The 62,627-nt window shown below is 33.7% G+C and overlaps 1 protein-coding gene and 1 pseudogene across 1 annotated transcript; one reads left to right on the top strand and one right to left on the bottom strand.

Moving 5' to 3' along the window:
• Positions 1 to 34,942: 34,942 nt before the first annotated feature.
• On the bottom strand, positions 34,943 to 58,346 carry LOC149556683 (2-succinylbenzoate--CoA ligase, chloroplastic/peroxisomal-like; annotated as a pseudogene).
• An 84-nt stretch (positions 58,347 to 58,430) lies between these two features.
• On the top strand, positions 58,431 to 59,160 carry LOC149556684 (uncharacterized). Its single transcript, XM_089831121.1, has one exon. The coding sequence runs from the start codon at positions 58,655 to 58,657 to the stop codon at positions 58,973 to 58,975; it is 321 nt and encodes a 106-aa protein (XP_089687247.1). The 5' UTR covers positions 58,431 to 58,654; the 3' UTR covers positions 58,976 to 59,160.
• The last annotated feature ends 3,467 nt before the right edge of the window (positions 59,161 to 62,627 follow it).

Here is a 62,627-nt window from a genome sequence, read left to right on the forward strand (position 1 = left end):
TAGAATTCCAAGTGTATGGTATATAACAGTGTCTGCGTCCTCTTCTTGCATTAGAGATTGAAGTTCTCAACATATCCAACACTGCAACTAGCAGCATATGATCGAGTGCAACAACATTCATTCCCTAGTTCTTTGGATGCCCAACAATCCCAAGCATCCCGCTGTCTTTTGTGGTGTTGGTCCTTTCGTAGATGACTCCTCTTCTTGGAAAATTTTGTGACTTCTATCATCATCATCACTAATATGTAAATTTGTAGCCACAGTTCTTAGCTCATCAATTTTAGTTTTTGTAGCTAGGGATTCATGCAATTTTTTTTCTGACTAAACATTGGAATGAACAAGAGTTGCCCATGCAACAGAGGATGATGCCAAACTTGACATGCTATCAAAAATTTCTCACTACTATCAACGAGAGTCACCAATTTCTTAGCAAACTATCATATCCATTATTGTGTTCGGCAATCCAATCTTTCATTCTCTGCATTTTCCATGACATTAAATGTAATCATGATTGGAAACTTTGTGGCAGACCAATTCAATAATATTGTGTGACAGGGAGATCCTTCGCTATGAGGATAGTTGTTTCATCTTGGCTCTGAAAATAGCAAGTGGCAAAAGTTTGTCACCATCCATGCTCTTATCTGTAATATGAAAAGAAATTGTACTGAAGTGTCTTCCGACTAGAATATCTTGCCTTCCTATGAAACCTCAAGACTTCCTTTTGCAATAAAATGATGTCAAGCCCCTTTTACTTTCCATTATCCATAACTGCTATGGCTTTCAGCAAGATTTCAAATATTAACTTCTCCCCTTCACACTTTCACTTCACAAAGATGAAATCTGATAGTGTCAGGTTTTGGCCCTTTTGGGTTCCTTCTTAATTTTACAAAAATTAGAAACTTAAGTTGAAGTTCCCTACTTGATCAATATTAACTGGTTTTGACTCATCCACCATCATCTCAGCATCATTGGTATTACACACGATATCATATGGCAGGGTTTTAAAGTTTTGCTTCTTTGGCAGAAAACTATATAGCGGCTTCTCTTGTTTTGTGGAAAATTGCACAATGTGTGCAAAATGCATAGCGAAGAATGAGTTTTCCACTATGCTCTATTTTCAACTTTAAAATCGATCTAATGTGAAGCCCCCATATTTCATCAATTAGGCATGGATTCGGTTGAGACCATAGTGCATTGTCATTTTCATCACCAAAGACTCACATCCATAAATTGGGCTTCAACAAATCATATTGCAGAAAATTCAAGACTGACTTCTCCATGGTGGAAAATGGCCATAGTGAGTAAAATTTTGCCATTTCAAAATTAGTCTAATTGGCTTTGAAATCACATCTTCATTAAGTTGGAATTCACCATTTTGTCACTCAAAATCCAATCCATTAATTCTTCAAGCGTAATAGAAAAGGAAAAATCATCTTGGGTTGCAAAAAGTGGAAAATGCCAAATGTAGTGTGAAGGGCGTAGCAGAAAATGAGTTTTCCACTACGCAAGTAATTCCAATCTTAAAACCAAATTCCAATTCCAATTCTAAATTCTAGTTCCAGATCTGCATTCCAATATTGATTCTGCAATTCCATATTTTATTTTTGCATGCTTGAATCTGTAGATATAGATCTGGATCTGAACTCTGACATTTGAACTTCTGAATCTGAGGCATAAAACTTTTTCATCTGCATCTCAAGATTATGATCTTCATCTTTTACAACAACATGTTTAAACAGATTTCAGGCAACTTATGGGAAAATTGACCGGGACAACCAAATATTGAAATTTTGAACTAGGGGTACTAAAAGTGTGCCTACAGCTAGCTCTAATTGAGGAATATGTACTACAAAGTGCATAGAGAATCTAGCATCTCTGGTTAAATAGGCACCTTATCCATTGGGCTACAGAGTCAAAGAAATAAGAATGAGACAATAAAAACAATGACTATCAGGAGGGTGGAGGGGAGCAAGGCAAAAACTAAAACAAAAAGTGGGAAAGCCTAAGCTAAGCACAACAAAACTATGAAAGCGAACTAACTACGAACAAGAAAGCAAAAGAGAACATGGGGGACTCGCATGACCATTAACCAGCAAGGAAAAATATGAGCCTTTTCGGTAAAGTGGAGTGTGCTTCAACAAGATGAACCAAGACAAAAACTCAAAGACGGCCCCTTTATTGCTAGAAGAAGAACTATCATAGCATAAAAGATGAATGAGCCAAAAGTATTTCCCAAATAGCCATACTTCATTATAAACCTCATCATAAATCATTGATTTTTCTATTCCCTCCTGCACATCATTGATCATACATTCTCCCACTCCATGCTAAAGAGAAAAATAATCACAAATTTCTAAAATTGGAATTGCAACATATTCACACTCCGATTCTTCAACTTGATCATTTTTAATAGAAACTTCAGAAGATAAATCAGATTTGACAAAATTAGAATGTTCAAGTAATTCTGGAAAAGTTATTGCATCATGTTGACATTCACCATGCTTACTTTCAGGGGAAAACTCAGAATTCAAACTAAAACTGAAAAAGTATGGATCTTTACCACACATAGGATCATCCCAAACTGAATTAACTTCTTCATTTTTTGTAGCAATCAAATCTTAAAATTCTTTATCCAAATTTAAAACTCCAATACTTGAATCAGCCATAGGTGAAGACTTACATTTAGCCAGCACTAAGACTTGATTGGCTTCCATTTCATGGAAAATAAAAATATAATCTGGTTCTTTGTCCTCTCCATCATGTTGCAAAACTTTATCAATCAAAGGGAATCCCTGCTCAAACTTTGTTCTTGCAACAATTCCTTCAATCATATTTTCAAACTTGGTAAAATGATTATCAACACATGCTTTAGCCCTTCCGTCAACACAAATTTTTTCAAGAAAATGCAGAGTTATATTATCTTTGAAATAAAATGATTCCAACATAGAATCATCATCAACTTGTGTAGGCTTAAAATCGCTTTTACAAATACCTTCTTCAAAATTAAAAGTTTCATACTCCACTTGCTTACAAACCAAAGGATGATTTTCAAAAGAAACTTCATGTAAAAGGTAATCATTATCTTCATCAAATCTGAAATTTGTAACCTCGGGAACAAAAGAAACCATAGAAAAATCCTCATTTTCTATTTCACTTACCATTTCCCTGCCGCTGTCAAAAGTGTCTTTGCCCATTGAAATTTGTGCTCCCGGGGACCAGGGCATCTCTTGCTCTTCAAGAACTGAACAATTAACTAATATTGATTAGTCATTTACTAGCTTTTCTTCAAGCACATTTGCTAAAACATAACTTCCTTTTCTTTAGTCTTGGACATTAAAGTACCACTGGTATACACACCTTAACAATAGAGCAGATTGATGATCTTCAGAGAGACTTAATCTCTTCTTTTCAGCTTCAGCAATACTTTGTTTAATGCAGTCCAAAGAAATTGTAAATTGAAATCACTTTCTGCTTCTATCTCTTTGAATGTGGATTTTCTTCTGGTTTTCTTTCTTGGTTGAACCTCTTGTTCGCTCAAGACTAAAAAATTATAAGAGATGTGATGGTGCAGAACTTCTGAAATCTCATCATTATCTACTTTCATTTCTTTGCTTAGCTGTCACACCCTCTCTCTAGAATGTTGTAATAACTTTGATTTTATTCCAGCTCCTTTAATTTGTGATACTTGGCACAAACACTTCAAACATAGTGAGTAAAATTTAGGACTAACTTCTCCACGGTGGAAAATGGCCATAGTGAGTAAAATTCTACCTTTTCAAAATTACTCTAATTGGCTTTGAAATCACATCTTCATTAAGTTGGAATTCACCATTTTGTCACTCAAAATCCAATCTGTTAATTCTTCAAGTGCAATAGAAAAGGAAAAATCATCTTAGGTTGCAAAAAGTGGAAAATGCCAAATGCAGTGCGAAGGGCATAGCGAAAAATGAGTTTTCTACTACGCAAGTAATTCCAATCCTATAACCAAATTCCAATTCCAATTCTAGTTCTAGATCTGCATTCCAATTCTGATTTTGCAATTCCAGATTTTGTTTTTGCATGCTTGAATCTGTAGATATAGATCTAGATCTGAACTTTGACATTTGAACTTCTGAATCTGAGGCATAAAACATTTTCATCTGCATCGCAAGATCATGATCTTCATCTTTTACATCATGTTTAAAGAGAGTTCAGGAAACTTATCGAAAAATCAACCGGGACAACCAAATATTGAAGTTTTGAACTACGGGTACTAAAAGTGTGCCTACAGTTCTCTACAAGGGGAATTGGTCCCATTACCAATAAATGGCCAGTTTTTGATACATTACTTTGAGGCCTAAAAGAAAAAATCATTTCAAAAAAAATAAAAAGATTTGCAAGTGTGTTTATTTTTTGCAAGTGTGTTTACTTTCGATTGTGTGTTTTCTTTAAAGGATGTATTAGTCACTTCGTGTCAATTCAGGGGCTGGGTACAATAAAGGCTCTTTCTTGATGCATCCCATAGATCATTCCTTTTGGTTTCAACTTTAGAAAAGAGGTATTTATTTGTCAAAGAATTCAAATGATTTTGTTTCTTGTACCAACTGAGAACAAATATGACTTGCATTTCTAAAGGAGTTTCAGTCTCAAAATCAGAGTTGCAAATCGATAGCTCTCAACACTTTACAAACGTTAATGATTTACTATCTTGGTGATTTTTGAATCTAGGTTGATAGTAGCAAGTGATTATCCAAACTTTCCAATTCAAACAAAGGGTCTCTTTAACAAACTACTAAGATTACTGTTTAGACATGAGAGTTTCCAAAAAAGTTCATTAAAGAGGAACAAAAGGGTTATCAAACTAAAGAAAGAAAATGGAAAACAAAACCAATGCCTTAGCCACATAGTCTAAGTGTGGTCAGGGTATAGAAGAAAGAAAAGAATTATAGATAGTGTTAAATTAAAAATTCCACAAGATCCTAAAAATTAATTTGACAAAGGGGATATACATTCCAAAATGGCTATCCACCAAATATGGTAAAATACTTCAAGGAGGAATCAAATGGAAACAGGTGAACTTTGTGAAGCAAATCAAAAGAGATTACCAAGGATCCAAATAAAAGAATTAATAACCCATCAAGAGCCCTCAAAATGGATTCTCTCATCTAGTTAGACAGTGATTCATAAACAAGAAGATGAGGATTCTTGATGAATGGACCGGTGTAGAAAAATATTGTCTCCAAGTTGCTACAAGCTCCCAATAGACTACGCTTCAAAACATCAAAAAGAAATTAATACACTAACACACATTGAGCTTGAAGATTTGAGATTCTAAAGTTTTGACTATCAAGGAACTTGAAAGCTACTTGAAGTTTTCTAAATTTAGTTTTTATTTGATACAAGTTGGAAGAATGTTTGTCGATGAAGAAATGCCTTTGTCATTTCTTTCCTTTTGTTGGGGTTTTTTTTGTGGTTTCACAATGTACACCTCATTTCTCCTAGAAATGGGGATCCCCTAGTAAATTTTTGTCTACCAAAATCCTAGTCCAAAGTCTAGGTTATTTTTGGAGTCCCCCAAGTGTCTAGGTTTTCCCTAATTTTTTATTGGGAAGTCAAGAGGATTAGAGTATAGAGAAAAGATGAGGTTTTTTAACTTTCATGTGCTTAAGTATGCAGTAGCGTACTAGTGCACATGTGCATGTGTTCATAGTGCACACTTCATCTCCTTTTAGAGATGCGCACATGCACATGTGTGTACCTCCAAAGGGTATGCACCTATGAAGGTGTGCACCCGCAGAGATGCACACTTGGGCCCAAGGTCTATATAAGACCCTGAACCCCCTTCTCCCTCTTTATTTGCTTTTTCTCCCTCTATTGTCTACACCTTTCAGCATGCACAACTCTTCTTGATCTCCCCCTACACACAACAAAGGTTAGCACCTACATGAAGGTGCGCACATGTACACCTCCACAAGGAGCACATGCCTGTACCTTTCCAAAATATTTGCAAACCCAAAGCCTAAACTAAAACATAAAAACAAAACCTAAGACACTAAGACAATAGGAAGGTGTGCAAATGCACACCTCTTCAAGGTGCACAGGTGTGTACCTTCCCTCACACTTAAAACACTTAAAATAAACAAGATGCAAGATTCTAAAAGCACTAAGGAAGTGCACAAATGCACACCTCCTCAAGGTGCACATGTGTACACTTTTTTGTGCTCACTAAAACCAAAAACCTAAGTCTCCCCCTCACTTTGCATATGTATTGTGCATGTGCCAACCTTACCTAGATGGCACAGGTGCACAACTATGCACCAAAAGCTAAATAAGGGCTAAACAAGTGCACCTGTGCACCTATAAGGGTGCACTAGGTGTTCTGAAGTGTACAATAGGGAATTTTGGGGGGATTTGACTATTTTGGTTGCATTTTGACTTATTTTTACTAGTTTTGGAGTTAATTAGGGTTTTTTTTAGGTCAAGATTTTAGCTTTTCAACTAAATTTTCCTTTTCTTGTGTAGGTAAGATGGCATCATCATCCTCTTCAATGGCAAAAAAGATAGCCCCAAAACTTGTTTAGACTGGAACACATTCCTTATGATCTGTAACAAACCTAAAGAAAATTCTAAAATGGTGTCAGCACTTATCCAGCCAGGCCTTGTTAACACGACATCACATCCAACATTTGTCCAGTTCTCAAAACTCATCATGTCTCTTGTAGAAAACTATATGATCGAAGAGAAGGTTGTTAAGTGTGTTACAAGAGAGATAGTCATGGACCTCCAACCAAGAAATATTGAGAATGTATTCCATCTTCCTAGGGCAGACCAATATTTGAAGATAACCTATGACATAATAGAGAGATGGTATTGGGAGAATGAAAAAGAGGCCAAAGAAATAATTCAATCCTCTTTCTTGATTGACCAAATACTAGTGGGCCGCAGAGTTAGAAAAGTGCAAATGAAAAGGGGGTATGTAAAGGATAACATTAGATATGAAATTATACTTTCGAGCAGAGTCATGGGACTTCTTGAGGACACCTTCAAATTTGGATGGTCCACTTTATAGAAACCATTAGGACAAAAAAGATGTTGATTGATTGGACAACTATCCGTAGTGATAATTTGCATGAGAAACTTGTAGTCATCAAGTTCAATCCATGATTCTATATGATAGCATATATGGTGTATTTACTAGTAGCAAGAACCACATACTACCCAAGCCTCTATAGGAAAGGGAGAATACAGGATGCTAATGCCTAGCCCTATGTGGTATATCCACAATTAGTGAAGAAGAAACTCTTAAAGCAGAGTGTAGAATGTAGGGTGGTGAATTATGGCTTCATCTTTTCAATCATTAGATTCATAGAGGGTGATTACACCAAAATAATGTCAGTACAAGTAGTGGCCAGGATCATAGAGTTTGGCACTTACTACATTTAGTTTAAAATATTCACCTATCTTAGGGTAATTGGTACTCTAGAAAACCCAAAGAAGCTCCCAAGATATCCATTTGATAGGGTAATCTTGCTAGAGATGTATGCCAACTCAAATTTGGAAATGATGAAGTGAGAAAAAAACATAAGAAGATAAGGGTCTGACCCATCACAATTGGTGCTTTTGAGGTGAAACAAAAGTAGAATATTATGACTTTTGATTTTGAGTGGGATCCATATCCCTTGGAAGAGTACAACTCCCCTTTCCCCTACTTTGATAGCATTAGGATGATACAACACCTAGTAGAGAAGCAGTTCATACATGAGGATGCATAAGAAGATTGTTGGATGAATGTAATAGATGAGTATGATATTTGGATAAGGGATTATTGTAGGATGACTCTATATCTAGCAGAAAAAGTGATGAAGATAAAGATCCCTATAAAGGCTATGGAAAAGGATGTTAAAGATATCTTGAATCCTTTATACAATAGGGACAAGATCTATGACCAACTGATAATGAATGTAGAAATTGGAAGGGATGAAAATGCAAATATAAATCACTAGGATAGGCATATAGTCCAATTGACAAAGGAATGGATCAAGAAATCTTTCAGAATGGATCCAATTCCTTCAGCTATTCCCCTATAAGCCACTGCATGGCCAATCAAAGGAAAATGTGTGTTAATCACATTGCCAACCTTCCCTACTAAATCCCCAGTAAGGTCTAAATTGGCGCATCAGCATGAGAGAGAGGTTGAGAACTTTGGAACTGATAAGGGCATGAAAAGGAAGAATACCTCCTAAGGCTAACAAAATAGCTCAAGCCTAAGTGCCTCAATAAGAAAAGGTATAGCATGAACACGCAAAGCCTTATGCTGAGCCTAAAGCTCAAAAGCCCACACAAGAGCCACAAACATCCCCATAGCTAGAACAGGTAGAGGAAGAGTAGGTAGAGGAGAAGAGGGGACCACTAGTGGCAACACAAGAGGAAGAAGCCTCCCCCCTTGGCTCCCAAAAAGGCAAAGGTTGAATCAACTATGGTAGGAACATAGAGGAGTAGATTAAAGAAGAAAAACACTTTGTCCCCACAAGTGCCTGAGACAATCCTAGAAGCGAAGGTAGAAAAAGAAGAAAGGGAGAGAATTGAATTTGTCTCCTTAAGCCAAAGAACTCACTTGGCTAGGGCTATAGAGGAAGAGAGGAGAAGAAGATCCAAAGTGACACCTTCATCTACTCTAAGGGAGCCTATCCAGATATTGACATTAGAAGATGAGAAACAACAATGGATAGATGATATTGAAGGGCAAGAAAATGATGACTTCGACCTCTTTGACTTTGACTTCATGCCAATGGGCACTGAGATGGTGGGAGAGAAAATAAGAGATACTCCCATAAGCCAACCCTTAGGAGAGAATTGGAATCAAATTTTTCCTCAGCCTCGAGGACCTCTAGACATTCCACCTCCACCATCTCAAGATTTAACATTTCTAGATAAGGGATCAATGACTCCATTTCCTCAGGCTACATAACAAAAAGAACAAGTGACAGAAGAAGGGGTGCCCCAGCAGTTGCCTGTCAATCAAGTATCTAAGGAAGGGAAAATACTTGAAGAGCTTTAGCACACTCCTCAAAATATAGAGGTTAGGACCTTAGCCCAAATAGATACAAAGACTCAAACTGTAGATCTTTCTCAATGGGAAAAGACTCCAGAGAGGACTTATAAAGGGAAGGAGCCTACAATAGAAACAATGTCTTCAGTGAAATACATGTCTCCCAAGGACACCACACTGACACGGCTAAAGAGGGAGGTCACATTTCTCTAGAAAAGGAAATGTGACCTAATAGCTAATGAGGGAATGAAGGAATTAGTGAAAGCAGTCAAGAATCCTGAGCTACCTATAGGTGATGTGTGAACACTAGCCTTCATAATGAAGAACCAAGATTAGGACTTGCTTGCAGATATATTCATTCCTCATCTACATGCTGACACCGAAAAACTAACTCCTAAAGACTACCAAATCAAATAGGTCATGTTGGGAAGACCCATGGTAGACATAAAAAAAATTGAAGAAAGAGGTGTGTAGTTCATATAGGGAAATTTAGATCTATTACACCACATCCAGTTGAGTGCCAACAAGTTGGTTTCCATAGTGGACCAAAATTTTGGGTTAATGGATGAAGTTCATACCTGGTAAAATGACCTACATGATTTGAAATCAATCAAAGGTTAAAGGTATCAAATGTTAATGGAGGTATATGTGGCTTAGGAGCTTAATAAGTTAGATGATTGGATAGAGAAAATATCAGTAGGAAATAAGGTTATGGAGGGATTGCATGTAGAAATCCAACGGATTAAAGATAAGACTCAAGAGCAATTTTTGGGAGTAGAGAGATATTAAAATGCCACTATCCTTGAGATTTTTGAGGATGATTCAAAGACCAAGATTTTTGTGGTGCAACCAATTGTTCAATATTTCAAAGGTACATTTGAAGTAGCTTCATCAAAAGATGATATTAGACAAGCCTTTAAGACTAAAGAAGCATTGTTGGAACTAGACACCAAGATTGAGGATTTTGCAAAAACAAGGATTGAAGTGAGTAATTATCAACAAGTAGTGAAGAATAAGTATGAGGGTCTTGATTTTATAAAGGCTACCCAAGTGGCAAAAATAATAAAGAAGTTTAAGAACAAGAACCCAAACATCATTTTTGTCTAAAGTGGAAGAAAACCCAGATGGTGGAAATTTGGTTTTGACACTTAGAAGAATTTTGGATTTTTTGGAACCTATCATCAAGGTGCATAGGTGCACTTTTCATAGATGTGCACTGACAGTTTTGAGTAAGAAGTAGTGTGTTGACAATTATCTTCCAATTCCTAATTTAGAGCATTCCATGCGTCAAAAATGCATTTTGACAGCAGTTCAACTCTCAGAAATACCTAGAGAAGGTCTAGCTTCCATTTTTAGAACTTTTAGAGACTCCTAGATCATCTTGCAACTGCATTCTTCTTATCTTCTCATTCTTTTATTCTTTTGTGTCATGTAAAGGCTCATGCACCCATTAATGAATATAAACAGGGGTGGAGACCTACTTAGCACCATTTAGAGAGTCAGTTTATATATAATTAGATTTGTTTTATTAGTTTTTAGCATGTGTTTGTATTTTAAAAAGTCTCACTCCTAACACAAAGGGAGGAGATGATTTCTTATAAATGCATGGATGTAATATGTACTCTAGACCATTATTTTGATGTAAAATTATATGATATTGGTGCTCTCATTCTGAGTATACTTATTCTTGATGAAGTTTGTTATTTTTGTGAATGCATATTAATGAATAATAATGGAGCCAATGGTTTTATTATGTTGTTATAATTGTGTGACCTTTTAGGTATGGTGTTTCCTCATTGTAATGAATTCCACTGATGTACAAATTGGAGAAAAGATCACCTATTATTTGTGTATAGTGTCTTGTCTCGCATGAGCACACTTTTTGTGGCCTTGTGATTTGATGAAATGTGAAACATATTTTGGTTATTATTAAGTCCCCATCGATGATTGCATCAATGGAGTTGAGGAAGCACTGCTTGTAATTTCTTAGGTTTCCTACCCAATCTCTTTTATGATTTAATTTGCAGACACGTTGTTACTGTGGTTTATGTCCATTAGAAATTTTTGTTTCATGTTTTTTTTCAATTTCTCATTACCTTATCTTTTTTATTTTCTTTGCTAACACATGGCTAAAATAGGAATTCATATAGTTGCATCAATAAATTGCATTCATCATAAAATGGAAAATACCAAAATTATATCTCTTTTGTGGTTACTTTTTCAAACAATAATAGATCAAACAAATTATCTAAAATTGTTTAGATCCAGGAAAGGCCTCCTCATGAACATACAAATTTATCTTCAATTGAGTAGATTTTAGTAGGTTACAAGATCTCCCAAAACTTTGGAGTTAATCCTCGATTAGCTTTTCAAGAAAGGATTTTGAAAGGATTTTTGTCATTCAACATCATGCAAAATGATAGCTCAACAGAGACTTTGTCCTTTCTCTTGATCCCTCTCAAGATTACCAAATAGTCTAAGAGGCATGATCATTGCTTTTTATCCGTCTTTGGACTATTAATAGTCTAAGAAGCCTAATCCTATTTTTGGTCCCTTAAGGACAAACATTCTTATGTTTGGTTTTCTTTATTTCTCTTTTTTGGACATGGAGTTCCCTTAATGATGTACAATTTTTTTGGATTGACTAGTATGCCACAAACACTTGTTACACCATTTAATTAATATTTGATGTATGAACTAACATGTCACTCATACTTGGTAGACCATTTGATGTCATCATTTGCAGAAATGTACCTCTTATGGTGTAGTTCACAATAAGGAAAAATAACCTTATTAGGTAAGTTTACTACACTCTTTCTATTTTTCTCTTGTCAAAGACATCTCTCTTGTTGAAATTTTGGATATAATATGACTCAAGTATGTTGGGGGGCTCATAGTCACTTCTTCTCCTTATTCATGATGAGACCAACTCTTTCTTTTCATCTACTTTACAACGAGTATGATGTAGCTCATACTTCTAGTAAAGTGGGGGCTAAATGTACTATCTTAAAAAGAAAGCACCCATAATTTAATACTTTTTAGCTTCCAATATTTGTGACCTTATGGACCATGGATGTATTTATTCTCAATCAACTCTTTCTCATGTTTAGTCTCGCTTCTTTCATTTTTATTTGTGCAATTTTTGAGACCTTGGGATTATTGCTTTTCAAGATAACCCTAGAATATCTTGAGCTAAGTCAACATATTTTGGAATAGGATGAACTAGTTTGACCTATTCTAAAATAGGATGACTTAGGTCAAGCTCTTCAAGAATAGGATGACCTAGGCCAACCTATTCAGGAATAAGATGACCTGGGCCAACCTATTCAGGAATAAGATGACCTGGGTCAACCTATTCCTCAAGGACTATAAGTCATGGGGCCCTTTTATCTCAGAGATCCACATTTGAACATTGAATGACCATAATGTCTTTCTAAAAATAGTATAAACCCAAAGACTAGGTGATGCAGGAGCATCCTAGGGAAGTCAATAATTATGTATGCAAGGGCTTTGACCTCAAATGTGTGGAGTTAAGGTTCATGCAGTTGGGGTATCTTCAAGATATATTGGGCTACCTTGTTCTAAGTGCACATGAAGTTTGGAGTGTTCATCTGAGCAATTTTGGGGACTGTTGGTAACATGTTCCTAGTTTACTAGAAGGATTTGGAGATTATTTTTGTGAGATTTGGTCCGAGGGGGTTGGCATGTGCACTCTTGGACTTGGATCATTGTATGGCACATGGACCTATGCATAAGGGTGTATCTTTCTATGTTGTCATATGAGTTAGTTATGCTTTGTAAACATGGGGCATGTCCTAATTATTTATTTATTTCCTATATTTAATGTGTGTTATAAGATTACTTGTGGCTTGAGGTTTTATTTAATGTGAGTATTCATTTAATATAATTTTAATAGGAGACTTATGGCTTAGATTAGTATAAGTAGAGGGTCTTATGGAATTTAGAGTCGTGATTCATTTTAGCATGGAAAAGAGGGAGTAGTTGAGAGGAGAAAAGTAGCAAAGCTAGTAGATAAGTGTCGGCTTGGGAAACAAGAAGGTTTCTTGGTGGCTTGCAAGGACAAGTTTAGATTCTTCTTGGAGTTCTCTACCAAATTTTAAGTCCAAGCTAGTTACAGGTTTGGATCTTGTGAGGTCTTGCATAATTGTTATCGTAGTTTCTTAGTATTTAGTCATAACCTACAAGGCCTTATAGTTGGTCATGTTGGATGAAAATCTTATGATTCTATTATGAGAATTGGAATTATTTTGGATCTAAATCTCCACATTATTTTTTATATCTCATTTTGTGGTCATTTGTTGGGAGATACCACATCTCCTTTGGAGATTCTCCTACCTTGTATTGCATCAATAGGAACCTCATTTTTAGATCATTATGGAAATTCACATGCACAAAATTTCAATCAAATTCAAGCAATCTCAAGCTAGCATATTTTCTAAGGCATTTCAAGAATTCAAAATTCAAGGATCCTTTGTGAACATTTCCTCTTCAATATCTAGTTTTTTATTGGGCATTAACGGAGGAGATCTATATTGTGGTTTTCATATTTTTCTTCTTTGGTAGTTACTTATATCCATGACTCTCTAATGTGGTTTTGGTAGATCCATTACATTTGTGGATATTTCCTACATCCTTCATGGAAAATTCAATGTCTAAAATATACAAGCATAATAAGATCCTCATTGATAAGGGTTTTATCAAGCAAGGTGAATATTTACATTTTCCTTTCTTCCTTTCATGCTTTATATTTCATTTAATTCAAGGTTTATTCCTCAACCTAGGGCTTGGCCAAGGAAATCCTTTCCCTAGCAAACAAAACCATTTTTTTGTGTATAGGAGTAGGATATTGAAATTATGATTATAGATCCGAAAACTAATTGCTAAGAGCTTTCTAGAGAACTTGGGTTAGTTTTTGTAAAATGCCCTAAGAACATGTCCATCATCCCATAAAGTGTCTAGAAACTTCTCTTTAGATCTACCTATTCCTACATATCTGAAAAAACTAGGTTTTCTATATTTATTTTTTCTTGGTCACAAATCACAATTAGAAACATAGTCACATTTTTAGATCCACAATTTTTGAAGAAATAATAAGTCTTCACTTCAATATTCCAAGGTAAGTTCTTCATCCTTTATTTTTTCACTTAGCTTAGACCTCTTTTATATATTTTAATTGGTTTGGTATCATAGCTTTAGTGTCTAGATCTATTCCACTCTTGTCATTAAATCAATTGATTCAATATATATTCACATCGCACGTATTAAAGCTAATTAACATTGAATGAAAGAGGGCTTGCTTGCATACTTCCCCAATATAATTTGAGTTTAGTATTGGTGTCCTTCATCCTACCTTGTATTTCTTAATCTATCTTGGGTTATATCAAGAGTTATGTTTGGAAACCCCTCTTTCTCTTATATTGAGTGATCTGGTGTATAATTGGTTGCTTAATGAATTTATCTCAAATTTTTCAAATCATTAAATTTATTTCCTCCATATATTTACTTTCACCACTAAACAACATTTTTTTCCAATGGCCTTATATTATAACTCAAAATATTAGAAGTACATGCCTCCCACGACCATGAAATATTTGTTACCAATTGTGATCAAATAGCACACCACAACCTAGTTTATTCAATCCACTTTGTATATAAGTTGTGATACAAAATATGCATGCAAGTATATAAAATAACAATTACTTGTAAAGATCAAACAGACAAACCATAGCATAACGCATGACATACCTTGGAAAAATTGACAAGAGGAATAAATATATCCTCCAAAAGCATTCATACCTAATGCATGAGCATCCTAGGTGTAAGAGAAATCTTGCATCATCCAAAAATATTTCTTTTTTGTTTCTTGAATAAGTGTTGTCTCAATATAGAGTTATTGTTTTTGGAGGCTTTCTACTTAGTAAGTCAGTCATACAAGCTTAGAATGTCCTAATTTTAGAGGTGGATATTCATCTTGGATATACCAGCCTACCAATTAAGGCTTAGTGTCATATCATGAGTATTCATGGATTTATTATGGTTTGTGGTGTGCAATTTTGGTATAAAAATTTAGGCACACCATTGAAGGCCTAAATGTTTCATGATGAGGTCCAAGAACTTGACAGATGAACACTTGTAGAATTTGAAAAGTGGTTGTAACAGCCAATCAAAGAAACGGTTCAAGAGTTATGGCCTTTAGAATTTGGGCTGACCAAAACTTTCAACATAAATGTCAAAAATATACTTGTTGACTCTATATGTATTTTTAGGGCCTGGCGGCCCTAGGTATTAAGTTTGAGTGTCTAGAACCTTCCCAGGTGGCATAAATTTCCTATTTAAGAAATGCACATACATTGTCTAAGACAGGTTTGGGTTATAGTTCACAACTTTTTCTTGCATATTATTGTATTGAAGGTTCCCATGTGGGTTATCATATTGTAATTTTGAATTCTGTAATTTCGCATTTGTGATGATAATAAGAAGCCCAAATTTTGTTCTTGAAAATAGTTGTTGATTCTTTGTTTTTTGTTATGTGTTTATGGTAATAAGGGAGCACCCTTCATCAAGTGGTATTAGTGATGGAGTTCCTAAGTGTGTGGATATATTGCCTACAATGAGGTAGCTCATACCAGGACCATATTTTTGGTTGAGCGTGTAGAAAGATCACCAATTGTGAGGCAGTTTGTAGTAGGGTTTCAACAAAATCAAGAGAATGCCTCCATGAAGAGAGCATGGTGGAAGAGTCATAGGTGTTATAGCTTAGGGTTTTAGAGCCCTCAAGAGATAGATGCAAGCATTGGAAGAACAAATGCATAGAGGAATAAATCTTGTCATAAGAGATGAAAGTGAGGATGAGGATGACAAAGAATAAAATGTTGAAGTAGAAGTAATTCTAAACATAGAGGAAGAGAGGCTTTTTAGTGCCATCTCCAAGATTGGAAAAAGACCTAAGTTTGAGGTTCCCACATTTTTGGGAAATCTTAACCTAGAGGAGTTGATCGACTGGATCAATGAATTGGAGGAATACTTTAAGTATGAAGATATTGAGGATCCTGATAAGGTAAAGTTTGCAAAGGAGAAATTGAAGGGACATGCAAAGATCTGGTGGCAAGAAATTTAGTGGAGAGAAATTGAAGATGAAAGGACAAAATTGCCATATGGGATTGGATGATAGCTAAATTAAAGAGACAGTTCATTCCCATGGATTATAAGCTTGATCTACTAAAGAAAATGCAAGGGTTGAAGTAGGTGGGAAGATATTTTCAAGAGTATATAGAGGAGTTCTATTGAGTTCTCATAAGAACCGGGCATGAAGAAGCTGATAAGGAGAAAGTAACATGTTATCTTAATGGGTTAAGGTCAATCATTCAAGAGGATCTGAGCCTAGTTTGAATGAATCGCCAGTATTGATGAGGTGTACCAATTTTCCCTAAGAGTTGAGGAGAAGTTGACAAAGAAATATGGCAACAAGAAGAGTAGAAGAGGTCATGGTGGAAAATTTGGTGGATGGTCTTATGGAGGCCAAAATGATGATCAAAAGAACAAGTATGAGGCAAGAAGTATCAATTAAAACCAAAGGGGAAATGATTCCAGTCATTTCCATGATCAAAATAATAGAGAGTAGAGAGGAAGAGGTTGAGGGAAAGGATCTAGAAAAGGATGTTTTTGTGGAAAATGCTTTCACTATAGAGAAGAAGGGCATACAGCATTTGAATGTTTTAATGCCAAGGAAGGGTAGATTAGAGAATGAAAGGCTAGGCTAGAATTGTGCATGTTGATGAAGATGCCAGATCATCACATTCTAAAGATGTTGAAAGAGGAGAACTCCTAGTTAACAGAAGAGTCTTTTTGAGTGGTGAGAATGAACCTAATCAAAGAAGGAGCTTGTTTTGAACAAGGTGCAAATGTGAAGATAAGTATTGTGATGTGATCATTGATGGTGGAAGTACTGACAATCTAGTGTTAGAAAAGATGGTCACAAAGTTGAAGCTAAAGAAGAAGAAACACCTGCATTCATGTTGTATTGCATAGTTGCAAGATGACCACAAAGTCATGGTCAATGAGAAATTCTAAATGAAGTTCAAGATTGGAAGATACCAGGATGAGGTGTTGTGTGATATCGTACCTATGGACATATGTCATATGTTCCTAGGTAAGTCATGGTAGTTTGATAGACATGTTGTACATGATGGGCATGTAGATACCTACATTCTCCATAGAGCCCCTTAAAATAGTAGGGTCAAAACTTGGAGTGCCTCCATTGGTTGACAAAGGATGGAATCAAACTTAAGCGAGAGCCAATGAATTATGTTGATGAATGTTGGATACAATTGATTGATTGTGTATTTTCTTTGATGTTACACAAATTTCATATCATTATCATTTAGTATGTTCCAATCTCACTCAAACAATAAAGAAATTTTTATATGTCTACTGGGCATTCCTGTGTTTGCCTAGTTCAAAAGGTAGTGTCTACCGAGTTCACTTGGGTGTCAAAGGAAAGTCTGTAGAAGATGAGTGTTAACTGAGCTCACTCTGTTAATGAAGAAAATTTGGATGAAACCAATGTTAATCGAGCTCATTCAATTTCCAAAGGATCTTTGCAAGTATGCAGTGTTAACCGAGCTTCTATTGGTTAACATAGGAAATCGTTTCTGAGTTAGTGTCTACTGAAATGGGTTAGCTAATGAAGGATTCTCTTATTTTGGCATATTAAGCTTAATTGATTTATCTATTGGTTCTAGTTGACTAAGGTGATGAATATTAGTTATTCTAAGTTGCATATGAGCTAACTTGACAATATGAAAGATATAAGTATAAGGTCAAGTTTTGGATTCAAAAAGTGTGAGTGTGAAGATGTGATGAATGTATTGAAGATTTAATGATGAAGAGAGGATGCAAATTTTAAGGATAAGAAAAATATCCTTGTGGAGCAAAAAAGCTACATTTGATTAGGAAGGATCAAGAACAAGCTAGAACAGAGATCTATAATCAGCAAATTAGTTGCATTCAAATCAGGTTATCTCATTCTTACTCTCTAACCATTGTAGCAGTGATCTAAATCTCTTAACATAGTTGGCTTAACAACTATTTGTAAATCCTCTAACAAGGTGGCAGATCTATTGAATTTTCTTAAGACCTCTAATAAGACCACTCCTAATAAGATGATTAAATCCTTTAATAAGGCCACACCTAATAATGTGTTTTGTAACCTTTAACAGGGTTGGCTCCTAACAGGTCTCACTTCATAAGAGTGAAAATAGTAACTAGTTGCAATTGGTAGTTTTTTCCCAAATTGGGTTTCCACGTTAAATCTTGGTGTCAAATGTGTTTGTGCTATTCTATTTTATATGTTTGCAACTAAATTAAGTAAGGATTAAGGATAATTATAGATAAACATTTAAAGATTTACTTAATTGGTACTTACCAAGCTATAGCATTCTATGTGTGTTTATTGAGCATCAGTAGTATTTAGTTTTCAGACTTTATTTTGTACTAACATCTAAGGGATCTGGGATTTATTTCAGTAGTAGTAGATTCACCCCTCCCCTATCAGTTACTCTTATATTTCCAATAGACAAAAAGGTGTGTGGTGTTGTTAGAGTCTATTTAGTTGATGGAAAGAATTTCCTAGAGGGTATGAGGTATGAGCATATGTGTTTTATGGCAATCCCAAAAGATGGAAAAGAAGAAGTAGAAGAGGTACAGGTATAGAAGTCATAGATTTTTTGGAAGAGATTTTAGATATTGTATCTAATAATGTGCCTGATGGGTTACCACCAGTAAGGAAAATTAGTCACCAAATAGATTTGATTCCAAGAGCCTATTTGCCAAATAAGGCAACACACAAAATGACACCAGCTAAAAGTGAGGAGTTGAATAGACAAGTGCATGAGTTGTTGTAGAAGGAATTGATTCAAGAGAGTTTGAGTCTGTGTTGTACCAATAGTATTAGCACATAAGAAGAATAGAGAATGGAGGATGTGCATAGATTCTCGTGTTATCAACAAGATCACAATCAAGTATAGATTTGCATTGCCAAGGATGGATGATATAATGGATTGTTTGAGTGGAGTTGTGTATTTCACAAAGATAGATTTGAAGAGTGGATACCATCAAATTCATAACAGAGAAGGAGGTGAGTGAAAGACTTCTTTTGATATAGGGGAAGGATTGTATGAGTGATTAGTCATGCATTTTGGGCTAACCAATGCACCAAGCACTTTCATGCATCTCATGAATGAGGTACTGAAGGAGTTTATGGTTAAGTTTGTAATTTTTTTACCTAGATGAAATTTTGATCTTTAGTAAGATGTTGGAGGAGAATTTGATGTATATTTGAAAGGTGTTTGATAAGTTGAGGGAAGAAAAGTTGTTGATAAACCTAAAGAAATGTTGTTTTGTGAAGGAATTGGTGTACCTGGGATTTTTAGTTTTAGCATAAGGTTTGAAAATGGACCCAGAGAAAGTGAAGGCTATCCTTGAATGGCCTAATCCAAAGAGTGCTACAAAGGTAAGATATTTTCATGGATTGGTTAGTTTTTATAGAAATTCATAAGAGGTTTAAGCAGTATTTGTGGACCCGTGACTGAAACAATGAGAGGGGATAGGAAATAATTTAAGTGGACTATAGGAGCATATAAGAGTTTTAATCTGTTAAAACAAAAAGTTATAGAGCAGCATGTTTTAGAACTTCCATATTTTAACAAGGCATTCCAAGTACACTCTAATGCTAGTGGTATTGTAATAGGAGCTATTTTGAGCCAAGAAGGTAGACTTGTTTCTTATTTCAATGAGAAGTTGAATGATGGCAAAAGAAAATATATATTTTATGATCAGGAATTTTATGTTGTAGTTTAGGTATTGAAGAAGTAGAAACAATATCTTCTTCCTAAGGAGTTCATTTTGTATACTAATCATCAAGATTTGCAATATTTGAATAGTCAAAAAACCAAAGGCATTTGAAGTGGGTTGAGTTTTTTGCAAAGTTATACATTTTTTTGAAGCACAAGAGTGAGAAGTCTAACAGAGTTGCAGATGCCCTTAGTAGAAGATATCTTTTGCTGAGAGAGATGTAAATTGAGGTGGTTGGCTTCAAGGAACTTAGTAATTTATATCCAGAGGATCCTAATTTTGGTGAAGTGTGAAAGGTTGGTACATAACCTATTACACTTGACAAGACAAAGTGGTTGGATTTCATAATCCAAGATGGTATGGTGTTCAAATGAAGTTAATTGTGCATTCCTAAAAGTTCTATAAGAGATATTCTCATCAAGGAGAAGCATAGTGGAGGATTAGCTGGATATTTTGGGAGAGATAAGGCTATTTCTTTGGTTACTGAGAATTATTACTGGCCACAACTATAGTAAGATGTGAAGAAGTTTGTGTAAAGTTGAAGAGTGTGTCAAATGGCACGAGTGAAGTAGAATAAGAGGTTGTATCACCCATTACTTGTACCAAAGAATCTATGGGAGGATGTCAGCATGGATTTCATTCTTGGATTACCAAGGACTCAACAAGCGCATGATTCTATTTTTGTGGTGGTTGACAGGTTTTCAAAGATGGCATGTTTCATTCCCTACAAGAAGACTAGTGATGTTGTTCATGTGGAAAAGTTGTTTTTCAAAGAAGTGGTGAGACTACATGGTCTGCCAAAGAGTATAGTTTCAGATCAAGATACTAAATTAGTTGGGTATTTCTAGCATGCATCGTGGAAGAAATTAAAGACAAATTTGAAGTTCAATCCATAACATCATCCATAGACTGATGGACAAATAGAGGTGGTGAATATGAGTTTGGGAAATTTGTTGAGATGTTTAGTTAGAAACAAGCCAAAGGATTGGGATCTGATTTTACCATAGATAGAATTTTCACATAATAATTATGTCAACAAGACTATTGTTGAATCACCATTCCAGATTGTATATGGGAGTAGTCCCAGAAATGCTTCTGAATTGAGGCAATTGGATAAAGGAAAAATAAGTAGTGTTGATGTAGTGTAACGCCCCACCAAGGAATCCAAAAGAACTAACCTAAAGTTTTACTAAGTTTTCCAAACTTTTTTGTTAAAGAGTAACATGTACAACAATCATAAAGTAGTGGAAGCAATAACATACAATCATACATAAGCAAACATATGGGTCACATTTAATTTTAATTAATACTTAGTCTAATAAATATCACATTCACATGAAAGAATAAGTCCAAGTCCATTTAGATAATTTACATTTGTTCTAAATGCCACTTGGCAATAAAATTTGGAATGCACAATCATCCATTGTACATGTCACAGGGTATGAAAGGCTGAAAGATTATACATTTATAAATAGAGTACATCATCCCTTTCAGATCTATGAAACAAAGTACAATACAATAGGTGAAATCATTAATCATAAATATATAACCATCCATCATAATACACAAAGATAGAACAAAAGGAAATGTAGACAAGGAACTCCAACCATAGCATCAACAGACGGATCTCAATGGTAAGAGTAAAAAGCACTACCACCCGACCACATGGTAACCCAAAAAGGCCCACTCCCACCATGTTAAGGAGATAGTATCAAGTCTCAAAAAGAATATCAATCCAAAAATAAAAAGTAATATCTAAGTCAAGGAAACCCTAAAAGTAATCTAACTCAAAGGTTCCAAGATAAAATGACATCTAGACCCAAAGGCAAATACACACATGTAGGAAACCTACTATGTAAGCGAAAAAGTGTCATCGCACGAATCAACGCTAGAGTTACCCTGGATATCTAACTTGACCCCGGCCCCCTAGTGACTCTATCTAGCACTAGTATCATCTCATACTGACAAGGCATACTAACGATGCATGGTCACATCCAAGCATTCTCTCTACTCCCACTAGTACATTTGACCCCATTTTTAGACAAAAATTTTTGACCATCTATTAAAATGTTTTAGATTGGTCAAAATATGCAAGGAAGATTATCTTTTTTTTTAAAATCCATGCTTGTGTTGGTTGAAATTTCAACCAACATGGGCTTCATCATGTCAAAATGAAAAAGGTTGATTTCTATTTCATTGTTATGCTACAATTTGACCATGTGCAAGAGTTGTATGTTGGTTGAATATGCCAACTCACATGGCTTCAGAGCTTAAACTAGTCTGCAATGAAGTTCTTGGCTATGTTCTTGAGCACATGCCTTACATGGTTCAGATCAAGGTTTGTCCCATTCTATTTGTTTCTATTTTTGTTTTAGAATTTGTTAATATTTGTAGATCCATATTTCAATATTCGATGAAATATAACCTAGCTAGCCTAGATTCAATCATTCTGACTATTCCCAATGCCCTTACAAAATATCATCGACTCCTAATGCACATATCACAGAAAAGTAATCCATAAGTTGTTTAAATGCCCTTGCATTTGGCTTTGTTGTCTTGTGGAGATTTTAGCTCATCGATGCCAGTCTTACTATAGTGTAGGGATTTGAATCAATTCTCTTTATCAACTACTTTGTTATTTTCTAGGGTTTCAATGGATTCTTTTTGTATCTATTTCTTTTTGTTGTTTTCTAGGGTTTTAATGGATTCTTTTTGTAGTCTATTTCCTCAGCTTAAACATGGTAGCAAGGCTTTAAAATAGTTGTAGTTATCCTCCTACACAAGAAAAAATGTAAAAGAACTTGTAAAGTGGAATGAAAATATTAGTGGGAAATATAATATTTTCAATTAAGTGATTCGTGGTTGAATAAGGTCTGTGGGAGGGCTTGTGAGATCCCCATGCTCATTTTGAAACCATTATTTTAATTGTGAGTTGATCATTTTTTTTAAAGATATGAAAGTTAACTTTGATGTTGGGATGCTAGTTTGCCAAAATGGTGGAAGGATGCCTCCAAGTGCCTTGGGGATGACCAAATGTTTCCTAGGTGTTTCCTTGTATTCCTTATACTACACTGTGTTTCAAAATGTTTAGGTAGTTACAACATTTATTGCAAATGGCCAAGGGATGTCACCTACTAGTTGCACCCAAACTGCCACTGTGGATGAGGATGGGGGCTTGAGGGCCTAGTGCATGTTCCTGTAGAATATGGGCGCTATCTTATTAGTGTTGCAACCCTTATTAATGTTGTTTTGCACATAACATTTTCATTTTGAGAACTCTTTAAAGATCATTTTTAATGCAAATTCCTTTAATTTGTTTCAAGGACTCTTAGGAATTCTCTTTATACAATATTTTTTCAAGAACGAATAGATCAGTTAAGCATTGATTGAGATGCTAGAGATTTATTTTGACAAGATAGTGGAATAGTCACCTTGTTTATGGATCACTATTAGTTATCCACTACAATTGATCAATAGAAATTTCTATTACATGCTAGTATGCCTAATGAAATAAAATGATTGTATCCATCTACTTCTCTTGAATTTAATCTCCCATCCTATCTTGTATATTATTTAATTACTTTATTTTGGAAGATTAGTTTTTGTTTATCCTGCAAAACAAGTGGTGGTAAGGATATGCCATGTATTAAAAGTAATATTGTCTCACATGTGAATATCTTCTATCAGTCTTGAGTCTTGACAAATAGAAAGATATCTGCCTCCTCACTGAAGTATCCAATTCTGGTCCTCCTAGTGTTCCAATGCCTATATACACTAGTACTGACTTGCAATGTTGTAATGAGATAAATATATGTGTTAGTAAATGTGTTTGAGATATATATTGTTTGTGCATCTACAATTAGATTTTAGATTATCAATGAACTACTTTACTATTTATTTTTCATATACAACGTAATATCTAGATTCAAGATTATTTAGATGATGTTTCTCCTCTGACATTTTACATTGGAACTATGTTTAGATCACCAATCTAGCCCTTCTTAATTTATTTCTATTGCCAACTTGTTGTTCTTCAAAAAGAGCATAATTGTATACCTAATGAGCATTATGTACAAACATTGCTAGCTATGAGTATTAATCCTCTTTTATGATCATTTTCCTATGCACTTGATTATCTTTCTTATCTTGGATTAAAAATGTGTTTTATTGCCACTAAAAGCAGTGTTGTCACTCTATTTTTATTGAAAGTAAATTCTACAATTGTAACCTGGAATGCTTGTATTTTTTTGGTTAAATTTGTGATATAAGGGGATTAAAAGATATTCAAAAGTTTATTTTCAAAAACTTCCAACTGTTGTTGATTACTTACTTCCAACACCACTTTAACTCATTTGCTCCATTTATCATATCTAGATGAAAGGTCTTGAAGATGAACTCGAGCATCAAACCCTAACTTAAACTTTTTTGATTTAGTCTAAAAGAAAACTTGACATACAAGGATGGCACCCTATCACATTTAAACATTCAGATGTTGAAGGAAAATTTATGGAGAAGATCAGGTATAATAGAAGTTTTAATTCATTTTTTGTATTATTAATTTGCCCATTTGAAATATCCCTTTGGTTTTTTTTTTTTTTTATTGTTGTTGAAGAATGATAGCTACAAGATTCATATCTTATTATCAGTTAAATTTATTTCTAACTGTGAATTTGTAGTAAAATAAGCAATGCTTTAGAAAACATTACGTGATATGGAACATTATGGAATGCCAAATTTATTTATTTTTGTTTATCCCATACCTTTGAGAGAGAGACAAAGTTAACAGAGGATATATGAAGGTTAATCAAACTCAATGCAATATATAGCATACAAATTTTAGTAGAGACTTAGATAAATATGTTTTTAGTCTTCTGTTGAATGGCTTATCCAGCTGACAGCCTAGAAGTGTGGAGAAATGTGATCAAACTTTCTAATGGAGTTGTCTAGGAAGATAGTAGCAATATGTCCTTTAGGGTGTTGCAGTATTCAATGATCATCTATAGTCCAAATGGAGTAGCTCATTTTATACTTTCACAGCCCATTCATTCCTTATGGGGTGTATGAGTTTATTCAAGGCCTCTTGATCAAGGGTTGAGCTTCTCAGCATTCAGTAGTTTCAGCCTTACCCTTGAAAGTGTAACTGTAGTAACTTATATCACCCAGGCATCATATGATTCCCATGCATATAACATCCTAGATGCAATCAACATGTAATTATTTTGAGACAAACAAATCAAAAACACTATCCACAACCTAAGGATGATTCAAAAACAAACAAGCGATTGATAACGGCTAATAATAGCTTTGGTGAAGACAAGTAGTTAATGCTTATATAACTATAGTGAGAGAGAAAACTAGATAAAAGTGGTATTTTAGAGGCAAAGTAACCACCATGGTATGCTTCCCTAATCCTATATGTAGGGGTGCTTATTTTACTACATCATTTCTTTATAGAACCTTTCTTATGCAGGGTAGTCATCACCATCCCATAATAATCCCATATAGTGTGATACATTGTAGTAATAATTTATTAATAATTGTTGGCATTCTATATTATAATATTTTTATAGATATAGAAATCCACAAGTCTCAAAAAATTGAAAGAAAATAACTCATGCAAGCTAATAGGAAAGGGGATTTTGTCTCGAATTAATCTAGGCAAATAAATCTAGGAGAAATCCAAGTTAACCTTGCAGAAACCATATTAAAAACATCCAGAAAAGAATATTTATGTCTTTGTTAAAATATTTCATGGTACAAAATATCCAGGGAAAAATGTATTTATGGATAACCAAAATACATACATACTCCAGATTTTTCTTAATATTAATATTTAGAAAATAGACACTCAAGTTATCCACCTGTTTTTAAAAAAATCCATTTGTGGATCCAAAATTGAGTCAAGACCAGAACATGATAGACAAGGCTTGTTAAGTAATAAATAACCAAACCATAGCAAAGATCAGTTCTCAATGCACAGAAATTAGATACCCTAATGTAAATTTTTGTTTTGCACTATTTAACATGTAATACTTTTTTCAATGTTTTGAGATTACCATATTAGTATAGAGGATATTGTATATTACATAAATGCAAATAACTTGAAGTTATATATCATTGCCTATTTTGTCATTTTTAGGTGCTTTATTTTTCAAATTAAACTTTGTTACTTTTGCCCCTCAATTTGTGAGCACTTGTCTGCAATCTATCGTTCTTTTCCTTTCATCCTGATGATGCATTGGAGTATTATCTTTAAAATTTGATGTAGAAAACTATGTCAATGTAGAAAAAACTATAGTTGCATTTGTATTTGCTTTTAGAAACAATCTTGATTCCAATAACAGGGACTCAAGATATTATGTCTCTGTCTCTATGTTTTTATTTATATCATTTCTTCAAAGTTACTAAATGAAATATATAAAGATGATAAGTGATAGTTCAATGACCTTTTGCCAAACATTAAATTGTAAGATCTAAAAATTATTGATATATGGGCATCTGCATTTGATTCAATTTTGTTTTGTGCTATTGGGTTGGGTGGCCTAGACCACATCCCTTCCAATTCTAGGTTTTTGGTTCCCTAGAATAAGAGAGGGCATAGGGGTGGGTGGGAGGGATGTAGTTGTTCCACTTGGTGAAAATCTCAACATGAAGGAAGAGACCCATGAATAGCTAGCGGCATATGGAGTATCTCTTTTATCCCTAGATAAAGGATTGGGTAAACTGAACTGAGGAACCTAGTCAAGTATCACCTCCTATTTGTAAGAATGTCTAATGCCTCGAAGTTGTATAAAAATGATACTATCAAGGAAAACCACATGATTTGATGATTGATTGTGAGGTCACTTCTTAAAAGATCGACAATGATCCTGTAAACAAAATTCACCATCGTTGCAAATTAACCATGTTGGCCCTTTTGTACAAGGTTGAGAGTAAATGTATGTTATAAGGAAAATGGCTAAATAAATTTGTAGATAGTCTTATGCTATTGTAGGTAAACATAAACACTACAAGGCTAGAAGACTTGAATGACCTCAAAATTTATTCTTTGATTCCACCTATAGTACATTGATTGAACTGGTCAGGATTCTGTGCAAATATAGGTAGTACCTCTTGTCCCAGTGTCAAGATCTAGTCTGTAATAGTTGAGGCATGGCTAGGGCTTTAGAGAATTATGGGACTTATTCCTATAATAGTTACTGCATACTTATATACATCAGTGATGTTAAATATAGTTTTAATATTTTACCATGTGTTACAGTAATTGGTACTTGAGTGTCAAGAACAATTTCTAACAATCTGATTGTCATATTTAATCCTATTTTATCTCTTCTTGAAATATGTCATAGTTTAGGCATCGGTAGGGCTTCAGAGAATTATGGGACTTATTCTTGTAATAGTTACTACTGTTGAAATATTTAATGCATAGTTGGTTTGTCCCTAGAGCCAAATGCCCACCTACCACCTCTAACGACCTGCACAACATTTAGAAAATTTAATACAAGTAGGTGAGTTTCAAATTTGGAAAAGAGAGGGAAATGTTTTTGGAAAAGAGACAAAAAAGGAATGTATTGATTCATTCATTCAATTTAGCATATCAGAGAGAGAAAAGATCAGAAGTTGCAAAGAAGGAAGAAGAAGAAAGTGAGCGATCAGCAAATCCAGTTCTACAGAAGACAGAAGCAAGTTTGTGTCGTGCTTGCATTTACACTTGTTTTCTTGCTAGTCATTTTGTAAGTTTGTGTTTGTTGGATTTGTCTTGTTGAAGTAGTAATTGCTCTAGGTGTTTTTGTATGCAGTCATTAGAGCTACAAGTTTAAAGTTTAAAGTTTTAGGGTTATTTTAGGGTTTTCTGGTTGTAGCCAAATGCTTCCAAATTTCGTAATACTTTCAATCAAAGTTGAATAGCAAGCAAGCAGGCATACATGAATCCATTTCTCCTTATTCATTGCATTTGAGAAGTTTATTATTGAATATTTTAGGCTTTGACTCTCTAGTTTTAATGGTGCTAACATTCATGTTATAAGTTTTGTCACTCGACATTGTCTTTGGTAGAAGTTCTCTTTGCAATTTAAGTCGAGCTCACTCGGCATCCATTAGTGTCGAGTTGCCCTTTGAGTGCCGAGTTCACTTGGCATCTTCTCATCTATAAGTGCCAAGAAAAATGTGGCACTCAGCAATAGTTAGTGCTGAGCAAAATTATTAAAGTTATGATTTAATATTTCACATGGTATCAAAGCTTTGAGGCCCCACATCCACAAGTGAGTTACAGCAATTTTTCTGAGATATTTAACATGGCAGGAGATGCAGTAAAAATATGGCAACAGCCACCACCCTTCAATGGACAAAATTATGATACATGGGCAAAGAAGATGAAGACCATAATGGTTGCAAATTATTTATGAGAGTTTGTGATTAATGGGTTCAATGATGTGACAGACTCAACTCAATATGTTGCTCTCAAAAATGCACAGAAGACTCAGCCCAAAGAGTCAAGGAGAAAGGATGCTAAGGCATTAAGTTTGATTGAGGCAACAATGACAGAAACTATTTTTCCCAAGATTGTAGCAACAAATTATGCAAAGGAAGCATGGGATATCCTTGAGATGAACTTCACGGGGACTGATAAAGTCTATACAGTAAAGCTACAAAATATAAGAAGGGAGTTGGAGAACCTTCAAATGAAGGAAAATGAATCAATTGCAGATTTCAGTTCAAGGACCTCCAATGTGATTAACCAACTGAAGTCAAATGGAGAAGACTAACAAGAGAAAAGGATAGTGGAAAAAATATTGAGGAGTTTACCTCATAAATATGACAATTTGGTCATGACCATAGAAGAGGCAAAAGACCTCACTATTTTGACAATGGATGAGTTGATGGGTATTCTTCAAACCCATGAGCATAGGATCAATAGATCTACATCTTCTTCTTCCCAAGAGAAAGCATTCAAGGCTTAGTCAAATCCAAAAGGAAGGGGGAGAGGAAGAAATGGCTCAAACAGAAACTCCAGAGCCAGAGGTCGAGGAAATGGAGGACAAAGAAATGTTGCAGCAGAAAGCTCAGGAAGGGTAGATGGAGCAAGTAGCTCACAAAATACTTCAAGAGGAGGTAAGAAAAACTAAAACTCAAATAGGAGTAATGTAGAATGCTACTATTGTTATAAATATGGGCATTATGCAAGTGAATGTTGGAAGAAGCAAAATGATCAGTCAAGACAAGCAAATGTGGTTGATATAAACATGGGAAATGGAAATAATGCCACTGCCTTCATCATGTGTAATGTTGGCAAAGAAGGAAGCCTTGAAGTTTGGTACCTCGATAGTGGATGTAGCAACCACATGAGTGGTAATGAAACCTTTTTTTCATTTATTAACAAGAGTTTCAAATCTAAGATTAAAATGGGTAACAATGGAACCCTACTAGTAGTGGGCAAAGGATCTATTATGGTCTGCACCAAGCAAGGTGAGAAGAGGAAAATACAAAATGTGTATTTTTTCCCTGGTATGAAGCACAATCTGATGAGCATTGATCAACTCATTCAAAATGGATATAAAGTGTTGATGGAGAATTATAGGTGTGTCATTCATGAAAAGGATGGGAGCAAGAACTTACTTGCAGTAGTTCAAATGACAAAGAACACAATGTTTCCCTTGAAGATAGAGACATGTTTCTCATCTCAAGTTGGTGTTGCACCTCCCACACAATTAGCTCTAAAGAGTGTGATTGAAGACACTTCATGGCTATGGAACCTCAAGTATGGTCATCTTGGATATGTTGGTTTAAATTTTTTTTCAAATAAAAGAATGGTAGAAGGTTTTTCACAAATAGGAAATTCATGTGACAAGTGTGAGACTTGTATTTTGGGTAAGCAACATAGGCTTCCCTTTAATTCTGAAAATTCTAGGAGGGCTAGATATCCATTATAGTTAGTGCATACTGACCTAGTTGGTCCTATGCAAGTTACTGCCATTGGGTGGAGTACTTATTTCATGACATTTATTGATTATTTCAGTCATAGGACATGGATTTATTTTTTGAAATCTAAATCTGAAGCATTTGATAAGTTTCTTGAGTTCAAAGCCCAAGCTGAAAGAGAATGTGGACACTATATCAAGGTCCTAAGATTAGATAGAGGAGGGGATTATACCTCCAATTCTTGTGTAAATTTTTGCAGGAAACATGGCATAAAGAAAGAGCTTACAGCCAGCTATACATCACAAAAGAATGGAGTGGCTAAAAGAAAGAACAGGACCATTGTTGAAATGGCAAGGAGCGTGATGAAAGAGAAAGGTCTCCCAACTAAATTTTAGGGAGAGGCTATGGCAATAGTAGTTTAGCTAATTAATAGGTGTCCTACAAAGGTAGTCTGTGATAGAATTCCAATGGAAGCATGGTCATGAGGAAGATGGACAGTTGAACACCTAAGGGTGTTTGGATGTGTTGCATATGCACATGTGCCTAAAGAGAAAAGGCAAAATTTGGATGACAAAGGTGTGAAGTGCATCTTCACAGGGTACAGCTCAGAATCAAAGGCATATGGATTGTATGACCCATTCAAAAAACAAGATGATTCTCTCAAGAGATGTGGAATTTCTTGAAATTCAATTATGGTATGGACTGACTGATGAATCACCAAGCACCTCAAGTAAAGTTTCAATTATGAGTGAAGAGGAAGCTAATGAACAGCAAGAAGAAGGAGCAAATAGAAGAAAAGGAAAGCAACCTCAGTCATTGTCGAGCTCCTCTAAGCATGACCGAGTGTCAGTGCCAAGTAACAATGAAGATCGAGCTGGTCAGCAAAGTAGCAATAGTGAAGATTCTGATCCCACACTCTCCTCCCTATTACCAAGAAAGACGAAGAGTCTTAGGGAGATATACCAAGATGAAAGGTATGAAGATTATGATGAGAGTGTTAATTTTGCATTATTTTCTCAAAGTGATCCAATATATTTTGAATAAGTTGTTAAGGAGAAGAAATGGTGTAAGGTCATGGATGAGGAGATAGATGCTATAGAAAGGAATGAGACATGGGAGCTAACTGAATTGCCTCTGAAAAAATAAGTGATTGGAGTGAAATGGGTCTACAAGACCAAATGCAATGCTGAAGGCAAGATTGATAGGCATAAGGCAAGGTTGGTAGTCAAGGGCTACAAATAGCAGTATGGCAGAGATTATAATGAGACATATGCCTCGGTTGCAAGAATGGAAATCGTGTGTGTTGTCATAGCAATTGCAACTCAGCACAAATGGAAGGTATTTCAAATGGATGTGAAGTCCACTTTCTTGAATGGTGTATTAAAGGAAGAAGTCTATGTGGAGCAGCCACCTGGTTATGAAGTTGTAGGTGAAGAACACAAAAGAATATAGATTGAAGAAAGCTCTTTATGGGCTCAAGCAATCTCTAAGGGCATGGTATAGTAGGATTGACTCATATTTGATGAGAAATGGCTTTAGAAAAAGCAATTGTGAGCCTACTCTCTACATCAAGGCAGAAAATGGAAATGTGCTGATTGTTTTCTTGTATGTAGATGATTTAATTTTTACTGGTAATGACAAGACTCTAATTGGTGAGTTCAAAGAGGCCATGAAAAATGAATTTGAGATGATAGACCTTGGTCTCTTGAAGTACTTTCTAGGCATAGAAGTAAAAAAAATGCATGATGGCATCTTCATCTCTCAAGAAAAATATTCCAAGGTAGATCTTGGAGAGATTCAAAATGTAGAATAGTAAGCTAGCCCCCACACCAACAATAATAGGTCTGAAGTTGAGCAAGGAAGACTCTAGCAAGAGAGTGGATCCAACACTATACAAGAGTATGGTTGGAAGTTTAATGTATCTGACTGCAACTCAGCTAGACTTGATGCATGCAATAAGTTTGATTTCCAAATTTATGAAAACACCAAAGGGTTCCCATTGGCAAGCACGAAACAAGATCCTAAGATATGTGAATGGTACCAAGGGATTTGAAATTTTATATACTACAGCAAATGAATTCAAGTTGGTAGGTTATACAGATAGTGATTGGGCTAGAAGTATAGATGATAGGAAGAGCACTTCCAAATATGTATTTCATATGGGATTGGGTGCAATTTCATGGGCATCCAAGAAGTAACCTATTGTTGCTCAATCTATAGCAGAGGTTGAATACATAGCAGCAAATGTAGTAGCATGTCAAGCTATTTGGTTAAGAAGGATCTTGACAAGTTTGAATGAAAGGCAAGAGGATGGAACCACAATTTATTGTGACAATATTTCCTCAATTGCATTGTCCAAGAATCTAGTCTTCCATGGAAGAAGCAAGCATATAGAGATCAGATATCACTTCATCAGAGAGTTGGTGGAGAATGGGGATATCAAAATGGAATTTTGCAAGTCTAAGCAATAGCTACCAAACATATTTACTAATCCATTAGGCATTGAAAGTTTTGTACACCTAAGAGAGTGTCTTGGAGTAGTTGATTTGGATCAGTAGTGATCCTTGTTTGTTTGGCTCAGGACAAAGGGGGAGTGTTGAAATATTTAATGCATAGCTAGTTTGTCCCTGGAGCCAAATGCCCACCTACCACCTCTGACGACCTACACAATGTTTAGAAAATTTAATATGGGTAGGTGACTTTCAAATTTGGAAAAGAGGGGGAAACATTTTTGGAAAAGAGAGAAAAAAGGAATGTATTGATTCATTCATTCAATTCAGCAAATCAGAGAGAGAAGAGATCAGAAGTTGCAAAGAAGGCAGAAGAAGAAAGTGAGCAATGACCAGATCCAGTTGTGCAGAAGGCAGAAGGAAGTTTGTGTCATGCCTACATTTGCATGTGTTTCCTTGCCGGTTGTTCTGTAAGTTTTTGTTTGTTGGATTTGTCCTGTTGAAGCAGTAATTGCTCTAGGTGTTTTTGTATGTAGCCATTAGAGCTGCAAGTTTAAAGTTTAAAGTTTAAAGTTTTAGGGTTATTTTAGGGTTTTTTGGTTGTAGCTGAATGCTCCCAGATTTTGTAATAGTTTCAATCAAAGTTGAATAGCAAGAAAGCAGGCATACATGAATCCATTGCTCCTTATTAATTGCATTTGAGAAGTTTATTATTGAATATTTTAAGCTTTGAGTCTCTGGTTTTAATGGTGGTAACATTCACATTATAAGTTCTATCACTCAGCATTGTCTTTGGTAGAAGTTATCTTTGTAGTTTAAGCCGAGCTCACTCGGCATCCATTGGTGCCGAGTTGCCCTTTGAGTGCCGAGCTCACTCAGCATCTTCTTGTGTCAAGCTAGCTCGGTACCTTCTCCTGTCACTTGGCATCTATAGGTGCAAAACTGGCACTCGGCAATGGTTAGTGACGAGAAAAATTATTAAAGTTGTGATTTAATATTTCACAACTATATACTTATATATGTCAGTGATGTTAAATACAGTTTTAATATTTTACCATGTGTTACAGTAATTGGTACTTGAGTGTCAAGAACAATTTTTGACAATCTGATTGTCATATTTTTTCCTATTTTCTCTTCTTGAAATATGTCTATATTTATTTGTTTCATATCTTCTAGGTGAAAAAGGACAGGATACTATGCAAATCTAGGCAGAACATGGTCCAAGGGGCTTGGGAGTTGCTTGGCTTTGACTAAGGTTTTTGAATAGTTACATAGGATGTTAGTTAATATAGCATCTATCTTTTAATTATTGATCTTTTAATTTTGAGTAACTAGTATTTAATCTTCTTCTTTTTTCATATTCTAGAAATCTACCCCAAATCCCACTGTTAAGAAAGGAGGCAGTAGTAGTGAAGAAGACTCTTCTGATGAGAGTGATGAAGAACCTACTTCGCAAAAGCTAGTACCCAAAGTATGTCATGTTTATATTCTATTTCTTGTTTCTGGTTACCTGATGGTGATATGTAATCATATTTTCTATTTGGGAATTATATTAACACATAAATGCCTTCTAGAAAACTCCTGCCAAATCAATTGGTAAACAGGGAAGTAGTAGCAATGAGGAGGAGTCTTCTTCTAAGGAGAGTGATGAAGAACTTGCACCTCAAAAATTAGTTTAGAAGGTACCAAACATTTTTTTCCATTTGCCTATATTTTGAGATTACTAGTTCTCCTTTTTTGCATGTCCTCTCTTTTGATTAGTGTGGCTGAGATTTATATATCTTACATTTAATATTCAACTTCTTTACATTTTGAACATGTAGCTTGTCTTATGAGGATATTGAAAAGCTTTTTTACCACTTTTTCTTGTTCCATTTGTGACATTTGCTTTTACATTATTGGTTATAAGCTTTCGTTAGTTATAAACATTAGTTGGTTGATGATTGTGTTTCTCTTGGCAACCGCCAAGTCCTTTAAATATATCATGTATATCAAGTAAGGAGTATGATTTAGTTGGTTCAATTTTGATCTCTAGCTAATCATCCCTAGTCTTCTTCTGTCGTGATTGCATGAGTGTTATTCTTCACTAGAGTTGGGTATGTGGTAGTTACATCTCTTATGTCTTGATCTTGAAGATAGATTTATGTTGTGGCATGGTAGACGGCTTCAATTTGATAGTTGAGTGAAAAAAGAGAATAATGTCTACAATCATTGGATGTTGTGGGCAAGCTTCAGGGAGATGTAACCCATGCCATGATTTTCATGATGAATATATGCTTTATTCCAACGATCCTATGACTGACTTCTACCAAAAATGATATTACTTATTCAGTGTGCTTTTGCAACCTATATCATATTATTCTCTTGCTCAAGCATACTAAGCTTTTAACACAACAAAAAAAAAAATTTGACCTACTAGCCCCTATTCTTGGTATTTAGTCAAATCAACTATATCCAACTTGAAACACTCCAATTACGATGATTTTCTAAAAACATATATCATACAAGCTTCCCTTATTCAAATCCAGGTGGACCCTAAATCATCTCAGATTTAGCTGTTCAATTAGAAAAGTTAATAGTCTAATTTATTTGGGAATTTTGTCTTCTATTTTATTCATAACACACAAAAATGAACAAAAGAGAGTTCATCAAAAATTAAGAGCAATATTGTATTCTACAAGCTACTTCTAGCTACTGTCAATTCTGAACAGGGTTGAAGTCTCAAAATAATTTCTCTCTTCAGTGCATCTCTCTTCACTTTTCTTGTTGTGGTTCTTGGAAATGGCTCTTTCTGTGGGAAGAACATCATTGGCAACTTAAACTTGTTTATACAAAGCACAAACCATTTCTTTCCATTTTTACGGTGTGGGAAGAAAACCCAATAATAAATTCTTGAAAATGATCTAAAATATTAATTACAAAACATACACAATTGATTCTAGATACAATCTTGTTGATTTTGTCTCCATTGAAGATTTTCCAACATATGAGGCTATGTTATAAAGAATATATCCACTTAATCTACAATTTTTAAATAGTTTGATAGGAGAGGCGTACCTAGAAAGTCCTTGCTATTTACAAAACAATCATAGTAGCATTGGGGACAATTTTTTGTGCTCATTCATAGCTACATAGTTCAGCATTGCAAAATTCTAATGTTCCCAGTGCCAATCGTCCCTTAGCTGGATGCATGCATTAACAATTTCAATAAACTTTGGATTTGGGATTTTGATAATGACAGCTACCAAAATCCTTGGATGTTGTAATAAGATCTTCTCCACCTATGATGGTAGAAAACTATTTACTGGCATATATGAAATAGATGAGTATCATCTTGACCATCAATGAAAATTATGCTCAACAACTAAAGTTGAAGTGCCTTCATTTGAAACAACTTAAGTTTTTCTATATGGGAGACTTTAAAAAGTGCCAAAAGTAATTGAGCAGAGGTGAAGATATCCAAACCAATAATAGAATTAACTACCACAATAGAACAAGATGATTTTATGGGTGCAATTTTACAACAAATGATGTTATTATAAGTTGGCATTGAGCTATAAGAGAAACACTCACCTCAGAAGGATAAACATTTTCTCCAAAACTTTTAATCATGTCTTTAGATCGGCCAAGAAGCCATAATCTACCCTCTTCATCAATCCATCCAAGATCCATTGTATTTAGCCATCCATTTTCACTCAATGCTATTGTGGTTGAATCATTTTGGCCCCAATACTTCAGTATCACATGTTGGCCTCTTGTCATTATAGTCCCCACATTGTATAAGTTATTAACTTCAAGAAATTCATCACTATGTTCTATCTATATTTCCACATGAGGAGTAGGCTTTCCCACACAAACTCCTATTCAGCAGTCTTGAAAATTATTCTGATCAGATGGATCCATGGAATAATCCTATATTTTGGTAAAACTGCCTTGTCAAATGATTGGATCATGGGCAAGAGTGAAAGTCATTAAGGAACAGGCCTCTGTCATACCTTTTTTTAAATAATAACAAACAAGAGTTTAGAAAAAGAAGTAGAATTAGGTCTTCTTAGGAAGTAATATGAAATAGGTAAATGAATGCAACTATATGAAAGAAAATAACATGACATAAAGGTTAATAGAAATCATTAAATGGGAGAGTTTTCAATGATTATGGCATCTCCCTTTCCTATTATTAAAGTAGACTGTAAACTAACCATAAGCTGAAAAGATCTGAGCTCTTGGAAAAAATTCAGTGACTTTATTGATAAGTTTTGGTGACAGGCTTCCAGCTCCATTAATTATCTTCTCAAGACTTGAAAAGAATAGCGTTGATTCTCCTTTCTTTCTTCTATTGCAGAAGCATGAGGGATAGACAATTACCAGTGTCCAAATTAGATTTATTCTCACAAGTTCATTTTTAGCCTTTACAAACATTATATTTTTACAAAAGCAACAAACATACAAAGCAATTTTTCAATTACAAAACATTATAGTGATATATGTGGTTAGTATTTGATCTTCCTATTGACAATATAGTTAACATTTCTATTCCATGGAAAATCTTTTCTCGGCAAATGTTCCTTCTGCTCAACACTTGGGTTTTGGTTCTAACTTGTGTGCAGCCACATTTTCCAAAAGATTACCAATGACTACATCTCTTCCTACTACAGCTTTACTACATATTGATAAAACCTCTAATTTCTACTAGGTTTTGACAAACAAAAGAAACCATGTTTTTCCAAGAGAGTTTGAACTTTGGAATTGTCTGAATAAAACATTTTCATTTTTATGTTTTTAGTAAGAGAATTTAGTTACGCAAGTAAAAGGAATTATTAGCATACCTCAAATTGATGCAAAGTGTAACTATATTAGTAAGCATAGTTGGTATAGTGATCATCGATGATATAGAGTATCTTTGTATTGCAAATAGAGCAGAAGCTAAATTCAAACTTGGGTATAAAGATATGGCATCCTCCTGCCAATACAATGGCCAACAACAAAGAGATTCCACCAATGTGGCATAGTGGAGAAGTGTGAAGATAAACCTGTCAAACATGATATGAGGAAGAAAAAATGAGAATTTTCCAGATTCTATAATATGGAGCCATCATGAAAATAATTCTTACATTATTTTATGTAGTTGACAGCTTAAACATCACACATTAAGGCTTGATTCCTAGGCTAGTGTTAAGTAGTCAAAGTTGACTTACTTTTTCCAAGCCTAATGTTTCCTTAGTATGTGAAATTTAAGGGTGGTTGTACTCTTCATACTATTTTTTAAATTGACAAATTTTTTATTTGCTAAACTAGGACATGTGTTGTGAGAAGCAACTACTGAAGCAAATGGAATTACAAAAACAATTTAATTATATGTTTATAATAGTACTTGACAGATACACCATTATTAGTCTTTGTTATTCTTTATTATTAACTAATATGCAATGATTACAATATTCATTTGTTAGTCTACTAGTCGGCCATGAGTCCTCAACTATGAATTAATGATTCAATACATAGTAGGCCAATGGTAGTTAAGATGACCACTTGTTGGTATATACTAGATGGCAACTGATGGGAAATTACCAATTACAATGCATAAGAAATGACTAGCCAAATAATTAGGAAATAAACTCTCGATTGACAATTATACTTGCTTTTATTAGGAAATATTGCAAACTGCATCTTTTGCTATGGTACTCTTGATTGACAATTACTTGCTTTTATTGGTTGAAATGTGCACTAGAGCAATTTTGTAAGCTGTTGCATTATTGTTTTAGTCATTGGTTGTTTTAGGTCTTAATTTTGAAATGCTTTTCATATTGACCATAGTAGCCTTGAGTTTGGATAATTGTGTTGCACGAGTGACTAGGTTCTTTCTACAGGTGGGCAGGATTAAGTTCAGAAGAGATCTACAAGGCTGTTGTTGAGGCACAGAGGCAACCACCATAATATGCCAGTGTAGTTGGTGTGGGCATCCCAAGAGAGTTGTAGAAGATGATTGGTGAATGTCTATAGTTCAAACCTTCAAAAAGGCCTACTTTTAATGCTATGTTATATATTTTTCTATGTCATATGCATGAGATCCCCCTTACTCCTCCTACAAGCCCAAAGAAGTAAGATAAGTTTTCATTTTAACTTTGCAGCAAACTTCTTTGGATTTAATTGTTATATTTTTCCTTTGGTAATGGTTTCATAATGAAATTATTTTGCATGCTTAAGGTGCTTGTTTCTTGAACATGGTACTAAGTTCCACATATTCAAGTTTTGACCAATAAAATGGGTTAGGATTTTTTTACTGTACAATCTTACTAAGCATTGTGCTTATATGATTTGTATATTGGTGTTGCATGTCATCTTCCACTGCTAGCAAGGATTCTCTAGTTCCATTTAAATGTTGATATAGTCTACATTGATCTTTCTAACCAAGATTCTCAGGTATTTCAAACATCTAGTAAACATAGATGTTGCAGTTGGTGTCCCTCGCCATTTGGCTTGCCCTTCTCAATGTGATTGTAGCATCTAATGTAATAGTAATAAGTTGTCCTAGCTAGAGCTTCTTTTTATACTATTTAAATGACTCTTTTGATTAGAATGAATGGAAAGACAAACAAGAATGCCCTAACAGATTTGGAGCCTATATTTTAACAGCCACGATCTCTTGAATGGTTAGAACAAGTCCTAAATTGTAACCCTCCCTTTTTCTCCCATTAAGGGGACTTTAACTACCTTATATCATAAATAATTTTCTTTAATCTTTACAAATTTTATAATGTTGGCTTTTGAGAGCACAATTATATTCTACTCCTCTTATATCAACTTTACAAATAAAGTAATATAAAATATTCAGTACTCGTCATAAAAAGATTCTTAGAATACAAATTTCTTCTCCCAGACTGTGAGCAAGATGTACCTATGGACTGTGAACTACACAAATTTTTAAAAATAGCATTCAAAGGGATGTAGAAAGATCTAAAATACCATGAACCTAAATTTTCATGCTTATGGGCCTCCAGACTGCATAAATGAATAATATAAAGGCTTACTTCTAGGAGAATAGAGATGTGTATACTATGCATTGAAGGATGAGTCAAGACCACTACAGTACAGTAGAATGATAGGAGGTTGAGGGGTGAGTTGCACATGCAAGGTTAGTTGAGATTCCCTTGTAGGAGCTAGGTGGGTCTAGGGGTTTGAGCAGTGGGTATGTCAAGGTATTTTTAGTGGACATTTGTAAGATTATATTTTGTATCTTTTGATGAATAATGTAAATATTATACTACAGATATATATTGTCGATCATTGCATCAATTGATTGTCAATGTAATTTCAGCTTCTTTAAATCATATTGTTTACCAAAAGTTAAATTTTTGCTTTTTTAATTTTTAATTTTTGAAAAATAATTGGTATATATTTTATTAATAATGCTCATGTCTTTCCTTGAGATCTTTTGTTTTGTCCCTATTGTCCCTCAAACTCAGAGAAAAACTGAAGAAAGTATAATAACTTATCATTTTGTTTTGTTATTTTATTTAGGAGAAGCAAGAGAACCATCTTCAAAGAATAAAGGAGAAAGTTAGAACACCAGAAGGTGTGCCACACTTATTTGACTTAGTAACTGTTCAGGATGAGCTCATTAAATTGGCATTTTATGCTGCACTAGGAAACACTATTGTAGCAAAAGATTTGGACTAGGTAGATTGCATTCTTTAATTATTTTTTAATTGTTCTCCTTCTTTGCCCCTTATTCTAGTATAGCATTCATTTTATTTGTTGGATTTGTAAGAAAAGATCAACTAGTTATAAAATTGAGGTTAGTTTTACATTTATTATAGAAAAAAAATTTCAAGGTCCATGCATTTGGATGCCACTACCAAATTATGCATATTGTAATTTCATATATCTCCTGATGACAATAATAAATGTCATTTTCAGCACCTCTTTCTTAAATATTTTGTATATTTCCATAAACTTGTCTGTTTAATCTTTTTAATTTTATTTATTGTGTTCTGTTAGGCCACTCGAATTGCCTATGGTCCAAACAAATAGTTCAGACGTGTGGTCACATTGGATGGTGTAGTTTTTGAGAAGTCTGGTACAATGAATGGTGGCAGCAAAAAACCATAGGGTGGTAAAATGGGAACATCCATAAAAGCTTCTAGTGTTTCTGTGGAAGCTATTGCGAGTATTGAAAAGGAACTTGAAAACTTAGTTGAACGGCTTAGAAACATACAGCAAAGGATAAGTGTTGCTATTAAGCAGTATCAAGGAGCAAAGAAGGCCATATCACATTTGGAACTAGAATTAGCCAAGGCACGCTTGGAGGTCTAGAACCTAAACAACAGTATTTCCAATTTGTTATTTGTAGACATCATTACCACCTTTTTAGCCATGGAAATGATTTACCTTATCTTACAACTAGAAGGATTACAAAGGCAAATGGTGCACTTGAAGTAGCTGTGGTGATACCTAATGCTTTCAATTAAGGAAGCACATATGTATTTTAGCTGCCTATTATAAAACTTATTTGGATAAGCATAAAGAAAAGAGCTTAGTGTAAATTATTACATCAACATATCCTTGTCAATTCTTTGGTTTTTTGATCATGTTCTGTACCTCAAATGCATTTGACATTTTTTAATTGATCTCATGAAATAATGTTTAATGTTTGCAAGAGAAATTGCACTGGAAAATAATTTGAACGGTTTGGTTAGGTGTTTTCTCAAAGATTCTTTCAATTTACTATACAAGTTACTTGTTTCTGAAAAAAAAAATTCCCAAATACTTCAATCTGTACAACTTCATACTCTGGAGCAAGTGTCAGATAGGGATTATCCCACTCTCCCCATATTTTGTATCTCCTAAATGATTTTCTTTTAGCATATAACTTGTTGTGCATAGTTTTCAAGTTCACTTATTGAATCGGGCATATTAATGAAGCATATTAGTTATTATCAGTGTTTAAGACAATTTGATTAGTTACTGTCAGTGTTTTTTAGGCATTCTTTAGAATAGTTCACATACCTTGCATATGATATGACATTTTGCATGCATCCTGCACTCTCTCATCTGGTTGATGATGGATTACAAAGAGTGATCTGAAACGATGATGCTAAAAAATACACACAATCAAATCCAAAATGAACTTGCATTACAAATGGATTGTGGAAATTTGATATTGTTAATTTAGCATGCATGTCTACCAGGACAATCATAACTTAAACATGTTTAAGTTGTGATTGTCCTGGTAGACATGCATGCTAAATTAACAATATCAGATTTCCACAATCCATTTGGCTGATGATGGATTACGAAGAGTGATCTGAAATGATGATGCTAAAAAACACACACAATCAAATCCAAAACAAACTTGCATTACAAATGGATTGTGTAAATCTGATATTGTTAATTTAGCACGCATGTCTACCAGGACAATCACAACTTAAACATGTTTAAGTTGTGATTGTCCTGGTAGACATGCGTGCTAAATTAACAATATCAGATTTACACAATCCATTTGTAATGCAAGTTTGTTTTGGATTTGATTGTGTGTGTTTTTTAGCATCATCATTTCAGAGCACTCTTCGTAATCCATCATCAGTCAGCCAAATGAACGAGTGTAGGATGCATGCAAAATTTCATATCATACACAAGGCATGTGAACTATTTTATAGAATGCCTAATAAAAATTACACCCATGCGTTGGTCAAAATTTCTACCTTCATTGGTTAAAATTTTGACCAACGCCTAGGTATGTGTTTTCTACCTTCATTAGTCAAAATTTCTACCCTCATTAGTCAAACTTTCTACCTTCATTGGTTGAAATTTCTACCTTCATTGGTCGAAATTTAGACCAATGCCTAGGTGTTTTCTACCTTCATTAGTCAAAATTTCTACCTTCATTGGTCAAAATTTTGACCAAAACCTGGGTGTTTTGTACCATCATTGGTCAAAATTTTGACCACTACCTGGTAGAACTTACACCATGGCTTTGGAAGGTTTTCGACCAATAGATTGGTTGAAATTTCAACCAACCAGTGTATTAATGGTCAAAATTTTGGCGCAAAAAAATTTGGCCAATTGGTTGGTCCAAATTTTGACCAACCTGGGTCAAAATTTCCACCAATAATGGTCGAAAAATGAGCTCAAATATACTAGTGTCCCATCCTAACTAGTACTAGCACTCGATGCATGGGCAAGAACATACAAAGACTCTTATTAGGTTCATTTTTCTCTCATTAGTGTAGTTTTTTCACTTATTAAACAACTTACAATGGGTTACCCTGGTAGCCACTTAGGGCCCCAGCCTCCATTGCAAGCCACTTCCTGAGATTACATATAGATAACCTACCATAAACTCATAAAATTACAAATCAAAGAATCATAGTATATCACCTTAGTCCTATACAAGTGATTGGAAAGCATCAAAAGATAATTCACAATAACACATCAATTCTCTACAAGCAACTAGAAATCATCCCAAAAATAACTGATTGAAGACTCCAAAAAGGTCAAGTCGAATATGTCATACCATGACATTACCAAGAGAAAATCATACAAACACCTTAGTCCTATAAAAGCGACTGAAAAGCAATCCATATACAACTTATCAAAGACTCAAAGGTTATATCAAATAGGTCACACCATTCACCTTAGTTTCACAAAAGAACACTGCAAAGCAATAACAAGCAATAGATCAACACACATCATAGAGCATACCAGACACATTACCATGGTTGAGTATAAAAGATCGAGATCAAAACATCATCATGACATCACAAACATAAACTCCCAAGCCTCCGGTAACATCCTAAGATTGGTCAACACTTTAGTCAACCCAAACCCAAAGCATAAACAACATACAAATAACAGAGTAGTTTTATAGTTTGGTTTGATTTTGAAAACACATAGTTGAGTTAACAATAAGGCTTCAGTTTTTGTTTTCAATGTAAATTTTCAAGTATAAAAGATTTGCATTTTAACCCTTAACTATATAACCCAATTCTTATATTTGAATAAGATGCACAATTACCCCTATTCCATTTTAAGTCAATTATTCCAAAATAATTTAAGGGTAATTATTTATTTAAATTATTAAAATAATAATTATTGATCTTCCAATAAAATAATTACAGATTTATTAAAGTCAATATCATTATTAATAATAATAAAATCAATCTAAAACTCTATTAAATAACTTCCATTTATTAATTAAATTAATTAATAATTAGATAAATTAACTATATTAACATTCATTAATCATTTATTAATTTAATAAATATTAATAAAATTAATAATTAATCATTTAAATCAAATTACTAAATATTAATGAAATTAAAAATTAATAATTTAAATTTAATAAAATAATAATAATAAATAATTTTTTTTAAAAAGCAATGGCAAGCAATTAAGGCCCGACGACTGCCCTTTACAGGCAGCTGCCATGCAGCCCTTTTGCAGGCTGCCAGCTATAATGCCTACGGCTACTACCATATTCATGTTATGACCGCAGTAATTATTAATTGTTTTTGTCATAGCACTATTGCGAGCAGTAGCTACGGCATTAAAGCCGCAGGGGTTGGGAGGTGGGGCGTGGAGTCTGCCTCCCCCCCTCCCAAATATAATTTAATTAATTATTTTTTCCTTTAAAATTTTTTTTTTGGATTTTGTTTTAAATAAATTTTGTTTAAAACAATCCATCAACGTCACTATATATATATATATATATATATATATATATATATATATATATATATATATATAGAATAAAAATTTCAACAATACTCTAATAGGAAAATACGACAAACCAGTTGAATTTTAAATCTAGAATTTCCATTTCATTCAAACCCTTCCCTTTCTAATTTTTTATTTTAAATCTAATGAAAGAGGATTCTAATGATATTTTAATCTTTCATGTATATAGAAGAAACCCACATGCATACTAGTAATTCCAAATTACAATATTGAAAGATTTGTCACAATGGAATTTGGAGAAACAATTCACAGTCACGAAGAAGATAGGAATATTTAAATAATATAATTAATTGGGTGAATCAAAACACAATAATCTACTTGGTTCTGATGCTAAAATCACAAACACCCAAAAGATTTGTGAGAGAAATTTCTTCTCTCAAAACCTTCTCTTTGAAAATTCCTTCTCCAAAATTTATGGTCCCTCAAAAATGAACCCTCAATTGTTGATAAGGAGTTCTCTCCTAAATTCGGGGCACTAATTTTGTGATCATCTAAGGGAACTCCTTGATCACCACCCTTTAACTCTTTATTATCTTTTCTTTTATATTTTCATGCATGCTTTTGGCAATATAAAATATTTTTATTAAATTTATTTGCTTTCTCTTTTTAATTAATTTATTATATGTTAATCTCATGCATACTTTATGCAATTTTAAAACTCTTTAATAAATTAATATCTTTTCCATTCTTTAATTTATTTTCGAAGTGTTAATTGATAAAATATCTATTAACTTAAGTAATACTAATATTTAGCATTTATATAAAAATGATCTCCTAAATATATTATTATAAAAATAAATAAATATTGTTATGCTCTAAAATTAAACTTATAATTTTTATCTTTAAATTTAATTATTTTTATTTTATTAACTTCCAATTAATTAAATATTGACATAATCATAATAATTTTCCATTAAATTAAATCATTAATTAATCTTTTAATTTGAATTAATTAATAGAAAAATCACTAAAGACCCATAAAATAAAATACGAAAACCCATCATAAAGTACCACATACAAGGTCAAACTCAAAGGTTATAATCACAAATTTACTTCTTACGACGAGTTTAGAAGGGTAATCATCACATATACTTGTCCTAATTTTCTAGGACAAATGGGCTCAAAGGTTAGTGCATCGTAATCAGAGCTGAACAAGCCATGGCATGAAGTGGTGCATCGTGTAGATCCCGACTAGCAGGTGACTACGACTCCCTTCCTTAACCACATCAGAAACATCATACATAAAGAAAACATACACATGCAGTATGGGGTAAGTATCCATAAGAGAACACGTATAATAATCCATCTAATTAACATCATCAAATAACTAAAATTACTATAATAATCATCATCAAGGTATAATTATGCATACAAGAAGTAAATAGTACCAAGTAGTCACATCATAAAATCAACTGAATATGAAACAATTTATCTGATAATATGAAAGATAATGCTACTAATCATCAAGCATAAACTAGCCTAAAAGAGTTTAGCAATAATAATAAAAATGTAAACTAGGGGCAGGCACTACATACAGAAGAATTTGTTGAACATTTGAAGAATATCCATGAGGAGGTGAGGAAGCGTGTTATGAAGATAAATATGTAGTATAAAGCAAAGGCAGATATGAGAGGAGGTATAAGGAATTTTAGATTGGAGATGAAGTCATGTTTCATTTGAGAAAGGAGAATTTTTCAATGGGTACATATAATAAGTTGAAAATGAAGAAGTTTGGACCATGCAAGCTAGTGAAAAGGCATAATTCTAGAAATGCCTATGAAGTGGGGTTGCCTATTGAATTGAATATTTCACTGGTCAATATTTAACATTTCAAATTTGATAGAGTATTATGAAGGAGGAGATGGAGATGAAGTTGTAGAAATGTAGTGGAGAATTCCAACAGCTAGTTTGGCTACCAAGAAGATTAAGGAGATACTGGATAGTCATGTCAAAAAAAGTAAAAGGAACATAACTTATGAAGAATACCTGGTCAAATAGAAAGGAAGGTCAATGGAAGATTCATCATGGCTAGCAAGGGAGGAGGTTAACCATCTTGGTTTTCCTCTAAACACCTAAGACATGACGGGGTCACTTCTCAAATTACCCTAGGTGTCTGATGCAAGAGCATCCTGGGTGTAAGAGCAATCTTGCATCACCCAAAAATATTTCTTTTTTGTTTCTTGAATAACAGTTGTCTTAGTGCAAATTTTTTTTCTAGAGGCTTGCTACTTAGTAAGCCAGTCATACGAGCTCAGAATGTCCTAATTTTAGAGGTGGATATTCATCTTGGATATAACAGCCTACGAATTGAGGTCTAGTGTCATATCATGAGTATTCATGGATTTATTATGGATTTTTGGTGTACAATTTTGGTATAAAAAATTTAGGCTCATTGTTGAATGCCTAAATGTACCCAGATGAGGTCCAAAAACTCAACAGATGGGGGCTTGCAAATTCTAAAAAGTGGTTATAATAGCCAATCATAGCAACGGTTTGAGAGTTATGGCCTTTTGAAGTTGGGTCGAACAAAACTTCCAAAATAAATATCAAAATTGTATTTGGTTGACTCTATATGTATTTTTAGGGTCTAGCGGCCTTAGGTATTAAGTTTGAGTGTCTAGAAACTTCTCAGGTGGAATAAAATTGCCTACTTAAGAAATGCACATACATCATATAAGACAACTCTAGGTGATAGTTTGCAGCTTTGTCTTGCAGACTATTGTAATGAAGGCGCCCATGTGGGTTAGCATATCATGATTCTGAATTTTATAATTTTACGTTTGCAGCAATAATAAGATGTTCATATTTTATTCTCGCAAATTATTATTAATTCTTTGTTTTTTTTATGTGTTTATGGTATTAAGTGGAGCACCCTTCATCAATACTCCATCTTGCTAATCATCCACAAAGAAAGATATACACTTACAAAATTATAATGCTTACTTATGAAGCATAAAGCCCTTTAATGCATCGTGCTCATATGTTCAAGAATGAATCTACACATCTCATATAATGCTTCACATATACACTCCTTATAAAGCCCCAATAATCTAATATTTCCCTCAATTGACAAACCCTCAACCACTAAGCATATGCTTTCTCTTAGAGGTGTAAAGTGCTCACCCGTAGTTTCATTTTTTGATCTTATTTTGAACTCTTTTAGGACTATTTTCAAGCATGTGTTAGTTTAGGAGATACTTGATTTATAGTTATATGACATTACTTCATGATTTGATTATATTTCCAAATTGATTACTTAGTTGATATATTTCATGTGTTACTTGATGATAATGATTACTTTTGTATTAATGATGTTTTAATTGCTCTTAGTAAATGTAATTTCTTTCATGATGTCGATTTTTTTATATTGGATTCTGATGTTATTTGTACTCGTGATTCATTATTGTACTTATCTCATACTTGTATGTGTATGGTTTGTGTGTCTATTTTGCATTTATGTTTGATGCATCTGATATGGTTGAGGGAGAGTCATAGTCATCTACAAGTTAGGGTCTACACGATGCACTACTCCTCATCATTATTTATTTAACATAGATATATATGCACATGTACATGCTCATCTTTTATGTAGGTTGCATGTACTAGGCATCGACTTCTCTAAATCACTAGAATGAGCATGCCCTATTGTAATGACTCAATGGTAAGAATGGGGAGATAATATTCATGTCCAATTGAAACCAAAGTGTAATTACATATCTTGAGAAAGAGGATATGTATTTGATTTCCTACCCTTTTTAAACCCATGACTTTTTCTTTGTGTTGGTTGTTTGATTTTGACTTTGGTCAGTTTTGCTAATGTTGTTTTTATGTGGAGTTGACTACGTGATTAATTTGGTATTTATGATTTAATCATGATGCTTGGATTAATCTTATGATATTATAATTACTAAATATCATTTGATTTTAAAATAAAATATTAAAATATGATGATATTTAATTAATTAGAAACTAATAAAATATATGATTTAATTAAAAGACTTAATTTAGAAGTCTAAATTGGAAAATTGGATAAAGAGAATTAAAATATTAAAGACTTAATATTGATTTATTGTAATTATTTAATTAATAATGATAAAATTAGAGTTGCATTTAAATAATAGGCTTTAACTATTATTATTAATTAAATAACAAATTCTACTTTAAAAAGTGCTTGCACTAATTAATAAAGTGGAGAAAACATTTTCTTTAAATAATTCAATTAAAAAGGGCTTTAAGGATGCATGAGAAGAGTAAATAGATTAAAGTAATTATGAGTTAATAAATTGGTGGCTTTTTAGAAAGTTAGAGATCAGAAACTCTAGATAAGGCTAGGGCTATTTATTATAGAATGTTTAGTTCATTTTGCACACATAGGTTTTTGGGGAGAAAGTTTAGAATTGAAAGAAAAAGAATTGTTAAAATTTTGGAAGGGTTTAGATTTATATGCATTCATAAATTATCTCAAAGTTTAGCAGTATATTTGAGGTAGGCTTTGAAACTCATAATTCATTTGAAAAGAACTCTTCTCTTCATGTTTGTTTGAATTTCTGTAATTTGATTAATGTACTATTGTATTCATTTTGGATCAAGAAATATGTTTGAGAAATTTGATTAATCTTGTTAGTAGGGAACTTGGTTGGGAAATTGACATGTTTGGAAAAACAATGGAGAAATTTAGAAAACAAAATCAATATTCATCTCAAACCTCTTTGTACTTGAATTTCCATATTAGAAATTGAAAGAAAATAATGGACTAAACAACTATGGTTTGATCAAATTTATGTTGTTAAATTTATTTATTTCTCTTCTTTACCTCTAATTAAAAATATATAGAATTATCCTTATTGATTATCAAATTTAAAGAATAATGATAAGGTCAGTTTCTTGTCATTTAGGTCATTTTCTTTCAATTCTGTTAATTTTTGGTCAGTATAGTCACATTGTTAAGTGTCATTTGAGCATCTTTTTAGTCCTCTACTGATGTTACACTAAAATTTATCTTTTGTGCAAGTTAAAAAGGCATCCTCATCATCTTCCATGGTATCTAAGATCGCTCCTAAGCCAGTGGCTTTCAAGTATTAAGGTGCACTAAAGAAGTCTACCTTCATGGACAAACATTCTGAGATTCATGACACTGGGCTAGGACATATAGATTGGAACACATTTCTAGTGCTATGCAAAAACCCAGAGAGAGGTCAAAAATGGTATCAACTTTGATTAGAAGTGGGTTGGTGAATGCAGCTTCACGTCTAATGTTTGTCCAGTCATCAGAGTTAATAATGACATTGGCCCATCACTACATAACTATAGAGAAGGTAGTTAATAGCATTACTGGAGAAATCATGTTAGACATACATATATGTAACATTGAGAAGGTCATCATGGCATCCTTACCATCCATAGCAGAAAACATTACCATGGTATTGCATGTGCATATTCAACACAGGTGCCTTGTGATTTTAGATAGAAGAAGAAGAAGGAGCTCAAGTCCATGACAATGTTCAACCATAAAGAGGGCATAAATCATCAAAAAGATCACGAATAAGTTCATAAGAGTGGTCTTAGATGTAATTTGAGAAAAAACTAGAAATTATTTTCAAATCTGGGAACTTTAATTTTTTTGTGAATTGAGCACCTTGCACAACTCCCCAACGGTGTGCTAGTGTGAAGGCTTGCTAGTGCGAAGGTGTGCTAACTCTGAAGGTGCGCTAATTATGAAGGTGCACTAACTTTGAAGGTGCATTAACTTTGAAGATGTGCTAGTATGAAGGTGCACTAAATCTAAAGGTATGCTAGCATACATATCCAAAACATATAGAGGTCCCTAAGGTCCTCAAGATTACCATGGATTTCTCATCTTTTGTAGCAGCTAAGATCACACTCAAACCCATGACTTTTAAGTTACAAGGAGTTCCCAAGAAGTCAAACTTCATGGATTTGCACTTGAAAGTAAGAGATACTAACTATTGGTAGATGTTATACAAGAGAAGAACTAGATAAGATCGATGATTGGATAAGAACTAGACAAGAGTTAGATTCTATCACTTTTGGAAAATTGTAGACTTAGAAAAATTCTGTCACTTTTGGAAAATTATGGACTTAAAAAAATCTTTCAATTTTGGTCTTGTCACCCAGAGGTGCACTTATCACAAAGGTGCACTTTTCATAAGTTGCACAAAATATAGAGGTGTGTTTCTCACAAGATGTATGAAACACAAAGGTGCACCGATAGTTTTGATCAACTGCGGCGGCACTGATAGTTAACTAACAATTCCATTTTTTGAGAATTTCATGCCTCAAAAATGTGTTTGGTGGTAGTTTAACTCCTAGAAATGCCAAGAGAAGGTCGAGCTTGCATTTTTCAAAGCTCCAATGACTCCCAAATCATCTCATGGTTTCTCTCTTCTTATCTTCTTCTCCTTTTATTGGTTTAAGTCATGTAAAGGTTCATGTACCCAATAATTGATATAAACAATGATGGAGACCTACTTAGCATCATTTAGAGAGTCAATTTGTATATAATTAGCTTTATTTTATTAGTTTTTAGCATAGTATTTGCATTAGAAGTGTTCTCACTCCTAACACAAAATAAGGAGAGTGTTTCTTATAAATACATGGATGTAATATGTACTCTAGGCTGATATTTTGATGTAATAATAAATGCTATCAGTGCTCTCATTCTGAGTGTAGTAAATTTTGCCAGAGTGTGTTATTTTTTATGACTTCACATTCATGAATAGTAATGGAGCCAATAGTTTGTTTTTTTTTTTTGATAATTTTGTGATCTTTTAGTTATGGTGTTTGTCTTATGTTAACAAATTTTGTTATTGTGACGAATTGGAGAAAGGGTCATCATTGTTCTTACATAGAATTTTGTCTCATGTGTGCACACATTCCATGGCTGCACAATTTGATGTATTGTGAAACATTTTCCAATTTTCAATAAAGTTCTCATCAATTATTGCATGAGTGGAGTTGAGGAAGTATTGCTCCTAATTTCAATGGTTTCCTATTAGGTCCTTTTCATAATTTAATTCATAGAGATGTTGTTGCTTTGGTTTATGTCCATTAGGAATTTATCTTTTCAATAATTTGCTTTAAATCTCTCATTACTGTATCTTCATAATTTTATTTTAAAATGTTTGATTAAAAATAGGAATTCATAGAGTTGCGTTGATTAGAAATTGAATTCATCATAAAACTAAAAATACAAAATTACATTGGTTTTGTGGTTACATTTCATCAAAGTTGTGCAGAATTGGTAGATACAAGAAGAGGTCTCCTTGTGAATATTCACATTTATCTTCGATTGAGCTACCCAGTAGGTTGAAAAATAGTCATCTGGAACCTTGGATTTGTTCACTGATCAGCTTTTCAAGAGAGAGATTCATGAGAATTTTAGGCATCAACAGCGTGCAAAATGATCGCTCAATAGGTAGAAGGATTTTAGGGTAATTAGTTATGGACTCCCTTGGTTAAACTAAAAGGAAGAAGGCTAAGGTAAATTATGGAGAGCTTGTCTCAGAATCTGAGGAAGAAATTGAATATGAAGAAAATAATGAAGTGACTAAGGGGAAGGAGAAAGTGGAAAGATTGTTTGGGGGTGGTAATGTCCCAGTGTCTCCTCCCTCTTTGTGTTCGGTTCACAATGAGATGAGTTATCTTGTAGTATTAAAAGAAAAAGAAACTCAAGCTACTCAAGACGAGATGAGTTATCCAATGGTAATCAAAGAAAAATAAGTTAGACCCCTCAATAGATTGTGGATGATGAGGATCCAAGAGAATCCATTAGGCTTGTTGAATATGATGAGTTGGTAGAGCATGATTTATTCATCTCTGTGAAAGATGCTTAAGGTAAGGAGACTAAAGGCCTATCTCATGGCCTGAAAAAAATGAAACAAGGGACAAGTCTTTCTCAAAGGATAAAGATAAGAGAAAGGAAAGGATTCCTATTCTACAAGTGGTTAATGAGGAGGAGTTCATTGTTAAGGTCATGAAGGAAGATATCAATGATATGGCCATCGACCATCCTCATTGTGTTTTGCAAACTACAAAAGCAGCTTCCCAATACTCACTCAAACTAGATAAGTGGATATCCCATTCCCTCAAAATGTAGATCTCTTGAAGCAAAAATTGAGGAGATACAAAATAAAGAGGAAGAGAAAGTGCAGAAGGAGGACATTGAGCAGAAGGGGAATCTAGAGATGATTGAGGAAATGAAGAGAAAATTTGATAAAATGGAAATTTTGACAAGAGATCTATTAACTAGATGTGCCCAGGGTTTGCTTGAAGCTACCATAGAGTGTATGAACATGGTGTTGGGTAGCTTAGAGCAGGGTAAGGAGGGGAAGCTAGTGCTTAACCTAGAGGAAGATAAGAAGGAAGAGACGGATGTTGGTCCTAGAAAATGTACCCAATCCAACACCAAGATGAAGTAAAAGAAAGAGACCTAGTAAGACAAAAAGACATCAAAGAGGTCACAAAGAAGATCAAAAGCATTTAGTAGTGGATAAGGTAGAAGAATTAATCTATCTTCTTCTATCTTATTGTTGCCTCTTTTCTAGTTTTTTGTCTAGTTAGACTATTAGTTTCCTAAATCATGTTAGTTTAAGTGCAGGCTTTAGCTAGGTTTTGTTAGTTGTGGCTCTAGGTGTGTCTATTGGTTAGAATATTGTTTCATTTTGGGACTTACAACTTTAAATAATTTTGTAAAATTGTTGGGGTTTTGGGTCCCTTGTAAAAAAACATGTTTTATTTGTAATTAAAAATGTCAAATCTTAACAATGTTAGTTTGTGAACCTTATTGAAAAAACTAAATTTAGGTGCTCAATTTATGTATGCAAGACACAAACATCTAGTCAAATATGAGCTCTATATGTTAACTTCAAGTCATTGATATTCTTTGTTAATAGAATTAGAAATGCAAGACTAATAACAATCATTTGGTTAGTTTAAACTTATAAGTGCCTAAATAGTATGTACCTGTAAGTATAAAATTATATTAAATTCTTGCGATGGTAGTAAAATATGCTACGTTATGTAGTGATAAAAGGATTTGTATATGTGTCATTATTTCTATTTTTTATATGAGGTAGAAATAGAAATAATTTTTTAAAGATATCCTAGCTTCTCTTCAAATATTCATGTCAGGGTCCATAGATAAGATTCTTTGGGCTCCAGCTAAGGATGGTAGATACTCAGTTAAAGAGGGATGTAAAATTTTATAGCAAAATGGAACAGATAAAATACCATGCAAAGCATTTTCTTTTTGTTGGAACCATGTTGTACTTCCAAAAGCTGGGTGTTTTGCATGGTTAGCACTAAAGCATAGAATTTTAACTAGTGATAGATTGAGTAGATTGCACATTACCCCATCTTTTAACTGCCTATTTTGTATTGAATGTGAAGGAGTAATGGATCATCTTCTTGTTTCTTGTTCATTTGCTAGCCAATGTTGGAGCTTCATTTTGAATAAATTAAATTATAGCACCCTTTTGCAAAACACTTTATGGGAGATTTTTCAATCTTGACCAGTTCTTTATCCAAAATTGTTGTTTACAAATCTTTGGAAGTGTATTCTGGGATTAGTTGTGTGGGCTATATGGTGGGAGAGAAATAAGTGCATTTTCAAAAAAGAGGTAAATTCCATTGACAAAGTTTTGGAAGGCATGGAGAGAGCAATATTAGAAGTGACTAATATGAGTATGAGAAATTGCAAAGTTAACCCTATTGTTACTTCATGGGACTCAACAGTGATTCAGGAATGGAGATAGCTAATTATTCCTAATGGTTGGAAAATGAGCAAGCCATCTTCTTCTTCAATACCTCGACAAGAGGTGCATTGGTGTTCTCCATCTGAGGGCTTTTGGAAGTTGAACTTTGATGAGGCTTCCAGAGGAAATCTAGAAATGTCAGGTTTGGGGGCATGTATTCGGGACTCTCAAGGATCAATAGTTGCTATTACTACATCCCCTTTACCCAATGGTACATGGCAGAAGCGTAAGCTCTATTGGGGGGACTTATTTTAGCCAAGCAAGGTAATTTTTGTATGCTATACATTGAGGGAGATTTGTTAGTTATTATAAATGCTTGCATTTAGAGGAAGTCATATTATTGGAAATTAAATTATATTCTTAATCAAGTCTGGCGACTTTTAGATGATTGTCAAGACATTTGCATTTCTCATACATTTCGGGAAGGTAATTGAGTTGTTGATTATCTATCAAATTTGGGCTGTGATGGACTAACTTTTTCATCCTTACATCCATTGCCTTTGAATGAAAAATATGATGAGCTTAAAAGAATAATTCATATTGATAAAGCCACTTGTCATCAAGTACATTAAAATTATGACACAATCAGGGTTCCTAGTTGAATGTCGATATCAATTTGTGTGAAATATTCTAGCAATATTATGCGGGTATGTTAGTACAAATTGTTGGCATTTGGATCGACATTTGTTTTGCAGTGATCACATGGCTTATTAGGTGTAATAATAAATTTGTATCGCCAGTTCGCAGTAAGCTCATATGGATAGGGATTTTCCATATTCACTCATGATCATAGTATCCAAAAAGTTTTCTGCAAGGTTACTTATTCATAGTTGAGTTTGCAATTCAGTCATTGTGAACAAAATGTCAAAACAAATTAATGTCGCTGGCCCCTATGATACCTGTCAGAAGAAACATCATGTTATGCTACCAAAAAACTACTGGATTTGGATATCACCAAAGTCTAATAAAATTCCATGACCAGGTGATGTGGATGATGCCGAGCTTGATAAGATGTTCATTATTCATTCTCCTATAATCTACAAGGCTATCAGACATGTAATTGGCGAAGAGCTTTTGAGGATAACAAGTTGAAGATTGCTATGCAAAACTATGACCTTTGGAGTGGGATGGCTTTAGTCGGGAGTCTTTTTTCACATGAACAATTCCTTCACAGACATGATTGTCGAATCATCTTCAAAGCACTTAAAAAGGCTGTGGACAATCGAAACCCTTCCTGTATGAAATCGGCATTACAGGTAACAGCTCGTGCGCTTGATTTTCAATTTGAGGAAAGGATTAAAAAGTTGGGATATGCTCTTATAGATTTGCAAAAAAAATTCAAATGCTCTTTGTAGTCAGGATAATACATTGGCGACTATGATCCCTCAAAACTCTCAGGCTGGTGATTGGAATGTCTGGTCTTCTTTGCCACCATCAGCATTGTAACCTTCTCTTGTTGTAGACCATGTTGGGTCTAGCTAGTCTCCTAAAATGCATGTGGAGGAGGAAAAATGTGCTGGTTGGGATTGTGATAATTCTCAGTGTGCTTGTGGTTAGGGTAGTGACTTTGGTGTATGCAAAGATACAAATTTGCCAAGTGGATCAGAACATGGGTGTTCTAAACTCAGATACATGTTTTTTCTAAGGCATGTAGTGATTCTCATGGGTGTGATGTTATGGAAGAGTGATTTGTGACATCAAGTTTTTGGTTTTTTGTTGTGATAGTTATTTGGAGTCTTGGATGATATGTTTTGTATCTTTTCCATATTGTAACTTGTTGGTGTAATTATGGGAGGTTGATAGTACTCCATATTGTAGTCATATTATGCTTCTTAGGTTGCTCTCTTTTATACCTCTATATATCTTTTTGGTTGTAAATATTTGGGATGACGCTAGGTTTTCTTACTTCTTTCCTAGCTAACTTTTTTGAATCAATTTTTTAATAATAATATAGTGGCTTGCTACTTTTGCCTTTAAAAAAAAATCAGTTAGTTTGCAATAAATTAAAGTTTATGCATAGTTAGCATGTGTTTTTAGGTGTAAATAAGGTTCAAAGGAGTTTTTAAAATTATTATTTTAATGTAATTGGAAACATTGATAAGATTTTATAATGTTTAAATAGGATGTGAAAATGCCAACCTAGTGCTTAGAGCCTTCAAAATGCATTATAATATCAAATTTCTAAATAAATAAATAAATCATATTGACAAAGTATTCTTTTTTTTCTAAGTGGTATTTTTATTCATATTCATGGAATGAAGTTTGCATTGCAAAAAAAGGTTTAAGCGAAATTAATCCATTAGCTCTTCCATTACAGCCATAGAAAAAACCCTTACCCCAAAATAGAATTCAACATGAGGCCACCGACAAAAAATAGCATAAATATTAACATACTAGCCCTACTACAAAAAATAGGCATATCGAGCTACTACCAAACAACCATCAAGAATCAATTACTAAGCCCCTAGTGATACATCATCTCTTCCCTGGTCTCATTTACTATGATTTCTCCCACCGTCTCCACTGTCCCTTTCTTTACCAACGTGTGTTTCCTCTTCCTCTATCATTCTTCTACAAACCTTCGCCTATTCACTTCCTAGTGCTAAACAAATTAGTACCCCAAACACTTCCTATTCATTAGTACCCTAAACACTTCTTGCATATGTTAATTGAAATTTAAATCTAACCTCCTAAAATTCTTTATCATCTCAGCTCCATCATGTAGGCAAGCATCCACATTGGTCGTTCTGTCAGAAATAATATTTCCCTCTCTTAGGAAATGAGTGATTTTAAACTCTTTGAACTCTGCCAATAGCCTTATGATCCTTCTGATATATTTGTCAAAAATTATGACTCCATCTTAGCTTTAGTTATCCCATTGACCACTATCTAGGAGTCGCCCTCTAAGAAATCTTCTTTTCCTCACACTTATTTACCAACCAAAAAGCAAAAAATAATCATCAAACATTTTGTAATGTTATTTGTTCCATCTAAAAGTTGTTTTGCACCTAACATTGGAATATTTTCCTTAGCATCTAAAATTACATAGCCTAGGCCCTACACCACACCTCCCCGACTTTGCTTTGGAAGCCCCATGGAAGTTTACCTTTAGCCATCCCTCTCCTAAACTTTATACTAGTTCAAGTTGCTCATTATTAATGGGGAGAAGATTAACCCTTAAAGGCCCATGAATGGGTCCTTATTTAATAATTATTATTCATATTTAGTAATAAGTTTAATGGAGTTGTTTGTTTTGTAACTTCCATTTTAAATCATTTTTCTTCAAAAAATCGTCACATTTTTTCATTGTCTTGATCTTTGTACTCATTATTATTTAGTGTGGTCAACTTTTTATTATTAATAGATATATTTCATTTATTGAATAAAATAAAATTGTTGAAAACTTAGTTAAAATTAAGAAATAATGATATACATGCATAATGTTGAAATATCTTATAAAATATATAATAAATATATGTTTTTAAATGCAAAAATCAATTAGATAGTTTAATTTAGCATTCTTCTTATTTTTTGTGGCCAAACTTGTCGCTCTCATAAAAATTTCTATTATGTAAACTTTTTTCTTTGAAGACTAACAATCTTTAAACTTATTAACTAATACATCTCTTTTTTAATTGTCATGATTCCTAAAGATATTTGAAATTTTCTTTTTTAAAGACTAACAATCTTTTCAACATTTTTCAATTACTTCTTCACTTTTTTCAACTATCTTAAAGGAGTTCAAGAAGCCAAATGATTCATTTAGAATTAAGAAATAATGATGTACATGTATAATGTTGAAATATCTCATAAAACATTTAAGAAATATATGTTTTCAAATGCACAAAATCAATTAGATAGTTTAATTTAGCTTTCTTCTGACTTTTTTGTGGCCAAACTTGTCACGCTAAAAAAAAAACTATAATGTAAACTTTTTTCTTTTAAGCATAACAATCTTTAAGCTTATTAACTAATACATCTCATCTCTTTTTTAGTTGTCATGATTCATAAAGATATTTGAAATTCTCTTTTTCAAAGACAGACAATCTTTTAAACATTTTTCAATTAATTCTTCACCTTTTTTTAAAGTGAGGAGTTGAAGAAGCCAAATGATTCATTTGTTTGTTTCCCATTTTAATATGAATAGAACAATTTGTTGAAACGAATAATTGATAATTGACAAGACCTATCTATCTAATTTGACCCACCACTAATAAAAACAATAATATTACACACAATCACAACCCAAAATGAATAGAGAAATGACACTTCATACAAGATATTCCTTGTGATCACAAAAGAACCTTGTCAATTGTCAAGATCAATGGCAACCACAAAGCATATCATGCACCTCAAAGTTTCAAACCGACCACGTCCATACAAGTCGAAAGTTGCTTCCCACAAGGCAACCTGCAATCCCTTTTCCCGGGTAGAAACAAAGAGGAAAACAGTTTTTCCCAATCTTTCCACAGAAAAAGCAGAATATAAAGGGACCCTGCCATATATTCCTCGCCCATCATCTCCCACTCTCATTAATGCAAATCCCATATTCTTTGCTTGGAATCCCATACTCCTTTTCCACAAAGCAACTCATTCCAGACTTGTCAGATAAATAAGAGATTCTGCAATAGGCAAGATAACGACGTCACTAGAAGTCCAAAAGACCCATCTTTCTTCTTCATCCATTATACCATAATGTTAAGTCCCATTTTTATACGAATCCCATGACTCTTTCACTCTCATTTATTGCCTATTGTCCTTGTCATCAATCAGCCTTTTCTTTTTTGGCTCAATGCACCAAACTCATTACAAGTTGTTCCTTTTAAGGAGAGATGGGTACGCCTCCAGAACTCATTTTGGAGTAAGAGAAGATCACAATGTATTCAGAGCCCAAATTGAAGAGTGGAAAAGCAGGAGCTTCACAAATGATATCCGGTGGGGATTTGTCAAGTATCAGTTGTCCCTCTAAGGATTTTCACAAGTTTCAGGATACCCAGTTGATTGTTTTGGAGAAGGTGGTGGGTTCGAATCCTGCAAAGGCATGCCTCTGCCTGTGTTCCCCCACTACTCATGCTGGTTCTTTTCGGTGCCGTCTTCATCGTTCTTCTCAGACTCAGTGGGTGTTTATGAGGAGCAAGGGTAGCAATGTCACCATGCAGCCTAAAACATCCAATACCAACACTGTTGAAGCTCAGTGAAGGAGTTAGGGTTCAAGCATATCAGACCTTTAAAGGTTTTATATTTGCTATTGTATTGTATAGGTTTGGATTTTTATATTTGCTGTTGTATTGTATAGTTTTGGGTATATGTATTCCTCATAGAGATACTTCTAAGCAAGTTGTATATTGAAATTAATGGGGACTTGGTATGTTTCTTTTATTAATTGAAAGGGAATATCTTGGTCTTTTGCTTGGTCTATGCTATGGCCGATCTTGGCTATGTGATTTTTACTATGTAAACTAGTAAAATATATATGTCATTATATTGGCTGCAATAAAGAGAAAACAAAAGTAGTGGTCTTACATGAGTATTTTGTTCACTTTTTCTATAGGAGAAATGATGTTTGCAATTGTCAAGCTTGTATTATGCACTAAATTGAACTTAGTTCTATAGCTTGTAATGAATAGTAATTTAATAATAATTTTTAGAACAATAAAGAGAAAATGAAAGTAGTGGTCTTACATGAGTATTTTGTTCACTTTTACTATTGAAGAAATGATGTTTGCAATTGTCAAGCTTGTATTATGCACGAAATTGAACTTAGTTCTATAGCTTGTAATGAATAATAATTTTTAGAAATACTATTGAGAAGTTTGAGAGGTGAGGGGATCTTTTCTAGGTCAAAGCTAAATAGGTGGGCTAATTTAATGATGATGAATAAAGATTGAAACTAGCATGCAATTATACACTGTGTTTTAAAGTTGCAAGTGCAAATGATGATAAAATAGTTTTTATGTATTTATATCTACATGTACTTGATGCATATAAGACCAATCATAGATTTACTCAAATCAATTAAGATTAGTCTTTAATTATAACAATTTAGCATGCAAATCACACCACTTTAGCATGTGATTTGAAGTGATTTGTAATATCTATATTTAATATAAGAGAAGAATTGTGTTAAAATTCAACCAACAATAATTTAAAAGCAAAAGCATATGACAAACAATAATGTGATATGCACATTCAAATATTATTGCTACATGTGGCTAAATCTTATATTAACCAAACATAAAAAAGAATGTTGACAATATGCGAAGGAATTGAAAAAATAAACATAAAAGGATTTAATACACATCCTTAATATGGCACAATCCACAATATGAAAATATTATGTAAGATGAATAGTGTCGAGACATGTGATGCCAATATATGTACAACCTCGTAATGAGGTCACTCCTCTATGGTACTAGATAAAAAGATGAAGGGGATTATGACTTCACACACATGAACTCAAATGAAATAACTAATAGTTAATTAATTAGATAAAATAAGATAAAGTTAGGTAGTTTAATCAAATAGTAATTAAAACATTCATTTACTCCATTCCTTATATACAAATAAGATGATGTAAAAAAATTACCTCAATTAATCTTTTAAGCAAGAGAGAAAAGATGAAATGTTTCCAAAAGTAAAACCCTCTTTGAAATATTTTATTTCTTCACAACAATTAAGATATTGTACATGATTTGTTTGGATATGAACTTTTCATAAATCAAAAATAAAATAAAGAGACAACATAGATATGTACAACTATATTTTCAAATTTGGAATCAATTACTTTTCAATATGTTCAATAAGAAATAATAGATATATAAAATTGTATTTATCAACTAAATGTCACTTTTATGTTCATCGTTCAAGTCAAAAAGGAAGAGATAGAAATAGAAATGTGTGAATGTGAACATTTAAATATTTGTCTAACTAGCATGTTTCCCTCAATATTCAATTCCATTAGAATGAATAAAGATAATGTAATAAAAAAATAATGCTTACTTTGCACTTTTTTTTTTTTTTACTAAATTACTTTACTATTGTATTTGTAAATAATTTTAAACCTATTTCTAGTCTAATAGGTGATCATAAGTATTGATTTTGTAAGTTTCATAGGCCTTAGACAATTGACGCTAGCCACCTCTTAAAGGTTGAAACCTTTATTGGAACTTGTTGCTCGGATATCAAAATTGCTCCAAATTTTCAAAATCCTTGTCATTTTAAACTATGGTAATTCCTTGAAAGCACCTCTCTTTAAGCATTAAAATGATTTCTTCTCCTCATCTTTTTAAACACTTTTACCTTTCAAATATCTTTGGCTCGTTCCCAGCTCCATCCAGCACTTCAAATTTTTGAAATCTAGTTCCTGAGTCTTAAGTTATCAAAGGTTAATGAAGCATTCCAAAATAAATGTTTCATTTTAAAATCTTAACCTCTTCATCAAAAAGGTTAAGATAAGTTTCCAAAATGTGTGTTTTCAAATAAATGATTAACTATTAATCTTTTTGTTCGAAATACGTGTTTTCAGCCAAAATCTTAACCTCTCATTTGAAAATGAGTTAAGATAACCTTTCCAAAAATGTTTTTCGTACCATTAACCTTAACCTCTAAAATAAAAAGAGGTTAAGATTGGAATCTAAAATGCATTTTTCAGAGACAGTTATAACTTGGTGAAGGATTGTGTATGTGAATGGCTCATGATCAATGATAATGAAAACTCATGTATATGTGAGCAAGAAGATATTTCTATAGAATTGAGCACCTCATTTCTCATGCATGCCAAAGTATGGAAGGAATGAAACAATGAAATTTGCAGGTCTCTATCTCTGTTGAAGAGAAAGCATGCTATGACTAGTTGATAGAATATTTTATTGACCAATTCGACCATAGATAAGACATTGCTCACTAAACTGAACAATTGCAGTGTGAATGCAGGAAGCATATTGAGGAATGAGATCAAATATTGATGCTCTATATAGCCATGGGTCAAAGATGGAGAGTTCAGTTTTTAAAGATGGTGTTAAAAGAGTGGCATGTGATATCTCACATCAAATATTTGGCAAAATGTCACACAGGTGAAAGATGACCTTCTTATGTTCGTTACAGCTTGAAGAGAACATCTCATTTCATGATGTGGTACTAAGTCCAAATATAATGAGTTTGCTGTGAAGACTTTCAGATCTTTCCAAATAAAGTCACAATGCTCGTCCCTTCCAAAGCATATGTCCATCATTGTCTCATTAAATGTGATGGTAATCCAAAGCCTCATTCCAGGCCATGGTCGATGTACCCTTTTCAACATGTACCTTAGAATCTCTACAAGCATGAGCAATAATCCCATCCTTCATGAGTCAAATCCCACCATGTTTCAAATAATGCCTCTACATCATGTGTGAGATGATGAATGTCATGGAAACTAGTTGATCGATTGTCTCAAGAGGATCTTAAAAGGACGTTATTCTCACGGCTTGGGCAGCATAGACAAACCACGCAACCCATTCAAAAGAATAGATAAGGCATGTAAGTTTATCAAAAGAATATGTTTGATATGATAAAGCTTGGAGTGTTTCAAATGCATACCAAGATATGGAAGTATCAAAGAAGACTCCGATAAGTTTGACCAAATGTCAAACATAGAAGTATCGATATTGTGAAAAAATTGAGGGAAGAGTCTTGGTTGCAAAGCTCATGGTAATGATAGGATGGAAAAGCATTGATCTACTTCATTCATGATCGATAGCATTTGCATGCTAAATGTCTGGACATAATTTCTGACTGGTGAAAGAACTTATGTTTGACATGATTATGAAATCATGAACACACCATATGAGTGTCTCTCAAAATGCCTTGGGA

This window comes from Cupressus sempervirens, chromosome 5 (assembly GCF_028749045.1).
Source record: "Cupressus sempervirens isolate cs-2001-9-10 chromosome 5, ASM2874904v1, whole genome shotgun sequence".
NCBI lineage: Eukaryota > Viridiplantae > Streptophyta > Pinopsida > Cupressales > Cupressaceae > Cupressus > Cupressus sempervirens.

What these genes read in the sequence shown, in the direction of transcription:
- LOC149556684 (XM_089831121.1), top strand. Translation starts at nt 58,655, where the DNA reads ATGTATTCAGAGCCCAAATTGAAGAGTGGAAAAGCAGGAGCTTCACAA.